Source organism: Malaclemys terrapin, chromosome 4 (genome assembly GCF_027887155.1).
Source record: "Malaclemys terrapin pileata isolate rMalTer1 chromosome 4, rMalTer1.hap1, whole genome shotgun sequence".
Taxonomy (NCBI): Eukaryota; Metazoa; Chordata; order Testudines; family Emydidae; genus Malaclemys; species Malaclemys terrapin.
The window spans coordinates 62,191,237-62,263,325 of record NC_071508.1 but is presented as its reverse complement, the minus strand read 5'-3'; the positions used below and the strand labels follow the sequence as shown (position 1 = coordinate 62,263,325).

Sequence of the window (72,089 nt, the reverse complement as noted above, 5' to 3'; positions counted from 1 at the left end):
CGAGCCAATCGTGCGCTCAAACAAGCCCTGGTCCGCCAAAAACAGAAAGGGGGGATTCCCGTAGGCCTTCCTCCCCACCAGGAATGGCTGGCTGCAGTGCTTTTTACCCTGAATCATTTGAATTTGACTGACAACTACTCTGCAGCAGAATGTCATTTTCGCAGCTACCAGGCCTTGCCCCGCCCCTTTGTTAAATATCGCAAGGCCCCAGACCCTCAGTGGCATGGCCCAGTGCCCCTTATAACGTGGGGACGAGGGCATGCTGCCGTTTCTCTTCCTACAGGTCCGTTGTGGGTCCCGGCGCGTAACGTCCGCCCGTGGCACGGCGATGGCCTGGCACCAGGGACTATCGAACCCCATTCCACAGTTCAACCTACATCTGCAGGATCCCGAGCGTCCTCGCCAGCGCCCCCCGCGGGGGCCCCCGCAGCGCATAACCTGGGGACAGGTTAAAGCCCTTTCATTGCAGGCCGAGCAGCTGCGAGTGCAGCAGCAGCTAGAACCTACCGCAGAAAATTACCTTGTGACATTGTTAGCTTGCCTTAATGCTAATTCACTCCTTATTTTGTGTGTATTGGGGAGTTTCCTGTTGGCCCCTAGCTGCCAAGGCGAACCCCAGATGGAGCAGCGGCTGCAGTTTAACACCTGGGTCCACCTGGCAGAAGTATTAAATCAATCTGATTTCTGCCTGGCCGTTGCCCCGGAAATGCAAGGTCTGTTAAGTACCTGCCTTGTTCCTGTCTGTAAACCACCCAGCAACATCTGGGGTGTGAGACAGTGAAAGAAATGTGCTGTTTTAAGCTTGCTGATAATAGTTTTGTATGCAATAGCAAATTGATATGCTGAAATGCTATGCTTAAGTCATCCGCCAAGATGTTTTTCTTCCTTGGTAGGATTATATTTAGTTATAGCCACCCTTAGAGTGGATGAAGACCCTTTTATAGTATGGGGTCCTAGTTTTGATGTTTGACGTTTTACTTTGCTGCTTTGTTTAATGTATACCCAATCTAGTGGCATTGTGTATGCTACCCTGCGAGAGTGTTTTGTTTAAACACCGCATTTATAAAATAAAACAGGGGGAGATGTAGAGATGCATAGCTCCCGAATCGCCAGTCCACAGGCGCGGCAAACTGCTCCCATGGCTACGAGGCAGGAGTGACCTTCAATCCAGCGTTTGTGTTTGGGAAACTTATTTGGCTGATTTGATTGTACCCTCGCAGCTGGTGTTCACGCGCTCAAGAGATGGGTTCGTTATCTTATGTGCATGTATACTGCCTGGCTCTTCTATGCGCAAGAATGTAACCACTAAGAAGAGTTGTAAACAAAGTAAGGAGAGAAATAAAAACCCCAGGAAAAGTTTTCCTGGGAGGCTTTTTGCAAGAGGCTTGTAAAGCTCTCTAGCTACCACAGACCTGGCGTTCTGTTTCCTTTCCTGCGTCGTCACCACAGCCAGGCTACGGTGTGAAACTTCTGTTTGTTTCTCCTTGATGAACCCTCCGCCCCACCCCCCCCACCTGGTTCACTCTACTTCCCTGTAAACCAAAAACCCCACCCTCCCCTCCCCCTTCGAGCACCGCTTGCAGAGGAAATAAAGTCATTGTTACTTCACATTCATGCATTCTTTATTAATTCATCACACAACTAGGGGGATAATTGCCAAGGTAGCCCAGGATGGGTGGGGGAGAAGGGAAGGAAAAGGACACACTGCAGTTTAAAACTTTAACTCTTATTGAAGGCCAGCCTTCTGATGCTCGGGCAATCATCTGGGGTGGAGTGACTGGGTGGACGGAGGCCCCCCCACCGTATTCTTGGGCGTCTGGGTGAGGAGGCTATGGAACTTGGGGAGGAGGGCTGTTGGTTACACAGGGGCTGTAGCGATGGTCTCTGCTCCTGCTGCCTTTCCTGCAGCTCAACCATATGCTGGAGCATATCAGTTTGATGCTCCAGCAGACGGAGCATCGACTCTTGCCTTCTGTCTGCAAGCTGACACCACCTATCATCTTGATCCCACCACTTGCTCTGTTCATCCCGCGATTCAGCCCGCCACCTCTCCTCTCGTTCACACTGTGCTTTTCTGTACTCTGACATTGACTGCCTCCACGCATTCTGCTGTGCTCTTTCAGCGTGGGAGGACATCTGGAGCTCCGTGAACATGTCATCCCGAGTCCGCCGTTTTCTCCTTCTAATCTTCACTAGCCTCTGTGAAGGAGAAACATTTGCAGCGGGTGGAGGAGAAGGGAGAGGTGGTTAAAAAAGACACAGTTTAGAGAACAATGGGTACACTCTTTCATGTTAAATTTTGCTGTTCACATTACACAGCACATGTGCTTTCGTTACAAGGTCGCATTTTTCCTCTTATATTGAGGGCCTGCTGGTTTGGTGTGAGAGATCACTCACGCAGTGCCAGGCAACAGATTTTGGCTTGCAGGCAGCCATGATAAGCCACAGTCTTTTGGCTTTTTTAACCTTCTTAACATGTGGGAATGGTTTCAAACAGTAGCGCCTCATTTCCCATACCAAGCACCCATTGGGTTGGCCATTTAAAATGGGTTTGCAATGTAAAAGGAGGGGCTGCGGTTCCCGGGTTAACATGCAGCACAAACCCAACTAACTCCCCTCCCCCCCCCACACCCAATTCTCGGGGATGATCACTTCACCCCTCCCCCCCACCGCGTGGCTAACAGCGAGGAACATTTCTGTTCAGCCGAGGAGGAACGGGCACCTCTGAATGTCCCCTTAATAAAATCACCCCATTTCAACCAGGTGACCGTGAATGATATCACTCTCCTGAGGATAACAAAGAGTGATAAGGAATGGATGTTGTCTGCATGCCAGCAAACACCGGGACCATACGCTGCCATGCTTTGTTATGCAATGATTCCAGACTACGTGCTACTGGCCTGGCGTGGTAAAGTGTCCTACCATGGCGGAGGGGATAAGGCAGCCCTCCCCAGAAACCTTTTGCAAAGGCTTTGGGAGTACATGAAGGAGAGCTTTCTGGAGATGTCCCTGGAGGATTTCCGCTCCATCCCCATACACGTTAACAGACTTTTCCAGTAGCTGTACTGGCCGCGATTGCCAGGGCAAATTAATCATTAATCATTAAACACGCTTGCTTTTAAACCATGTGTAATATTTACAAAGGTACACTCACTAGAGGTCCCCTGTGTGCCCTCAGGGTCTGGGAGCATCCTTGGGTGAGTTCGGGGGTTACTGGCTCCAGGTCCAGGGTGATAAACCTATCCTGGATGTTGGGGAAACCGGTTTCTCCACTTCCTTGCTGCTGTGAGCTATCTATATTATCTTCATCCGCATCTTCCTCGTACCCCGAACCCTCTTCCCTGTGTGTTTCTCCAGTGACAGAGTTATAGCACACGGTTGGGGTAGTGGTGGCTGCATCCCCTAGCAAGGCATGCAGCTCCTCATAGAAGCGGCATGTTTGCGGCTCTGCCCCAGACCTTCCGTTTGCCTCTCTGGCTTTGTGGTAGGCTTGCCTTAGCTCCTTAATTTTCACGTGGCACTGCTGTGCGTCCCTGTTATGGCCTCTGTCCTTCATGGCCTTGGAGACCTTTTCTAATATTTTGCCATTTCGTTTACTGCTACGGAGTTCAGCTAGCACTGATTCATCTGCCCATATGGCGAGCAGATCCCGTACCTCCCGTTCGGTCCATGCTGGAGCTCTTTTGCGATTCTGGGACTCCATCACGGTTACCTGTGCTGATGAGCTCTGCGTGGTCACCTGTGCTCTCCACGCTGGGCAAACAGGAAATGAAATTCAAACGTTCGCGGGGCTTTTCCTGTCTACTGGTCAGTGCATCTGAGTTGAGAGTGCTGTCCAGAGCGGTCACAATGAAGCACTGTGGGATAGCTCCCCGAGGCCAATAACATCGAATTCGTCCACACTACCCCAATTCCAACCCGCTAAGGCCGATTTTATCGCTAATCCCCTCGTCGGAGGTGGAGTAAAGAAACCGGTTTAAAGGGCCCCTTAAGTCAAAAGAAAGGGCTTCGTCGTGTGAACGTGTCCAGGCTTAATTCGATTTAATGCTGCTAAAGTCGACCTAAACTCGTAGTGTAGACCAGGCCTCAGTTTGGATGCTGTGTGGGCTCTTGCCCATCATCACAAGCAATTATGGTAGTATTAATCCCTCACAATTACACCTCTGAAACCTCACATTCTATGCTCTCAAACTCCAATTCAGCACAGCACTTAAGCACATCCTTAACTATAAGCAGTGCACAAATTAAATGTATGCTTAAGTGCTTTCCTGATTAGGTATGCTTTCCTCCTGAATTAGGACATCTGGCTGGAACATTTCTGCTGATAATGCACAAGGAGGATTTGAATCCAGTTCATGCAATCCTAGCTGTGTTGGCTTTGCCAGGAATAAAAATGCAGAAAAAATATTGTTCTAAATGGAGTTAGCAAATATGACTCTGAATACACAGAAACAGGCCTGTTGAGCAAGATGGTATTGTTTTTACATCATCACTTTTCACAGTAGAACCACACTTTAAAGGAAAAAAATAATTGAGGAACCTTACAAGAATATTGTAATGATCAAACTCCAAACATTACTGAATTAGGAAATTCAATACTAAGGATAAACTTAGAAGAAGCCCACCTGGGGCTGATAGGGATTATAATGTTATGTTTATGATAGGGATTATATAATGTATTTTGTTATGTTACTTCTGATGTCATAATACCATGCACAACAATCAGCTAAGCAGTTGGTAGGGCAGCAGCAGATGATTGGCACAGAGGTCCCAGATACTAAGGACAGTTTAATTGACGAAGGTGTAAGCAAGAGAGAAAGCTCACTGCCTAGTGATCAGTCTGCAGAGAGGACAGGAACTGTACTATTCTTCTCAGTAGGAAAGATTTCATTTAAGTTTTACAAGCTTTTGTTTTTTAATTGAAGAACCAGTCATCTAATCCAGATCCACATCTTTGTGGATTATCTAATAATTGTGTCTGCAATCTACAGCAGCTGGGTTCATTACAGATTGGTTGGATTTGAACTCTGGGGAACCACAGATGAGTGTGTATGTGAGAGTGTGATCATTTGCCTTTTATTATAGTGGCTTGCCCACAGAGCAGATAAGGGATCTGACTAGTAGTGTGAGCTGTATGTCATGTCCTAGAATGGTAGAGACTTTGGCTGGTTTGAGGACCAATGTCTCCACATTGCACCTTTATAGAGCCCAAATGCTCTGGTTTTACAAGGGTCGAGTGTATTTTGCCCACAAGGAATATTGCACCGATTGCATTATTCACTTTCATATTTAATTCAGTAAAAACTTCTGTTGTTAAATTTACATAAAGATGCTGCAAGATTGCCAATCTGCTGCAGAATCCAGGGGGTCTTTGTTCAGGCTTGCCACAGAGTATAGAGGGCCTTATTGGAACCTAGTTTGCAATAGACTGATGTTATAAATGTGTGTTTATGTTTGTGTAGTTATATGTGTGAATTAAATATATAATACATCAGAGAACCTAATTAAATTGCTGCAGACCCAGTTATCCTTTGCATTCATCAAACCTTGAACGCTTGTTATTATGTATACATTCTATAATAAACACCAATTTATTATGATTCTAATAAACGACAGTATAAAGATTAATAACTAAAAGAATCTGGCTTTTATTTTAGCAATAGCTTTTATTTGAGAAGTTTAACAAACCCACTCATCAGACAACTGAAATCTTAACTTCTCACTTAGTCACGTCACCTACAAAGCACCAAAGATTTATGTGAGCAAGAAATGTTGTTGCTATTTTAGGTGGTTGTGGTTTTTTAAGCAGTGTATCTCTATTAGAAATTTAGTCTCATAGTGCATACAAAGGGCTTTTGCTTTGAGAGTATTTGGTATGAACTGGGTCACAAAGGCAATTAAAAGTTGTAAACCAGATGTATCATGTCTGTCCAATCCCTTTTATTTGTGTCAGAGGGTGAAATGGTTGCCTGGTGTGCACTGGTGCATTTTGTCATTCTAAAAGTGGAAGTGATGTAAACCAAAAAAAGCAGCTCTCTCTGATTTTGTAATACTGGAGTGGAAAAGATATTTATTAATATACTTTCATCTTCTTGAGGTGGGTTTTCATATATAGCCATCAATATAATCAGTGAGTATCAATTCATTTATTTAAAACACATAATTTTACTTTAATGTGAACAGGATTGGGCTCTAAATAGTTATTTTCTGCTTCCATGGACAATCAGTTTTAACAAGTAGGAATAAATGAACCATTTATGTGGATTACATACTAATAAGCAACTCAAGTCAATTATAATTCTGTTGCTTTTGGCAAATATCTAGTGCTGCAATATTTACTCTAATGTAATAATTTGGTCAGAGCTCTAACCCCCTTTTGAATCACACTTACTATGCATAGTTCAAAAATTATAAACATTGGAATGAGGTTTTTGGATTCCATAGAAGGTTTATTAGCTACTTTGCCAACTGCAACAGAGAGTGAAGGTTCCCAAAATCCCACACATGCCCCAAATTTCTGCAATAGAAGTATTTAATTGTTACATAGCTACCTACACCTGTTGAGGATGTGGGACTATAAGCCGAGTTTTGTACAGTAACCAGAGAGGGATTCTTAGTAAAATAGCCTGCCTCTTTCCAACCTAGGATGGGTGGTAGGGACTCTTATTGCTCCTTGGGATCGCTAGCAGGAGGGTTCTCTGCCAATTGAAGTCACTAAAACACAGGATTTGGGGACTTCAACAGCAGAGTCAAGGGAAGGGGTAGGGACGGTTTTGTGGCCTGCAGCATGCAGGGGGTCAGACCAGATGATCATAATGGTCCCTTCTGACCTTAAAGTCTATGAGTCTATGAATCTGCAAAGGGACTGGCAGCTGCAAGTGTAGGAGTGACTCTGTGGGGCCATTCTTCACTCCCCTGTTTACAGGTGGGGCTTCTTCCACATGTGAGTGATACAGTCATCGTTGTTTTATGGTGAAAAATGACATGTGATCTCTATGCATGTTGCTTTCTTTGTACATCCACACACATGCAGTGATATGGCTATGCTTTTACTTCACCATGCTAGTATTTTTATCAAAGGAAACTGTTAGGGCATTGAAAGTTATTTATTTTTCCATCTACTTTATTGGGTTATTTCCTGTTTTTCTTCCTGTTCCCTCACTCTGTCTGATTTGGCAGATTGATTTTCTTCTTGCACTTTCCTCCCTTTCAGGCTTGTTCTCCCTGATCTACTCATATCTCTCTCTCTCACTCTCTCTCTCTCTCACACACACACACACACACACACACACACACACACACACACACAAATTTTCATGTTTTAGGTTAAAACTTAAGAAGAAGAGCTGATCAAAATGTTCAAGTGTTATCATTGAGGTTTTTCAGCTGACTTCAATCTTTAAAAGTTTTGCAAAAAGTAGGTGTAGTTTTTCAACCTGATCTATTAAAAAGTAATTTCCTCTATTTTTGCATATTTGTTATTTAACATTTTCTTTAGATTTTGTTTCTCCAGCACCTACACTACCCACTTCCTTACCTTTTTCCTGCTCCCACTGAACTCAATAGGAATAAGATTGGACCCAGTCTAATGCCCATTTTATCTACTTTAGGAACCTATATGGACTTCATTACCATAGTATCTGAGTGCTTCACAATCCTCACAACACCCATGTGAGGCAGGGAAGTGCTATTATACCCATTTTATAGATGGGGAACACAGAGCCTAAGCAATTTGCCTAAGATCACAGTAAATCTGGGGTAGAGCAGGGAATTGAACCTTCGTCTCCTGTATCCTTGGCTAGCAGCCTAACTGTTGGCTGGATCATCTCTTCTTTCTCCATCAATTTCAGTAAGCATGCTCTATCTGAATAATATTCATCTTCAGCTCAGTTGACACAAACTTCAGCTTTGACCTCTAGCTCCCTCCTCTCTGCTAGCTGTTGCAGATTTTATAATGATAGTAGGAAGTGAAACCTGCTCATTATATTGAGGAAATGAGCCAATTTTCTCCAATCAAAAGATGAGTTTCCCAACCTGCTCTCAATAAACCTTATTTCACCAGTTTCTAATGAAATACAACATGTTTCAGGGAAATAGTCACTCAGAGCAGTAGTATCCCTTTGGATTGAGATACATTGAACAATGTCAGCTGTATCTACTCCATCACCTCAGGGAGAGAGACCATTAAGCTCAGCTCATAAAGGAAAAGCCCCAAAGTGCTTGATCCTGGAGTACTTATTCAGGCTAAGCACAGCAAAAAATCCTAAATTTGGCATACTCAGACTATTGTTTTGAATTCCCAAATGGCCCTCAGACGTACTGTTTTGGAACCCAGAAGCTATATATTCTGTGGTTAATCTCACTCATCAGCTATATTAATAAATCTCCCAGGAAAGGGGGTGCATTACTTTCTTGGGGTGTACTGAGACTTATTTGCTTCTTACAGAAAAATAATCTAAGGACTTTTTGTTAAAAAAAATCAGGTATTGATTGTTCTCACTCTCACAATCAAAACAAAACAAAGTGATTTAGTTCTAATAATACAGAAACCAACAAGTATATGAAACAGGCTTACCAAAACATTATCACTCCAAACCCCAAAATGAGGAAAATGGATTTATTTTAAAGAAATATTTAGTACTAATTGTATTCTGTTCACCAAAACTGGAGCAGAAAACTCCTAACATACTGCTTTTTTAATCAGTTTACAAACATTATCTAAATTTCAACATTTATTCTAAGTAACTAAGCAAAAATTTAATACACTTTGATAGGAAGAAATAGATTACAGAGACAAAAATATGCTGATACTAAAAGCAATGAAAAAAATATATTTTTCATGCCAAAAAAGAAAAAAATCCTTGGAGTATGACCTGGAAGTTTGAACACTTGAAGAACAAGGGTTCAGCATATATTTATTTTTTTGGCACACTCTCTGTTCACTCCAATTTACTGCTGATGTGTTTGGACACAGACTTCAACTGTCTCTTGTATCCAAGGATAATGACCTAGCACTCCAGTGATTTAGTAAACCTCAACTCTGTGTAGCCACTCAATCAATGATGGGCTAATCCCTTAATGGCCATTCATGTCTTTCCAATGCCTCTCAAAGAATTCTGCAACACTCCAAATTGTGCTACGTGGAATTACGTGCATGTCTTCCACCCTCGTTATCTTATCTGGTAGCTAATTCCCACAAATTATCATGCAGTTTCAAGTAAAAAATCAAATTGCTGTTGAATCATAAATTTGTCACTCTTTAGACAGCTGCTAAATCAGTAAAATCTTGATCAAGTGGGGATTAGTCACTGGATTGAACAATTAAGACCGGTAAGTGTATTTGGCCTTCTGTCAAAGAAATGTTTATTGATAAAAAAAATAGTTTATGTAGAGGTTTAAAGTGTTATTAATTCTTAAGTGGGGCATAATCCTTTATCTGGTATATTGTGACACAGCACAATATCCTACTAAAGTCTAGTTCAGCTCAGTGACTGTTTTAAACAGAATCTTTTGAAATAACAATGTTTGAGTCTTTATAAATTACCAGAGCATAATGCAGAGATGTCATTTACTGAAATTGCTTGGTTCAGCTTTTAGTGTGTAAGGGGAAACTTGATTCCACATCATCCTTTAGCTATGTTTCTTAATACAGTTCTTGTACATATTGGGTGAAAGATTTCCGCACAAAGAAAATGCATTTTATACAGTGAACTCTCTCTCTCTCCCTCAGACCTATTTTTAAAATATGTTAGGGTACAAGGTGCTATTGAAACATCACTTTATAGTGATTTTTATGTAATAGAAACAGCGAAAGGAGTTAACCCCTTTTCTTCAAATTAGCGATCTCTGCTCAAAGCTTTGCTTACCTAGAGATTTTTTTTGCCATTTTTATCATGTATCCATATTTAAGCACAAAGTCCATTTTTTAAAATATATATGTAGAAACTAGAGATTAGACTTTTAGATCCCAAAGCATGGAGTATTACTGTATCCACGGCTGTAAGATGACTCTGGAAACCTTTCATAGCTGGATCATTAAGAAAATAGTGGCTTAACTGAAGGTATATCTGAATAAGGGTTTGTATACTTATATATTAGTGTAATTATTGAGGTTTTTGTGATTTGGACATTTGTCTACTGAGAAAAAGGACTTAGACCACCAAGCACATTTCACACATATACCTCATGGCAAAAACTTTTGATTACAGTTGTCCAGGGCTGGATTTGAGCCAACAAACTAAAGCTAAAATGATCTAGAGTACAGCCCATTACCAAACCAGAGCACCATTCAAAGCTGTGTTTAAGTAGCGCCTTAGTAGATTCATGCACATGTTCTGGAGAATGCTTTTTTCTCCTATTGTGGTTGGCATCAGCTGAATAATTAGACTCTTCCAATACAACTGATACCTTTTTCTGGTTTGCATGGTGTAAGGAAAATAGCATGGTGTGATTATCTCTTTGGGTTAATGTCTGGTTTAATCAATTTCTTGAAATGTCTGTGTAGTATTCAATGGTTTTGAAAATGATTCTCTAGAACTACCTTAGAAATGTTATTTATATTACAGCCAAGTGTGTGCTCTTAATAAAAATAGTGTTGAAACAGCTCAAAAGCTACATTAATTTAACACCTAGCCCCCCACCCCAGATAAATGGCTTAGTATGTGCTAGGGAGGGAATTTGCATCTGTTATATTAAGACATTAACAATGTTTTTCTTCTTGGTTCTGTACAGCACCAAACACACAATCACATGCAATAAATAATAATAATGTTTAGCCATATAAATCATCCACAGCACTTAGATGGAATTAAAGGCATGTATAATTTGGGCTGTTCATAATTATGTAATGTATCTTTAAAATATTATCTGCTTGGGCATTTAGTATAGACCTTGTTTATGGCCGATGCAAGCTTGAAATTAAGGAAGAAGGGGAAAAGAAGAATGAAAAAAATTTTAAAGGATCTATAACTGGAGAAATATTTTTAGTCTGACAAACACGTAAATATAATACAAATAAATAGTCTAGCAGCATTGTGAATGTGATAGAAAAATGCAGGCCCCAGCTCAAACATCATAACCCTCTTATATAACGTGCCTATCAGCCCAAAAGATCCCAAGGCAAGTCACAAACATAAACCCCTCTTCTACAACCTCTGCCAATGTAAGTAATCCTTACACTTTAATTTCAGTGGGCCCACTCACATGAGTAAGGGTTGGAGAATTATGCCCTTAACAAATTAAGTGCAGAATTTACAAACCGAGATGCTTATTTTACATCCAACAATGAGATACAGTCACCTCTAGAGTGAAATTCAACAATTGTTTAGGATAGGTGGAAAGAGAGAATGCCATGCCCGACCAACCGAACCTACAAAGGTAGGCAGGTTCATCTGAACTAATTATTATTACTCTAGCAAAAAGATAGATTCTTCTGTTATCATTTCTGTACCAAGCAGGAGTCTGCAGACCTTGTATATTTTTAATGCACAGATTGCAGCTGCTACTTAATCTCCTGCAAAACCTCCTCCTGTATTCTTGTTCTTGTAACCCTAAATTTTGGGCTCGATCCTCAACTGGTGTAAGTCGGCATAATTCCTTTTACGGACCTATGCCAGTTTACACCAGCTAAATGGAGCTATACCAATTGACATGAGCTGAGGATATAACCCTTTGTTTTGAGGTGCTCCTCCGGGAGCTCCATTTAGTCTAGAAACCTCTCCCTTTACCCACTGCTGGCTGTGACAGGTCCAAGAAATTGGATGATGTCTCTTCGCATGAGGCCATATTTAGGCTATTTCTTAGAGCGTGTCTGCAGGCAGAGATCTCATAGGGTACACCCACAGGCTCTATTCTTTTTTTAGAATAGTGTCTGCTAAATGATGTTCATTGAGGACAGTCTCCCCATATTATATTTCTTTATCTGAGCACCCCCTTTTTTATTCTCACCATTAAGAGCTGTATGTAAAGAGTGATGCACAAGCAGCCTTCTGCAGTGTACAAGAAGAAGTTTTATTGGTCCAACAAAATCAAGGAACAATGCTGTATGTTTTTGAGTGCCATCTACAGAAATGGTATCTGTTAGCTAACTATTTACATCTCTTACAGAGCTCTGCTGTAACAGTTTTCAGCAGTTTTCTATTAAACTCAGGTAAGTCCCAGTCTTTTTTTACCTTTCTCCCTTTAATTTATATATCTTATATGGCCTCTATCACTGTAGTAGCCAACATGGGTGATTTTATTGCAAATCTCATGCTAGCTGTTGTTTTTCTTCAAGCCACCAGCTCTTGGAATCTTCTGATTTCAAAAGAATCATAGATTTAATTGTTTTAAAAGTGAATTTCTAGTCCTTGTGCTCATGGTGAAAAGCTTGAAAATGTGATCCACATGAACCGAAAAGCCTCAAAATCAACAGGCAATAAAAAGAACCTAACATTTATTATTTCAAATTATCCTGATTCTTATACCAATATCATGATTCTGGGGGACCTGACTGATGATTATTGACTTCTTGGGGCTGGTAATACAGAGGATGTATGATCGGATTTTAACATAATTTCTTTGGGCTAAAAATATTTCCTTGCAGGTCTCAAGTAGGACAAACACAAGCAGCTTTTACTGGGCTTTATCCACATCATATGTACCTTCTACGAATAGTGGTTTGTCATACTAATAATTATATTTTAACTTTCTTTTGTAATTGTTGTGGTCTTTTGGACTCTCCCCATCAGATAGCTACTGTTTCTTCTTCTGGCTACCCATGTTTCTTTTATACGAAGGAGGAAGACAATATAGCACAGCACAGTTGTTGCCACCCTCTGTCCAAATGGAAGAATTGTGTGAGTGTGGATGTGGGAGATAACTACCATAATCACACACACAGGTAGTTCACTATGGATTTCTTCACAAATCAGAATGAAAATGCCTTAGTCCAGCCATTGCCTCTCAGTGCTATTCAAATAACATCCAGAAGCATAATTTAATAAGTACTTAAAATGCTACATTAATGGGTCATGATAAATTCTTGCTTGCCTTGTCTACAACTGATTAATGCGAATTAAATTTCATGCTAATCAGCCCAAGCAGTTTGCATGCTGTTCTGATAACCACTATTTTCACTAGAGTGCAAAAATATTTTCACTGTTATTATTAATGGTTTCAAAAAGGTCAGAATATTAAGGGCACTGGTTTCAAAAAAGAGGATGTGGAAAAAAAATGAGATCATGCTAACCCTATATCTGAAAATGTGATTTTAAAAAATCTACTGAGTTACTAATTAATTTTCCTGAGTTTAGTGTGTGTCAGAGCAATGATATTTAACAAGCATAAAAATAATTGAGTCTCATGAAGATGGGTTTTCTAGAAAAAAAAAAAAAGCCAGGAATGCAGTTATCTATTTCCAGCAAATGGCCAAGTTAAACATGCCATGACAAAAGTCCCAGTCAATTAAAAAAAAAAAAGTGGTACATTTCATACTCATTCCAAGTGGGGGGGAAAAAGATCCTTTTTTCCCTTTTTTCTGTTACCTGAGTTTTTAGTAGCAACCAAAGTACTTAATGAGATATATTCAAGCATATATCAAAGGGAGTAGTATCCTTCTACACTTAATGACTCAGTCTATAGACACAATGTGAAACCACTTCCCTATTCCCAGTAACTCACCCACACACTATTTTATGGTTCATCCTCTAAAGCTGGTACTAATCCACACCCTTTGGGTCAAATTCTGCAAGTTCTTAGGCAAAATTCACATTGATCTTGGCTGCAGGGAAATGGGGCGCTTTGCCCACTTCTCAGTAAAGGATTAATAGCACCCAGATGTAGCTAGCAAGGCCTATTACTAAAATTGTACTATGTTTAAACTACAGTACAATAAATTTATTAACACATTGATACCGCATCATAAATGGCTAAAATGACAGTTCTCAAAATAAATTCACATGGTTCATTCTGTAATGCATAGTCTTTGCTTTTAGTGTTTGTAACTCACAAAATTCACTGATTAGCAGTGATTCTCCCAATTACCATTAATACAAAGTTCCAACAAGTAATGTGCCCAAAGGTGTGTAGTTTTCTAACTCCCATTGATTTCAATGGGAGATAGGCACCTAAATACCTTTGAGGATCTCGGCTTGTGTAATCATTATGAGGGTCTGTGTATAGGTTGTAGGCCCTTATTAAATATAAATGATGCATCTCATGTTAATCATTTTTAAGTTTTCAGCACAATCAACATTGAATCTGAGTATGGCACATTTCAGTTAAAATAATCATCAATGAGGTACTAAATGTTTCAAGTTTTACATTATGACTATGGAGTATTTCACTATTAGGATCACTGTGTTTGAGTTAGCCCGGGCTAATAGTAAAAGAACTTTGGTACCATCTGATGGATGATCAGTGGTTTACATGCAGTAAGTATTGTGGTTTCAGTCCAGCTCCTAGTGGACACATGTTCAACACACACAACCACTGCATCTGCAGATTACACCTTGTTGGCAGCCTAAGCACAGAGGCCAAAGACTGGCCTACTATCTCGCCCCCTAAAAATGAACTTTCCAGAACAGAGTTGAGGCACATCAGTAAAGCACTGCAGTGAAACTTACACTGCTACTACCTGTTTCCTACTTGTGCTATGGATAAATGAAGGGCACCACTCCTGAAGGCTGGCATCTTTCAAGAGCACTAATTTAACTCAAAACTTTTCCTGTGTGTTTAGATTGCATAGAAAAAACCCTCCTGTAGTTTATTCAGCTTTAGAAAACTGGAAATTTCAGAAGACATAACTATTAGACAGCTCTGGCTCAAGTGAGAACCAAGAGGTTAACAAAACTCTAATCACATGTTGCCATCAAGCAGCAGAGAGTAGCAAATGTACTGGACATAAATAGGTGATAAAAGCTGATAAGAAAGATGACAAAATTAAGAAAATAAAGAATGCTGTTCTAAAGATTTATAGGTCAGCTAAAGCAGAGCAAAATAAATGATAAACACTGATAAAAAGAAACGGGGCATCAGCCATATAAACACACAGGAAACTTCAATGCTTCTGTATAGTACTATGACACTGGTTTGTTTACATCAGTATTGACCTTTTGCTCCCAGAGAAGTTTATTAACCATCTTGGCCTTCTTTTGTATTGCTTTACTCATCAAGAGAAAGTTGTACAGGGTTGATTCTGATGAATGGCTTTTTCAGAAAGTCAAGTTATCCTTGACTAGATGCAGATGGCCCAGTAAAAAATGAATACTGCCAGCAGACATTGTCTTTATCAGTTGTAAAAGTTCAGCAGGGACTAGACTTCCTCATCTCTGGCCAGAGAAACATAGCCTTCTGTTTCAGCACCATATCACATATTGTCCTAATGAATTCTTGTAACACACTGCAGCCCAGATAAATATGCTTATATTAATGTTTTTGGCAGTCTGGGGCATGGTACAGAATTGACACAAGTGTTTGGATTCTGCCTAAAGCAGACATCAGGAATTTATACAGCTTAGGAATATTAGACTGTTAGGTTGTTTGTCCTGTGTGATGACCCTCAGTATCATAAAATGTGGTTCATGCTCCCCGAACTGTCTTCATATGGGGGAAGTCTGCATCACACTTGTGCTGAACTCCCATAGCTCAACCACAAGAGGGTGAGAAATCAAATCAGTCACTAGGAGGTTCCATTCATTCCAAGGACAGCACAAAAGATTAGAGATATGTTTTCAAAGAGGTGCACAGGGATTTAATGGGTTGAATTCCATTTCAGTCAGTGCAAATCACGATGCTAAGCCACTCTAAAGTGCTTTGAAATGATCACATGACCCCATACCTCATATTGTTCCTTCTAAAAGAAGCAACACTAATCTTCATCTCTTTCCATCTCAGAATAACTGAAGGATTGCAAGACATACTTAGAATGTAAACTCCTTGGGGAAGGGATCATTTTTTTTTTGTTATATATGCATGCAGCATCTGGCACAATGAGGCCTACTCAGATCCTTGCTTTGGGCCTCTAGGCAACACCAGATATCAATAAACAACCAACATATTTAAAATCTGGTCTGTATAACTACCAAGTAAATTCCAATTTTTATAATATTTCATTATTAATTAATAATAAGCATTCAAGCTCAGGCTGCTGAATGTGTTATACAATATCATGCAGCTCTGAGTCTTCCATTGTAAGCGCTGTAACTTTCTGTTTCAAGTTAGTAAATTCCTTCATGTGTTAAGAGTTGATTGAGTTTCCTGTATATACATTGTATTCCCAGTAATGTGTAATGGTTCATAAAGTGAAAGTCATCTGGGATGAGCCATCTAGTAGCTAAAAGTTTTTAGACATAAGTAAGAACATTTTAACTTTTTGCTAGTCTAAAATTAGTTCTTTGCTAGGCTGGGTTACTTACCTTTTGATGGATTAAAATCCTCCATTTGTGCCTTATATGATGTACCTTTAGCAGGCAGCCAGGCCTATCATTTAATTTACAGACTTCAGTGATTTAAAAGAGATTTTCACAGACAGAAATCCACTGAAACTTGTGCAATTATTATAGTACTAGTAGTTGCCCAAGGGTATATGCAGTTTTTCCAGGGAGACTTGAGGCAGAGATTTTTGAGGAAGAGAATTTAGTGTCATGCTTTTTTAAATGTTATATCTCAACATTGCATTCATATTGTGCACAATGAAAATAAAAGTCAATGAGAAATAGCCTAAAAATTAAAAAAAAAAAAAAAAGTTCTATCTATCCCATTTTATTCTTGGGTACTTCTTTGGCTCCATTATAACAGTATCTGGGCATCTCACCATATTTAATGCATTTTCCCTCACAATGGCCCTGGGCAGTAGGGAAGTTCTTTTTTTCAGTCCTCTAGTACCACATCAAGCACCATTATGATCCAGGGGAATGACAGGCAGATTTGTATTAGATTTGTCTGGAAACTTACTCTCTTAAGAGTATTGTCTGTCTAGCACTGCTTCAGCGTGTTGTGTAGTGTAGTGAGTACTGCTGTGCAAAACTTCAGTTAATCAAATGTCAACAACATGTTTCAGATGAAAAACAATGATGTAACTGTATTAAGATATTTGGCATTCTGTTACCAGAAATGAGAAACCTCTCTTTGAAGCTGTATTTTTATTCAAGGATTTCAGTTCCTTAAAAAAAACCCTTTGAATACCACAATTAAAAAGAAATATTACCTTTCCTTGAGAGTCAGTGAAGTCCAGCAGATTGAGTACAGAACTGGGGAGGGGGCAGGGGGGTCAGCTCTGCCACTGATTTGCTGTGTGACCTTTGTCTAGTCATTTAATCTCTCTGTGCTTCACTTTCCTCACTGGTATAACAGGGAGAATACCTACCTTTATAAAGTCCTTTGAAAAATACAGAGAAGTATATTTTTGAATATCCACCTTTGTTATTAAATTGTAATAATATTACACTTTTAAAAGATTTTTCTCAATCTGTTTAAACAAATTGACTGTGATAAACTCAGAATAGCTATACGTCTGATATTTTGTAGCAACAGATTGATAGCTATGATGTGAAAATTGAAACTGCAAATGATGAGAGGAAAGATGGCTTTGAGGGGATGGCCTGGGACTGGAAATCAAGAGATATGGGTCCAATTCTGGATGAGACCCTTCCAGTATGAATTTAGGCAAGTCATTAAAGGCCAGATTTTCCAGTGGAATATTGAGCATTTTTAAAAGTCTGGCCATTAAACACCGTGAAAAATAAAAATAATATTTTAATTCTCCAATGCTTTGTCTGTCTTGTCTATTTAGATTGTAAGCTCTTAGGGGCAAGAACGGTCTCTTACTAGGTTTGTTTTTACAGTGTTTACCTTGTGAATGGGGCCCTGATAGTAATTCTAGGTGAAACTGTAATACAAATAATAAATAAGTTCAAAATTAAATAGATGTCATGTTAACAGAGGTCCTGAGTACTCGTAGTCATTTGGGATCGCCAGGCCCTTTTATTTAATTAATTTATTTATTTTTGGTCTTCTATTTTGGAGGCGTAAGTTACCATTTCTGTTTTGGTCAAATTTCAATTCCAAATTCCAATATTTGGTAAAATTCCAATACTGCATTCTGCTTAACTAAATGTACTTACCCATATCAACTGGATGTGCTATTCCTGATGTAAACCATTTTAGAGTGCTGCTGTGTCTGAGAGACTGCTGCTGCCCTTAATGATCAGTCCATTAATACCAGGCTTAACCATGCCTCCACTTGCGTCAACGGGAGTTTTGCCATCATTTCTAGTGGGAGCAGGTTCAAGCTCTGTTTACAATGTGGTTTGGGACCCTTTGGGTTGAATGATGTTATGAAGATGATAATCTTATATAAAGATGTATTTCCTTGTACTTTGAAACATGTAATGGGCATCTTCTAGTTCATAGTGCTCTTTCCTGTCCTACAGACATTCTTAGTCTTTTAAGAAAAGTTGACAGAAATACCCTCTTTTTTTATTTTAGCATATCAGCTCCCCACATCATGGACTAAGAAGCTAACAAAGACCCAGTTACATGGGTAGAAATTCTTCACCAAGTCTGTGCTTTCATGCTAACTTCTTGTAGTGAGTCTGCCATAAGCATCGCATTAACGAGGCAGCAGCCCTGCTCGTTATTGCTGTCTGCAGATAGCATACAAATTCCTGTCTGTCAGACTCATCTTCCGTTCAAACCATTCTGGCATTTTACCTTCAGTCTTCACATTTTTTGACATGTATGTGAGGCTCTTCCAGAGGTCCGATAGCCTTCTCAGCTACTTTACAGAACTCCTGCAACTCACAGGCGAACTATGAATTATAGCGCCACTTGGCCCACGAAGCCTGTCCTCCAAGTTTATCTCAATTCTTCCCCCTGTTTTGTCACCGTATCCTTCAATCCCCTCTCTCCCCATAAAAGTGTCTTGCTGTCTCTTAAACTCACTTTCCCATTTGCTTCTTTGACCTCACTTGGCAACTTATCCTTGTATTTATTATTTGGGGTGGAATAGTTCTGGCTGCATTCCTGGTTTTCCTCTTAATTGCCTAATTTTTAGATGGTCTCATTGTGGGTGGGATTTTTCTTAATTTTATTATTTACTCATCACTATTGTGACCAGTTCCGTATTATCAAACTCCATCCCACTTCTAACTTCTTTCACATCTTCTATCTTGAAAAGTTTTTTTTTTTTTTAATATAAAAGTCAATCCCCTGGGTCTTGAGATATATATATATATACACACACACACAGGGCCAGATTCTCTGACCCACTAATGCCATTTTGCACTGCATAAGCAGTGCAAAGTTGCCTTAAGCGAGCAGGAGATGACCAGTGGAGAATTCCCACTGTGCAGATCTCCCCACAAGTAGAACGCTGGTGGAGTCAGCTTCACCACATCCTGAGCCAGCTGCTTCTCCCTCCTCTGCCCCCCCATGACCCGTGACGGGGCAGGCATGGTCAGGATAGGGAGGAGTGAACTACTCCCAATCCTCCACTGGCAATTTCCCTGAGGATTGTCCTTGTGCAGCCCTAATTTGTACCAGGCTCAGGCAGCCCTGAATCTGGGAGTTGCAACCAGTTCCTGGGTGCCCCCGCTCCACCCTGTCCATGTGCAGCTTGACTAGCCTGTTGAACGAGAGTCTAATATGTTTGACCCAGCCCAGCAGCCCTCTTTGACACACTCACATTGGTTCCTGTTTGAAAGGCAATATGCTGAATATAGTTGGCAAGATGAGGTTTAACCAGTGCCTATTTAGGAGGAAAAAACCTTTGTTCAAAGTACAGACCTATATCTCCAGGCCCCAGTTGTCTTTTTAAGGCTGGTTGGTAGAGGAATGAAGTCAGTTCTATTGGCATCCTGAAACAGATAGAGATGATTTTAGGGCCATCTAAAAATACACACACCTTTACCTGGCCCAAAGTGAGACATTCAAATAGCTATAAACTCATTCCTCACTACTGTCTCTTCTCAGATGGATGTAACTATGACTATAGGCTAGATTATTCAGAATAATACTCTAGTCCCAGCAAAATGAAAACTTCTTTATATCTCATCTTGATTTACCATAGTCCATAGCCTGAAAGAATAAGATGCTACCCCAAAAATATGATAGTGTGATTAAATACAGGATATTTTAAGTTACTTCTTGTCAAAAAAGAAAGGCACATTTAGCTGTATTCAGCTGTCTTCAAAATGATTTAAGTGATCCCCTGGATCTCAGCAAATTAAATAAGAAATAGGAGAGACTAGGCTGTTTACCACTACTATCTGTATAGATTTTGCATCATAATGCTACCAAATAAATGGAATGGCAGTGAATTGTGAATCCATTTTATGTAAGGGAGATATTACCTCACCCACCTTGTCTCTCTCCAATATCCTGGGACCAACATGGCTACAACAACACTGCATACCTTATGTAAGTAACACACTACTATATGGTGGATGGCTACTTTTTCTTCCAGGAGTTACTGAAACTACATAGCAGGAATGCTCAGCTAAGCACAGTAAAATATATAGAAAATGGTCAACATAATACAATTCACTATTCTCAGTTTAAGAACACAAGGCAGAGGCATACAAGATTTTCTTAATTGTTGCACTGACAACTTTTCCAGAGACCTCAGGCCACATATAACATGCCTAAAATATAGACTACAGCTTCCCTGCTGCCCATCTTTCCTATAGACCCACATAGTTTCTGTGTGGCTCAAGAGGAAGCACTGCATGCTTTAAGAAGTAATGTTTGTGGACTACATTTGTACAATTCAATTAGTAAAGCACCTCAATAAAAGAGTACATGTCTGATATAATCTTTAGAACAAGAATGAGATAACAAGAGGAAAGGACATAAAAGTCCTCTTTTGACAAAGACTGTAAGAAGACTAGAAATAAAAAATAGTACAGAATTTAAACACTATTCTCATCGCAGTCTGAATGTTGTGGGTATGGTGAACGTCATAGTTACTGTACCAAGGGGCACTTTCATAGAAAAAGTGGATACAGTCAAAACACAAAGGAACAGATATTCAGCCCCCCCATCAACTCAGCCTTCATTTTTTGCTTATGCAGTTGTGTATCCTTCTATTATTATTTGCCCTGCAATTCACTACAGGAGGAAAGCTGTGGACATACCTCTTTGCTGGACACTGAAAGTCTGAGCCATGTTGTACTGTAGTTTTGGTTACATTTCAGGGATATAGTTTTATTTATGTTTGACTAATGCAGGCATAACTTGAGGTTGGATTTTTTGTTTTATTTATAGTATAAACACATCTGGCAGATCTCTCTTTTGGGTGCAGACTAAAAACCAACCTGTTTTGTAGTCAGAGAACGCTACTGGGTAAATCAGAGAACATTCTTTCTAAAGCTAAATGTTGCCACAGGATAAGGCGGGGCTGTTTTATTTATTTAATACTGCATAGTTTTACACCCACAATTCGCTCCAAATATTTGATGTTTGCCACACGTTATGGGTTTCTCCAGAGAGATGCGGTCTTTTGGCAGCAAAAGATAAAAACTGACTGATATAAACTAGTCACGGTACCCTAACAGTAATTAACAATGATGCAATATCCACGTGAAAAAGAGAACTTAAAGAATTAACTGTTAAGTTTTCTTGAGGATGCAGCTGCCAAAAGCTTAACCTATCATAGCTAGAGTGCCATTGTGTTGCATTAGAGAGAGAAAAAATCTTGGAAAGATTAAAAAATAGTTAATGTAAAGGGAAGTAGGATACAATAATTTTACCAGGTCAAAATCTGAGCCTGATGACACCAAATCAGGTTGTATTTATTTACAAAATAAAAATCACACCGGATGACAAAGTAACCATTATTTTTATCCTCATTTTCACACTTCACCTTCTAGAAAAGAATTAGTGTTTTTTTTCAACCTGCTCAACTGATTTAGTGCACCACAGTTGTAATTTAAGTCTTATTTGGTATCCAGCCTATGACCTCCTAAGCTAAAAAGGTATTCATGTGAACTACTACATGTGATTCTATAGAAGGTTAATATTTTCTGTTTCAAAGATTTTTTACTAAGCTGTAGTGTTTTCACTCACATTGTGTTGGTCTAATCCACTAACAGACAAACTATTGTAAGAGAAAAAAAAAAGGATTGAAGCAACTGTTTTATAACATATGAAACCTGATACTGTTTTCTGTTGCCAGTACAATTCCCCAGTGAGATGGATAAATTGTGGTCAAGACCTGGACAGGTTAACTAGTGGTCATCAATGCTGGTGGTACCTTTATATACAAAAAATGGAAACTATTGGACATGGCATGTGAAATCTAATACCAGCCATGAAACAAGACAGCTGTTGGACTCTCGTTTTTTTTTCTCTTTGAAGGGGCTTTAATTGAAAGCTTGGTGAAAAATGCAGGTTACATTCTTAGTGTTATCAATAATTTGTAACAGCAACAACATCAGAACAGTGATGCATCTAATATTTATACACTTTCTAATTTTAGTTGTCTAAGAGCAATACATTATCAGATATATATATATATATATACACACACACACAATTTCAAGCAATTAATAGGAAATAATAAACCCCTCCTCCCAAAACCCTGAAATAATATTTCCTCACACTAATGTCTCTTTTCACATATACTTGACGAAGAGTCTTTTTAAGTTACTTATCTTAAGAGTAATCTGTTAATGGAGATCCTGGACCAGCCCCATTTAAGTTCAGTTTTAAGTTTATACAACTTGCTAACCACATAACCAGTGTGGTTTACATTGTAAACAAATCCCAAATGTCTACAATGACTAGAATCCGTTTGGGGTAAGAAGATGCTCTGTGCATCTCATGATGGAATAAATTTAAACTAGTACAAAAAAGTGATTTAAACAGAGAAAATACAGTTTTGGGGGTCAATGCTATAATGTTAAAAGCAAGTTAACTTAATTGTAAGATTCTCATTTTCTGCACAAAGTAGTACTGCTTCATCTAACTTTAGCTGCTCTAGAAACTGTAGGGTTTTTTTAAAGTTGATTTTTGAAATTCAAATCAGACCTTACATTTTAAAAAATTGCCCTTAGGCAGTAAAGTACAAAGCTTACCAGAAATGTCTCAGGTGGTTTTTTGGAGTGTGTGGTTGTATTAGAATTTGGAAACCTAACCATATGCACATATGCAGTAAGCATAGAGCTTACCTTAGCAGACATGCACACATGCCCTACACATGGTTTGACTGAATAAGGTGCAATGAATTTGCACCTGGAAAAGTTCAAGTAGAAATAAAAATTGAAAGCTTTTTAGAGAAAAAAACATCAAAAGTAACTATAGTTCATAGTAATATTTTAACTGTAACAGTCTTTGTAATTCCATAACAATGTTACAAAAAACAAAAAACAAAAAAAAAAACACTTAACATTGAATGGGAATTTTTTTTAAGTCCAAATGGATGACAAAACTGAACAGAATCCTACGGTTTAGTTAACTTGTCTCAACTGGGTAGTGAAGACAGCCGTAGCTTTCCTAAAGAGGTGGTCAAGGATGATGGAAAAGTTTGCAGTAGTTCACAATGTCCCATCTGGTTTATTCATTTGTTTGAATTGTCTAAAGGGCCAACTGAAGTTTAGTCATGTTCCTCTGGTGCATGTTGTGATGACGGACTAATTCATCGGATCTGGCAAATTTTTTTTGACAGCTGGGCCATCTACAGCTGAATGGTTTTTCACCTGTTAACAAAAACACCCCATTGTTTAACTGGCATAGAGATGGATTGAAACATTTATCATTTATTTTGTTTCTTTATAACTCCTTTCAATAGGATACTAACTATGGGCCCAGATCTATAAGGTACTGAATGCCCTCAACTCCCATTCACTTCAATGCTCAGTGCTTTGCAAGACCAGGCCCTAAATGAGGGCATTTCTCACTCAACCCATGTTTTAAAGATGTCCTTTTAAGATTAAGCTGAACATTTGCAACAGCACATTCCTGAAGGAAGCACATAGGCCCGGCACACCAGTGGTTATTCTTTAAAGCCTGATCCAATGCCCATGGAAGTCAGTCATTTCCAGTGACTTCAATAGGCTCTATCAAGCCATCTCAGTGAAGACCTAATGAGTTGGGTAAGAAGAGGTCTATGGACTTAGCCTCAGGCTTGGCGAGCTGGTTCAAAAAATTCCTCCCTGCTCTCCAAGTCAAGCAGACCTCACATATCCCACTGAGAAGAAAGAATGGGAAATTATTGGAGGCCCATAATGCTCCATATTTTCTTAGCACTCCCCTAAGTAAATCAATAATCAAAAAAAAAAAAAAAAAACAGACCCCAAATAGAAAAATATCCTTTCTGCACTTTTAGCAATTCTTCAATTTACCACAGCATGCAAATGCAGTAGCAAGTCACATTTTTGATAGCGCAGGAGTGCTGGAGGAATGTCCTCAGCAGCTCAGAGCAGGGCGTAGGTCAGAACAGAATTGGAAATTTTATTCTTCTAGATTTGTATCATTAGTGGTATAAACTTGGATTTTCTATTTGTTTGTTTGTCTTTCTAAGTACGTACAGGTCTGTTTCTGGAGCCTGAAGTCATCTATGCTGGGCTGGCTAGAGGTTCAGCATTCTCCAATTCAATACATTCTGGGGTTGGCATGAGCTTTCCTAACTACCACTACCCCACCCACCTCCATGGCTCACTTTTTGTGCAGATCATTTCAAAACTTCCAGATTCACACTCAGGGAAAGTTTGGATTGTGGTGAAGTTTTGTTTGTGTGGGGTTTTTTGTTTGTTTGTTTGTTTGTTTTTTTGCAAAAAAAAAAATCAGTGAAACAGATACATCAAGAGGTTTTGAAGTCTAATTAGCTTAAAAAATACTTTGACAACCTCTGATTATTACAGAAAGGTATCAAATGGTTTAGAACAGAGATGAACTTGTCAGAATGACTAATAAAATCATAAACTTATATAAGTGAGCGTCACTCCGTCAGTTCTCAGCAGCACTGGCCAAATCATCCTCATTGATGTGAATTAATCATTATGGGCTAGATTGTAGCTTTGCCACAAACCCTGCGTAAAAGAAGCATGTAATTGTGCTGCCTCAGAAACAAATCTGCTTCTCCTCTTGCTTCAGTCCTATACTGGGTGCAGATTACTTTCCCTTCCATGCTGGATCAGCTGCACTATCCTGCACCCTGGGGAGACAGTCAAAGCTCTGCCCACTCCTGCCTGCCTGCTCAGGAGGAGGACTAGCAGTCATGTGGGGAAATACAGGAAGCAAGGTGGCGCTTCCTTACTCCCCTATGCAGGTATTACAGGCTGTCTTCCCTGCTTTTTAGGGTCAGATGGCTAACTCAATTTAGCTACCTCACCATAAAATCCCTGGGGAGACAAGGCACTGTAATTTCTGCCTTGATGTAGCTAGTCAAGGTCAACTCCAAGTGGGTGCTATAGTACTGACCTCAGCTAGCTACATGAAGGAATAAACTACCTGTGCACCTGAGCTCGGTTGATGTAGATCCCTGGGGAGACATCTTGAGTTATCTATCTTACTGGAAAAACACACCTTTTTTGGTAGTAAAGACACAGGTCCAGCTCACATTGTGGCTAGAAGATGGTAAGGCCCCAGGCTCTAGTCTTTGCTTGAGTCATGTGACTCTTAGTCTCTCACTCAGGCACAGAACAGAGTTTGTGGCCTTGTCTTCCCTGGGGGCGGCGGGGGGGGAAATAATGGAGATATCCTATCTCCGAGAACTGAAAGGGACCCCGAAAGGTTATTGAGCCCAGCCCCCTGCCTTCACTAGCAGGACCAAGTACTGATTTTGCCCCAGATCCCTAAGTGGCCCCCTCAAGGATTGAACTCACAATGGGTTTAGCAGGCCAATGCTCAAACCACTGAGTTATCCATTCCCCCAAAAGGTATTTTCTTAACTTAAGTTAGCTAACATGAGGTAAAATCCTAGTGAAAATAGGCAGTTTGTAGTTTTCACATGTTGACAGGTTGAGATAAAACCTACGCTTTCCCATGGTTTAACTCAATCTACTAATTTGTGTGAAAACTACACACTGCCTTGTCTTCACTAGGTATTTCCCTCATTTTAAGTCATGTTAACTATGAATACACCGTTTTTCCCTAGAGAAGATGCACCCAATTTCAGGCCAAATTCACACTGTAACAGTAGGCATACACCAGGGATTAAAACTGTGCCCTTTACCATTTGCAGACAATAAAACTGTAGATAATGAAAGACACAGCACATTGTCTTAAGCTTTCTTTTGGATGCAGCCTGGAAAGTGCCAGTATTCTACAGGCAAATAGTTCTGATTTTTGTAAAAAAAAATTTTAAATCTTAAATATTAAAATTTTGTGGGAGGGAAAGGAAGAGAAAAAGTCCTTATCTTAGTTGGGAGAGTAGGACTTTCTACAAGTCCTTGTCTTGCAGTGTGGAGGCATGTTTCAAAGCTGGAGACCATTATGAATAGCACTAAGGTATCTAATAATATTGAACTCTAGAAAGGCAGTTTATTAGCAAGATATGCTGATTTTCATATAATAAGTTAGTAGATCAAATTGTTCAGCTAAGAATGGTGCAAAAATAATTCTAAAATTACTCCCAGAACATGAGGTTCCAGTTAAAATGCTATGGAAAGGATCTATTGTAATTTCATTGTTATGTTTCCTCACATGTTCCTTGGACATTTTGGCATGTTTTTACTTTAGATTTTGTGCGTGTGGCTGTTTAGCGTTGGCGAAAGCTGCTGTCTTTATCCTCAGGAGAGATTACAGTGATGCCAGCTTCCCCAAGATACCTTACATTAGGCTTCCACCCTGACCTAGAGGGGCCGTGAGTAGAAATGAGAGGATCCTTTAACTCCACAGCCCCTCTGCTGAGGCTGGCACTAAATGGCCTCTTTGTGGGCAGTTGTGGGGGTGATAGTTTATGCACAGTGGATGTTTGAGGGCTGAGATCACTAAAGCCATTTCACAAAAGCTGACAAAATACATTATGCCAAACTGATATGTCCTAAAAGCACCAAGTACCCAGGATCAACATTTTCCAAAGCACCTATGTAACACAGGAGCCTAAGTCCTATTTTGAAAAGTGATTTAGGCATCTAGGAGCCAAGTCGCACTGAAAGTCAATGGGACTCGGGCTCCTAAGTCACTTGGGCACTTTTGAAAATGTTAGCCCAGGTTCGAAGACTCCCGCTAAACATTTAAATCACAGTAAAATTTATTTAGTTTAAATAAATAATGAAATATAAATGTGAAGAAAAGTTTACGCACTTGTTTTACCTGTATGAGTCCTGGTATGAGTCTTCAGATGATCAGATCTGGAGAACTTTCTCTGACAGGTTTTACACTGGAAGGGTTTCACACCTAAACAGATAAAACAAATCTATTCCTGTATTTCAACAACTTTTGGGAAGGATCAGGGAGATCAATTATTTCTGAATTATCATAATACTGGAATTTTTTTTTAATAGTTCCTGTAACTACTCCTCCCCAGCTGCCCGCCTACGTGTCTCAAAGATCATTAATCAGGCTTCTGCACAACTTACCCTTTCATAACCCTATCTTTCTCCTACAGACCAGTTAACACTTTCAGGTATAAAGCATCCCAGCTGCAGCCAGTGTAAGCAAGCACTACTCATAAGATTCAAAATATGAAAAGTCCTGATCAAGAAAAGCTCTACAAAGTTATTAATTTGTTGGTTCCTGTGGTTTGGTACCTCTGGCATTCCACTTCAAGCTTTGTGTATTTGGATTCAATTTGGTAAAACCAGATTGAAAAAAAATTCCACCTGACAAGTTTTATTAAACTATATTGTACATGGGTTCTTAAGGATTTGTTCAATCCAGAAGACCTACCATGAGATTGTCAAAAGTGTATATATTAGGGGGGGAAATTAAGTGAAGCCATATAACAGTCTCAAAAACGTCCTTCCTCACCCCCAAAAGAGCCACCACTGAGCATTCTGATTAAAGGTTTGCAAGACCCAAAGAAAGTTTACATGAACTGCTAGTTTTCATGTTTAAACCGAAAGATTCCTATCGTTTCAGGTTTCATCATATAAAGTTTCACACAGCTCAAGGCCATCATAATTCTCCTATTACCTCTTAAGGGCCAAACTGTCTTCCTTAGGATAAAAACTGAACAGACTTTGCATAAGGAACCTTGTAATATTCCGCAATCCAGAGTCAGGCCACAGAGCCAATTATAATTGCTACAACATTCTCCACCCTGTAGTCAAGGAGTGTTACATGCTTCCTGCGCAGTTTTTGGCCAGTGTAGCCACATGCTTAATGTCAATAGGATTTAAGCACATGTTCACAATTAAGCACATGCCTAAGTGTGGGATTGGGATCCAGATGCAGAGCAGTGCTCTGTAGATTGCAGTGGGTGTGGTGTACACTTCATCATCTGCTCCTCCTTTCTGCACAGCAAACACATGGTAGTGCCATTGCCTTTTGAGCCTCACACACGGGTGAGTGCAGGTTTTCCCCTTACATATTTAAATCATAAGCATCACTGCAGTATTAACTGAATTAATTGTTTTTAAATTATTACTTTTATCAGATTACTAGTAGATGGTTTTATTTTGTTTAATCATTCCTTGTTCAAAAGAGAGAATATTTCCCACCCCATGCACGTTACTCCAGAGAGCAGAATGTTTCATTTCAAGAGTTTTGTTACAAGTTTGCAGAATCCAAAAGCTCAATTATTGAGGCATAAATTTGTGATTCTGAAATGCTAGTAAAAAATCATCATCCTGGAGTCCAACTAAGGATAAATCTTCCTGCTAAGAACGTTAGAGAGGAGAGAGCTACAGCCAACAAACCTGTGTGTCGTCTTTGGTGTCGTTTGAGTTGGTCTGAACGAGAGAACCTTCGCTCACAGTCCTTAAAGTCGCATTGGTACGGTTTCTCACCTTAAGAGGGCAAAGGTTTCATTAGAAAGGTATTGCTGAATTCGAAAACATGTCAGCTTCATGTTTAATGAGTCTCTTCATTTATAAAATGTGCTATACTAAAAGGCTAGGGCTTCTTCTCACATATTTTTAAAAGTTAATGGGCCAGATTCTCAGCTGATTCAAATTAATATAGCTTGAAGTCAATGGAGCTATGCAGATTTTCACCAGCTGAGGATCTAGCACAATTCATTTACCTTAGTTAAATTTGATCTTGAATCAGTTTGTTCTAAAAAGGGGTAAAAAATAGATTAAAATTACAAAAACTGAACCCAATTTGCATGAACATTTATTCCAATATTTGACATTATTCTATTATTTGACAGTAAAAACAGCAATGTGTCTTTTCCCCCCAAAGACCATATTCCAACCCCTTCTACAATTTTCACAAGGAAGTAATTTACACAGGTGAAAGATTTATAAATTGCTGTAAACTGGATTTGAAGGGGGAAAAAAAAATCAAACCCAAAACATTAAGACTGGTAAATTTTTATCTGGTGTAAGTGTGTAAAAATAATTGGCAACATTCAATCCTGGAATAAAGCACATTTCTCCCCCAAAATGCCTATTCCTTCACTTCCCTTAAGCACCATGAAAAGCAGTATTTCACATGCAAACACCTCCCTCACACAAGTCTATGAAATCTTTGAGAGCCTCATACAAAAATTATCTAAACTTTTCCTATGTGTTTTGTACATCTCTACTCAGAACCCTAGAACTCAGCCTGCCTGGGACCAAAGGTGATATGCTGGCCTTAAAAATAAAATTAATAATAATAATGTCTCACATTCATACAGCACCTTTCATCATAAAGAGCTTGACAAATCATCTAAGCATATAAACATAATAAAAATGCAGCCATTTCAGGAGAGGAGAGTGGAAACAAATTGGAATACAGCACACTGTGGAATAGTGGGGTGACTTAAAATTTTGACCAGCACAGAAGGGCTAACAATCTTACTGACATAGGATTTTTAAAGCCTGATTCTCATTTACACTAAGACCTTTTTACACCACTCTGGCATGCTAGAAGGGCATAAAATACATACATTATATTTACACCCACTATAAGGCCCTTTTACAATGCCAGAATGGAGCCCTTTAATGTGTATGCAGAGCAGAAGGACTCTGGTTTTTAAATACTTCATATGAAAGTTCTACACACAGTAAACTGCATGGAACTTGGTTTTTTCTGCTTTGGAAGGGTGAGGTGTACAACCAGGGCCGGTGCTATCATTAAGGCAAACTAGGCGGTTGCCTAGGGCGCCAAGATTTGGGGGCACCAAAAAGCGGTGCCCCCAATTTTTTTTTTTACAGCGTTCCTAGGCTGGGTTGCCGACGGCGCGCTGACACGTGTGGCTCAGACTCCCTCTCCCAGCGCAGCAGCCGCTCCACTTCTCCCGCCTCCCAGGCTTGCAGCGCCAATCAGCTGTTTGGCGCCACAAGCCTGGGAGGGGAGGAGAATTAGAGTGGGGGCGGCGTGCTCGGGGAGGAGGTGGAGCAGAGGTGAGCTGGGGTGGGGAACTGCCGCACGGCTCCCCTGGGGGGAGAGAGCTTCCGTGGGGGGGGGGCGCGCCTCAGAGCAGGGGGGGAGCTGCCGCAGGGCTGGGGGGAGGGGCGCAAGGTGGAAGTTTCGCCTCGGGCGTAAAACTTCCTTGCACCGTCCCTGTGTACAACAAAGACCCAAAATGAAGGCATTAAAGAAAAAAGGAGCTTGAAATGAAGTGGGGTGGATTTTTTAAAAATGTATGAAGTTCCCAAACACCTGAATTTCAAGATTCAGTGTTTGTGGTGTTAGTTTATAATAATAGCAGAGAAATAGGTTTCTGTTAGCCACATTTGAATCTAGAATGAGTGCTGTACATTCTGAGGTGCAGAGGAGGTATATGCTAAGATATTATGTTTATGTTGCATGTGATCTATGAAAGTGAATTGACCCCTTTACAGAGTATATTTGATTGCAATTACAGTGTTAGGACAGTTAGAAATGGTCCATGATTTAAGGGGATATAGCAATTTCTACTTGAAAATATTTATCTTTGTAGCTTCTCCTTATCCTTTTTAAAAATTATAGAGTTAACACATCTCTATCATTTTTGTATTATGAAAATATGATTGGGCTTAAAACATAAATGTGACTCATTCTGGGATGAGTCACATTCTGATCTCAGCAAAACTTTGCAAATGTTGTGTAACTTTGTTTATATTAACAACGAGGAGTTGGTAGCACCTTAAAGGCTAACAGACTTATTTGGACATAAGCTTTCATGGGTAAAAACCCACTTCTTCAAATGCATGAAAGCTTATGCCCAAATAAATCTGTTTGTCTTTAAGGTGCCACCGGACTCCTCATTTTTGTGGATACAGACTAACATGGCTACCACTCTGATATTTGTTTATATTAATGAAGATTTACAGGGGTGTAGCAAAGATCAGAATTTTCACCATATTTAACATCTGCATAAAAATCTTTATAACTTCTTGTGGCAGGTACCCAAAGGAGTTTACTGACTCTTAAACCTAGGCATAACCTATTCCATCTCTGTTTAATTTATTTATGTAAATTATTACGTTTGCCACAAGTGTTTAAAATGGTTCCTTACACTTCGACCACAAGAACTTCCGCAGAAATGCCTACTTCTAGGACACCACTTACTTTCAAGAGATTCAGCCATTTGACAGATTTAAGAGACTGAATGTCAGTGAAACAGAATGCAGTGACAGGATGATTGTCTCCTAATTGCAATATAAACGCAGAAGATATTTAATTAGACATTTGAATAGAACATTGTAACAGGCTTGAAGGCATCCACTTTGAAAACAAAAGGACCTTTATTTTTGTTTTACAAAATGATCTACTCGCCTGAGAACTCTGATGCCTTTTTCAGACTACCTTATCAGCAACCTTCTTCTGCTGGAACCAGAGTTGCTCATTTGCATTCAGATTTGTTTGGACAGAATTGTTATGCAATGTAACCATTAGAAGCCAGTTTGTAGATTAAAGCCATTTAAAAAATAATTAATTAAAAATATTTTTGATTAGAATAAGGAAAATGTCAACCAAAGCACACATGGGGGTCAGCCAATCCAGCAAACTGGCACAAAACAGTGTGTTGAAATTGAGTGTAAAAGGAAAGGGAGTGAGATTTGGAGAGGATCCAGAATTTCTCTCTCTTCCATTCTTCTTGGGCTTCAGCAGGGCCTAATTAAATGGCCACTGAAGTCAGCGGAGATACATATTGACTTCAATACGCATCAGAACAAGCATCTGATTAGGAAAAGTGCACTGGGTGTTCAACACTAAACGCTCAGTGGATTCTCTAAACCAGCGGTTCTCAAAACTTTAGCAGCCCAAGGACCTCCATTTTGATTTAAAAATTGTCACGGACCCCCTAAGTCCCTCACTCAGCCTCAGGCCCTGCCCCACCTCTTCCCGCTCCCACTCCTCCCTGTCCTTCCCAGCACCTCCTGCACATCGCTGAACAGCTGTTCCCTGGTGTGCAGGAGGAGTTAAGGGAGGGAAGGGAAGGAGTTGATCAGCGTGGCCAGCAGACCCCCCGGAGTGCCCTCATGGACCCCCAGGCATCCACAGACCCCAGTTTGAGAAAAACTGCTCTAAACTGCTTAGCAAAAAGCTTGTTTGTGATTTCTTCTTTCCCAGGGCTCATTGGGGGCATCCCGAGTTAGAGCTAAAGCTTCCAGGTTTGAGGGACACTCAAATAATATTTCCCATATGACAAAAACAAAACAGAAAGGAGTTGAAGATCAAACTGCACCTGCCCTTTGCCCTTTCCTTACTCAGTTTTTCGCTATTATTTCCATTTCAGTACTAACAAGAAAAACGTAAAGGCGGACCATAATGCAAGATAAAGTTTTAGACATGGGGGAATGGAAAGACAGTTCACTATGAAACCATTTCTTCTTTTAAAATTAAAAACTCAAATTGCACTTTAACTTTAGGTTGAAAGCACTGCAAACATAAAACAAATCTGAGCCGGCATGGTTCTGGTTTGCGCTTTTTTTTTTTTCCCCCTCATTGGAGTCTTATATATATGTCAGTGTACTTATTCAAAATGGGCCAAATTACACCAGTGTAAATGGAAGGCAACTTCTTTGAAACCAATACAGTTACTCCAGATTTAAGCGAGAGCAGAATTTGGACCTACTTTCCTATAAGTGCACAATATTGACCATAATACTTTCATTCAAGTATACTTTTGGTGGAGGAGTTCTGGAATGGGGAGGTGGGCTAGTGCTAAGACTAAAACATGAATTGAGTAGCTGAAGTTTTGCCTTCCACTCAGAGACAGCAAGTTTTACAGAGAAAGAATCTGAGGTAGGTCTATACCCAGTTTTGTGCCAATCTAATTAAATGGGTTTTTATACCGATTCCGTTAAATTGGTGCAACCCCCTTGTGTGGATGCAGTTCAATATCAATACAAAAGTGTTTATACCATTATAACATGTTTCAGTAAACTTTTTCTTACATATTTTTCTTTTGCAGGTAAGCTTTAAAGATAAAGTTTAATGCGTTTTTTTTTTGCACAAGAAACCAGATTGACATGGGGGGATGGATTTGTAACTGTTGGTGATAAAAGAAAAACCTTCTACACTGCACATTATCCCATGAGAATGAATCTTACAAGATCTGCCTTCAAGGAATATTAATAGATGAAAGACGGTCTAGGGCACTGGCCTGGGACTCAGACATGGGTTTGATTCCCCGCTCAACCACAGACCTCACGTGTGATCTTAAACAAGTCACTTAATCTACCCTTAGTTCCCCATTTGTAGAACAGGGATAATATTTCTCTACTTCTCAATGATCTTGGAGGATAAAATCCATTAATGATTGCAAGGTGCCTAGATACCGTGGTGAGGAAGGTCATATAAGTAACTAGATAAAGGAAGGAGACACAGAAGGGATGTCAAGAAGACATACTCCATTCTGAGTGGGTTTTGGTGGCAGTGTATAATCAATAAGATAGAGTCATTGTGAAATACATCACCTATACTTATCTAGTACTATCAAATTTAAGGTATAGCAAACCCATGTGTGACATCCTGGCACCTCAGTATTTACCACAGTGTGGTATCATTCTAAAAGTCTTGATCTGCTAGACAGTAATATCTCGTTGGATTGTATGAACTATTGTCATATGTGAAGTTATGAAGTTTGGCTATGTATGTGTTACAGAAACATGTTCTGAGGTTGAAAACAGCCACAAGCAGCCTTTCAGGTACAACAGTAAAAAGGCCAAACAATGTTAATGGCTGCTTGAGGAAATTCACACAAGCACAAAGATTACCCCAGGAACTGTGTACAATAGAAACCTCTCAGAGATAGCACGACACAATGGGAACTGTTTGACCCAGGCTACAGCAAAAGAGCTTTCCAGCAAGTGGGAGGAAGATATAAAGGGGGACAGTGACATCATGATGGGTCCTCACTCTCCCTACAACAACACACCTGGAAATGCCTGAGGGGCAAGGACTGAACTGTGGGAAGTGATGGTCCCAGGCTAGAGGGATTTTTAGCCTGTATATGAAAACCTGGGAAAGCCAAGGCAACTTGTGCCTTAAGAATCTGCCAGCCTGTTTATCACTCACGGTGAGAATTTGCTAATTTATATCCTACTTGTCTAGTATGTTAAGCTCAGTTTTGTTTATTTATTAAGGTAATCTGCTTTGATCTGTTTGCTATCACTTATAATCACTTAAAATTGATCTTTTGTAGTTAATAAGCTTGTTTTTGTTTTGTTTAAAACAGTGGGTTTCAAACTTTTTTTCTGGTGACCTAGTTGAAGAAAATTATTGATGCCCATGACCCAACGGAGCTGGGGATGAGGGGTTTGGGGTACGGGAGGGGCTCAGGGCTGGGGCAGAGGGTTGGGGTGGGAGGGGGGTCAGGGCTCTGGGGCGGTACTGGGAATGAGGGGTTTTGGGGTGCAGGAGGGGCTCCGGGTTTGGGGGGGGCTCAGGGCTAGGTCAGGTGATTGGGGCATGGGCTTACCTCGGGTGGCTCTCGGTCAGTAGCGCAGCGGGGGTGCTAAGGCAGGCTTCCTGCCTGTCCTGGCACTGCGGACCGTGCTGCGCCCCAGAAGTGGCCAGCAGCAGGTCTGGCTCCTAGGCACAGGTGCGCAAGCAGTTCTCACACACAGGCACAGCTTTCTCCCCCCCACAGAGCATGCAGAGTTCCATGGCCCCTCCACCTAGGAGCCAGTCCTGCTGCTGGCCACTTCTGGGGCACAGCGTGGTGTCAGAACAGTTAGGGACTAGCCTGCCTTAGCCGGGCAGCACCGCCGACGGGACTTTTAATGGTCCGGTCAGCAGTGCTGACCAGAGCTGCCGCAACCCAGTGTCTTACATTCCGGGTCGCAACCCGCAGTTTGAAAACCAGGGAGTGGAAATTATAACTTGGGGCAGAAACCTGTTGCATATATCTCTCTCCACATTGAGGGAGGGGGCAAATTTTATAAGCTTGCACTCTACAGTTCTCTGTGCAGCAGAAGACAGTATAATTTTGGGTTTACACCCCGGGGGGAGGGGGGGCTGCTTTAGCAACTGGGAGTGCCTTAGCTGAGCCATCCCAGGCAGAGCTAATCTCAGCATCTGTGTGAAGCTGCAGCTGGGTGTGTCCCTATACTGTGTGTATGCTGGTGAAAAAGCAAGGAAACTTATCACAGCACCACAATGTGAAAGAGAGCCCAGGCTGGTGGGTCAGGTGGGCTGAGTGGTACCCCAGTTACAAGTGGCACCCTGGTGGGAACCCGTCACACCATGACTATATACTTTCAAACACAACCTTGGACTTTCAACACCACAAGCTGAAACCCCTAACGCTTGAACTAAAAGGATCAGCTCCATTAATTGCAGGCTCTCAGGCGTCACTGAGGGCAGCTGCTAGACAGAATCACCACCACACACACTTACCCTGTATATTACAAAATCCTTAAAAAGCAAAATTCTTGACAATTACTGCTCTCTCTCTCTCTTTTTAAATGAAAAGGTAGTTTTTAGAAACAGAAGGTCCAAAAAGCTATTTTCTATATAAGATAACCAATTTCTACTCAAAGTGAATTCATAGCTTTATCAGGAATTGGAATATCACCAGACAAAATCTGGAAAGAATTATGATGTTTCTGCCATAGATCAAGTGCATGAAGGTGTGTGTGTGTGTGTGTGTGTGTGTGTGTGTGTCTCTGTCTGTCTGTCTGTCTCATATATATATATATATTATATATAAAAAAAGGAGACACACACACACACACACACACACACACGTATTTATGTATAATCAGTTTTCACAAAGCAATCCTTGAAATCTACTCACCACATTATTTGCATTATTGTTTACAATTTATAATTTATTTTTGCATTTCTTTAGGAGCCCAATCTACTACAGTGGAATATTCCAGATAACAAGTGCGCTTTTATGGTTATATGTGTTTCAATAATGGCATTGTTAACAGCGGATAAGCAATCTTCGAGGGTACAAAATGTCAATGTATTTTCTACAAGAACTTTGTTGAAACATTACTAAAAACTGATTAGAGATTCCAATTTTGTGTTTCAGAGCTCTGCTTGATTTTGCAATATAGCAGTTGGTAACATTATCTGAAAGAAAAGGACATAAGTAGAGGAACTAATGAGTCAGTCATATAAATATCTAGTAGATGATGGGAAGAAATACATCAAGGGCCAAAATTATTTTGTAACAGCACTAACAGCTAATTTAAGTTTACATATTAATATTTCATCCTGTTTCAAATCAAGTGTCCATTATTGCAAAACCTGATCTATTAGTATATTAAGAAAGGTGGAAGGGCTACTGCATGTGTGTATTCTAATACCACATTACACCAGGAATAGTACAATTGTATATTGGTTACAGAAAGACAGGCCTGATACAGTCAAAAGTAACCTCTATAGTAGCTGGCCCCTGGAAGCTCTCCAGGACTTGTAGTACTGACGGACCCTGGTCATCAGCAGGCAGGATCAAACCTGGGGCCTCTGGAGTTTAGTGCATGAGCCTGTACTGCCTGAGCTAAAAGCCACGTGGCCTTTAGCTAAGGCTGTAGAGCAGACTCATTAATCTCTCTCTGGTCTCGGTGCCACTAGATGAGACAGAGCACCACACCCAGGTGGTGTGTGGGTTACACAGCCAAAAGTAACCTCTATAGTAGCTGGCCCCTGGAAGCTCTCCAGCTTTCCTACAACTATCCAGAGTACTGTCTACACAAAGGTGTATGTGTTAGTGGAAGAAGAAGAAGAAGAAGAAGATCCCTCGTTTTGTGAGTGCAGAACACCATGCTAGACATTCTACTGCTATTCCCTTTCTAGTTGTCTGACTCCACTCAGTCTAACTGGCATATTTAATACTGAACCCTAAGTTTACAATGCTCAGGTGTTGCTCAGCTGCCTGTTTAATCTTAGATTAAGAAACAGTTTAAAAGGGCTGTGGCTTTACTTTACCAGGTGGTCCCTAGCTGGCAGCTCCATTATATTCAGACTGGCCTGATGATGGTCCCTTATAGATTTCTCTAAGACAATGCCTTGCACCTAAAAACAGCAAGTGGGGTGTGGAAGGAAAGGAGGAGTAGTAAAGAAGCTATCACTCAGTAAGCACCGCCACCAGGAAAAGAGACACTCCACAGCAGTGATTCCAAAAGGATAACTCCTCCATAAAAGAAAGATTGGTTTCCAAAGCTTTCCACAAAATGGCTGCACAACCCCCATGCTGGGAAAGAGGGGAAAGACCAAGATACAAAGAGACTAGAAATGGGACCCTCCAAAAAGTTCACATCTGAATATATTAGATACCACTGAGTATGGATGGACCTGCCCTTTTATAAAGCTAAGAGACATTTGCAAAATTCAAAACCATATCTAGATTTGAATTTAAAATATCTGAAAGTTCAGGGATGTACAGATCTTGGGCCACATCTGAAAGAGAGATCATTCTGGGGGAAAAGCCCCTCTGGGTTTGCGAAGCATGGAATGCAATGAAGCATTTATCGTGAGCATTTATCTCCTCTCTCTGGCACCTCTACAACTCACTCTAGAGGAATAAGGGTATTTATGCCCTTCAAAGGCAGTCAGAAAACTCCCTCTGGAGAGGATAGCCAGCTACAGTCCCAACATCTACAGCTTCCTGTAACTTTTTTGTCTCCAAATATTATAGAGCAAGTGCTAAATAGTGTGTGGTATAATGCAGTACATCTCTTGCAGTTAAAGAAAAAAAAAAAAAAAGATTCAGGAGTAACCTTTGTGAGGCATCCAGAAATAATATGGTATAAACCAAGCATCTACATGTAATAAAATAAGAGCTGAATAATTAACAATTTTCAAATTATGGAAAATCAAGGTCTGAAGCAAATAAGTTTAGCGATGGAGGAAATAGGAGTGATTGTGAGGACAACTCAAAACTGTTTAGACATTTTCAAGCAAAATACTGGCATAAGCAGCTGTTAGAGGCTCCCAAGTGCCTACAAAATTGTATTTTAAAACTGTTTATGGAGACCAGAGTACTGTTTGTGTACAGCTTGAGCTGTGAAGCCTAAATTGCAGTTACAATCTAAAGTATCTTGAATTTGTAGTCTGAGCAACACTGAAGATGTCCAGCTGAATATTCCATGTGTTGTGCAGTCTGTGCATTATTAAATTAAAAATGCATTGCACTGGATTATCCTCAAGATCTTTACAATTGCTGTGCGCAATTAACATTGCCATAGTATTCAAAGTATTCCACAGGCCTGGGGTTTGCAATCTCTTTTATAGTGTGAGCCATATTTTAAACAGAGATAGTGTATGATAGACCATGTGACTATTACAATGGACCACCTCTCAACAGTCTATTTCATCCCTATGATAATGACAGCAATTGCTGATGTGGTAGAGCAGTAGCATGAAAATGTGTATCTTTAGCACAGTTGTGATCCTAAGAGCATCCCAACGCAGAAGGATAAGGGGCTCAGTGATAGCTCTTAATAAGTTTCAGATGGCCTCACCATTCCAGTGTACCCCAATGCCCTAAGGTCATAACCTGTAACTAAAAGGTGTCATGTAAAGTGTCAGTAGGAAGCTAATAACATACTGATCATTAATATGATTGTGTAATGTATGTACAGAGGATAAATTCAAAGTTAAAAACTTATTGGAAATTATGTTATCAAAGTGTGTCTTCCAGGCAGTGCTGAAGTTACCCTACCCTAGACAAAGGAATGTGATTCTGCCACCTTGAAGATATTTCCAAAGTACATTAAGAGACAATTGGAATGCAATCTAGATAGAAAGTAAACAGACCCATCAAGCCAGCAAGGGGAAGTATTAACTACTGAGCATCACAGCAGGGGGAGGAGATTTCAGGAAACAGATTAATTTGCATTTTAGCAAATACCAGTGAGGGAAGAAACCAGCAAGGAATTTCCTTCACCACTAGACTTCATGTCTCCTTCCTCGTATCTTGAATGAGCTTCACTTTGGGGGGAAACCTTCAGAAGAATCTATTTCAAAGGTTCACTGGACTATATAAGAGAGGGGCAATGAACCCCAAGTTATCTTTCACCTAGGAACTGAGCACTTTGGACTCTATCAGAAATCCTGACCAGATGGGTGGTCAGCCATCTTGCTGGAAGGTAGATGGATAAGGAAAACTACCTTGGACAAGGGCTGTAGCTTGTTGTGTTAAGTCTTAGCTTCTAGAAAGCATATTTCACTTTTATTTGCTTTTAGCCATTTCTAACTCTATCCTTTATACTGGAACTCACTTAATAGCCTATCTCCTTTTGTGAATAAACTTCTTTTACTTGTAATCTAAACCAGTCCAGTGCTGTGTTGGATTTAAAATGAATGTTAATTAGAGTTAATGTGGCAAGTTACTGAGTATGGTATCTTTAAAGGAACAGACAAACCTTAATATCTTTCTGAATGGTTCAGGAGAGGGGACAGACACACAATCAATCATCATCATCATACAGGTCTCCTCTGTACATGGAGCTATGGGTTACCTCTTCTGCCTGATCTTGATTTTAAAACCACCCCCTTTACATGGCATCTTGCTTAGACAATGCAGGCACTTACCGGTGTGCTTTCTGCTGTGCATCTGTAAATGGGACAACTTAAAGTATCGTTTGTTACAGCCAGGGTACGCACACATGAAGGGACGTTTTTCATTCGTCTCGCTAGCTGATCGGACAATAGTTGGAGCGACTCCTGGCACTCGCCGAACATCCTACAATGTCAGAAACAGCAGTGTGCATAGCTAATGTGAGCACATATAGTCACAAACCTGCTCCCATGTAATCAGTAGAAACACTCAAATAAACTTCAACACAAGTATGATCCTCTGATGTATCTACCATACTACAAATGACCATTTTTGTATTCTATTAATAATGTATAACCGTGTTCCTTCACCTTTTCCATATACAGCATTACAAATATGTGAAGGTAAACGCTACATGCTAAATTCCCTCTAATATTTATTATCTTACAATAAATGGGCCAAGTTCCAAACTAATTACCAACAGCATAAATGTGGAGTAACCCCCTTTAGCATCAATGGACTAGCTTCAGAATTATAACAGTGTAAAAGAGATCAGAACCTGACCCAGAGTAATGTTTTTATACTTAATTTTACAAGCTAGAAATTAAGCTAAGGTCCAAGGAAGTCAATGTAAGAAAAAATGTTACTATTAGATACTGCTGTAGATTGCAACCTTGACTATACAATGGTACTGCCACAGTGTTCCAACCAAGATGAACTTTCTTCTGGGATAATTGAATGTTAACTGCACAGTTCTGTTCACTGCATGTAAAGTTTAATCATTTAACTTTTTTCTAAGAGCTGGTTCACTAAGTGATGAATTGTTAAACTATAAAAAAGGACCAAGTACTATTAATATAATCTAAAGATCGTCCTATTGAGATACATTAACAACACTGAAGCAGTGCAGAAAGACAGAATATATTTTAAATTTCTTAAAAAGCTTTGTGGCCAGTCTATTCAGTTTACCGAACGTATGCATTTATTGTGCCTTATGTCAAGGCACATCAAGCGTAATATACAGCATGGGATCCATTAGTATTAATTCTATAACCAGTTAGAAATGGATGGGAATCAACCCTCCTGGATTTTATGGCCCTTTCAAGTGTTTAACTGGTGATTTAGCCATTAGGGGTGCGATCACTTTGTGTACTTCTGTCTTCAGGGAATGATGTTCGAATTGTTACAATTTCACAAATCCACACATTCAGAACTTCATCTGACACCTCATTTTTGCTCAACCTTATATACAATCCCAGGTCTAATCTACTAGAACTACAGAAAAACTTATGTGGCCAAAGTTACTAAATACCTAACTTTCAAGTTAGATGAGAGGCCTCTAATTTTTGGCCATCCTAAAGTTAGTGAATAATGCAGCTCCAAAGATATATTTTAGAAGGAAAAATACATGATTTTTCATACTACAACATGGTGATCTTATTTTGTTCCTCAGTGAAATTGGAAGTCAACTTATCTCAGGGGTTTCTTAATGACCTAAAAAGTTAGCAACAGAATTATGAATACCAAATCAAATAATCAATAAGTAACTGAAACCCTATAAAAACAGTAATTCTTCTTCCCTATGTAGAATGTCCTAATATACTTACTTGTATTCCTCTAAAGACTCCATGGGTGTGTATTCTATATTGGGCCCCACAGCTGTATAACATAGGACCAGTGTGGTTGTCACTCTCATATCCTGTTGCATGGCTGCAGATAAAGAGGGGAACAATGCATAGAGTTATATATTATTTTAGTGCACAGCTCCAAGCAAGAGGATTTGTTTCTTAATATGGTGATAAATTATTTAGGCTTTGATTTGGTAGTCAGGAGATCCATCCTCAAGTGAAAATTACTGGAGAAAGATTTCTCTTTCATTGCATGGGTCAGCTCATGATCATCACTTTTCCAGCACAATGCATTGACTCAATAATATAGTTGCAGTTATTATTGCCCAATAAATACGGTCCAGAAAAAAAAGGAGTATTGTCATGGTTTAAAGTGTGATGCATTACCACAAAGATGTTAAGAAAAAGAGACACACACACAGGAACATAAACTTATGTGCATATGTGCAAGTTATTTATCAGCTAAATGCTGAGCTGGCTATTGCTAATATCTTTGGAATGAGCAAAATGCCTCAAGTTTCACATTAAGTACAGTGGATTTTGTCAGCACCTCATGACTCAGATATTACCAGATAGTACTGAGAAAGTGATGACATTTATAAGAATAGCAGTCGTGTACTCATAAGTACAGATTACAAATCAGCGTCCTAACCATTTAACCCACATATCAGCTTGCAAGACGCACTGTAGTTTAACTCTTTGTAAAAAGCAGCCTATGCTAAACACAAAGGGGATGAGCCTCAGTTGGTGTAAATTATCAAGATTCCCCAGGCAGCAGCACAGCAACATTTAAAATAAATGTTTTTTTCACAATTTTGTTTATCTAGTTAAGACGTATCCTGCAAAATGTTATGTTTTGGTGTGTAGAAAGGTAGGAACACTAATGGATTTTTCCACTTTAATAACTGTGAGATGAATACTGCAATTTTTAGTTCTGAATTAATAGTCATTTCTGTTAATAAATTAAGAGCTGTAGGTGTTTAAATTTCAGTATCATGAATATTCAAAAACTCCAGGAGTAGAGTCCAGGGAGACACAATGGGGGAACAATGTAAATGGATGAAAAGTGGGATTCTGAAGCAAAGCCTAGAATAACCAGGTCTATTGCCATCACAATTAGAGGCCACTGAGGCTCCAGACCTCTGACTGAAAAGGAAAGCAGGGCCCACTGAAAGAAAGCAGTCTATGTGGAGGTCCAGTCTTTCGAATGATTTACAAGAACAAACAATGGAATTGCAGGCTGGAAAGTGTCTGAAAGTTTCATGAATATGACCAAAGGGGAGAGAGCTTTTGTGACTATGTAATATTTGTAAAATGTGTGTGTTGCATTCTTCTTTAGCAAGTCCACATCAAGACTAGCAGTCTGCTTCTGACGCCTAACAGAGGTGTTCCTTTGCTTCACGTGGTACAGTTCTGTAGGTTCAAACTCTGCCAATGGCACCCTCTTCTACTAATTACACTAAACCCAAAGGAAAGCTTCCGACACACATGCAAAACCTCCGCTGGGGAGATTACCGTCATATTCTGGAGGCTTCTCTCCCCAAAATCATCATGGGGTATCCCAATAACAGCCTTTTTTATCCAACTGTTCAGGATGGCACTGCATGACAGCTACCTACCTAGAAGCCACAACTAGCTTTCTTGAAAGAAAGACAGATTTTTAGTTCAACTGTTTTTTTCAGAGCCAAATCTACAAAGCTATGGCGTCACATCCTTGGCTGGGCAAGTCAGTGGATCAAAAGTGACACAGCAAGCACGTGTTCCACTTCTTCACAAATTCTACAACAGCTGTGATTTTCCTGGTTTGGAAGGGCTAGTTTTTTTCAAGAACACCTAAGCCTGGCAAAACCAAAGAGTTAAAGACTAGGCCTCCTAGGAAAATAGAAGCTTTTTTAAAGTTCACAATGAAACAGGCTAAAAGAGGGTTGCAAGGTGAATAAAATCTTTTAATAGTGGCGTTACCATTAGTAATAGGGAGAGAACAATGCTGGCACCTGTTCAGGGCAGGAATCCTCTTTTATCTATGTATCAATGCCTACCACAATGGGACCCCAATCCCGATTAAGGCCTTAGGTGGTACCAGAATACAAACAATAAATAATCATTTTCTCAGTTACAGCATTCACCAATATCAGAGAGTCACAAATGACCCCATCAATGTTGAATTTTCCTCTCAATTCGAAGGACAGCAACAATGAAATCTGCTACTTGTGTAAAAGCCTGTCAAAGGGAAGGAGCATCTACCACATGGCAACATCTGTTTTAATCGACGCCGAGGGGAAGGAAGTTAGCATGTTATAGTAAGGGAGAGGCATCTGTGCAGTTCACAGCAGAAGCAGTTGCTGATCTGTAGTGCCATAGGAAAGCAAGGGTAAATGTAAACTTAATCATTATTAGTCACCTGTCTGAGTAGCCTAATTTAGCTTTATAATCCTTCACCTATCAGATCCACACCCCTGATAGCAGCCTAGGCAGTTCAAGAGACAAGATAGTTTGTAGGAAGATACCCTAAACATATGATAAACTTTAACTCGGGAAAAAACCTCCAAAGGTACAACAAATTACAGAAATCATGTATCAGGGGGTAGCCGTGTTAGTCTGCATCCACAGAAACAACAAGGAGTCTGGTGGCACCTTAAAGACTAACAGATTTATTTGGGCATAAGCTTTCGTGGGTAAAAAACTCACTTCTTCAGATGCATGGAGTAGAAATCATGCTACAAAACACAGACTAACTTGCACTCTATATTGTCTGAAATACAGAAGACTTGCAAGGTTTTCGTTTGTAGGTGCCAAGGATTTTCTGAAGGACTATTCAGTTCTGTAATGGAAAGTAGCCAGCAGAACCCACTTATCCTAGGAATTAGAAATGGAAGGAAGATATATGAGATCCCCTGGAATGCTTCTCATGGTATTTTCTCCAGTCTACTTTTAAAATATCTTCATGGATGGGGCTTCTACCAAATCGCTCTGTATTCGCCAAGCTTAAATTTCACTGACAGGAAGTTTTCCCTAACATTCCTCACATTTTTTTATTTCATCCCATTACTCCTGGTCATATGCCCTCTTTGCTTTTGTTGAGCAGAACTGTAGTGAAAGGCTTGATCACATTAGAAATTGTTTTCAAAGCCACCTGACCACTCACATATTAACTAGTGAGCAAACTACCCATTTAACAGTTCTCCCGAAAAGGCATCTTAGTAAGAAATAACCGTAGTTCCAGTTCCTTAAAACCCACCAGCATTGCCAGGGACTTATCATACATGGCCCTGTTATATTAACTTTGTTCATGTCGAGTAGGAAGGCACAACTCAATAATGAGTAAGGGTAGAGTAACCTGACCCTAAACAATTGTAATATTCTCACATTGGGGCACTTACTGGAAGTCAATGGGACTGTTGGTACAGCACTGTAAGATTTTCACAAATTGGGCCTGTAGCTGCTGCTTTGAATTGAAATCTCACTCTGCATTGATAGTCACTGCCACACAGCTTGTGAAATAGACTGGATTTCTCATGTCTCTCCCTTTCGCTATCTCCCTTTTGTTAAGAGCAAACATGATGCATGCCAAGCTATGTGAATTTGTTGATACACCCATAATTTATTTAGCATACACACTAGAATGTGGAAGACTCAATGGAAGAACTAGGGTAAGTCTGGCAGCTCCTCTACAGCTTCTCAGACTTTCCAAAAATTACAGAATCACAACCACTGGTTTCATTTTACACAGGAGATAGCAACCAGAGGAAAGTCCAACCTCTATGAGCAATACAAGTCATCAGGGAGTTCATGCATGCAGTACACTAAAATAATTACAAATACACATATTTCAGCTGGAGATCTTTTAATAAAAAAAAAAAAAAAAAAAAAAAAAAGAGTAGGAAATTCTTTGACTTTAAGCTCTTTGGAGTAGGGACTATATTTACCTGGGTGAGCAGGCAGTACCTAGTACATTGTAACCACTAATGGCAAGTAAAAATATTAATACATAATAAATAAATAAAATAAATAAATGTGTCCTGCTTGTTTACCAAGGGATCAATTGTCCTACATCTCTACAAATACATTGTAATCTATATAATTTTGCACCTTTGCATCTGAGCTAAATAAGAATAAACAAAACTTATGGTTTAAAATAAAGAAGTTGCAACTGAAGCCAAGGTGTTAATTGTAGAGTGGAAATTTGGAATCATCAAGAAGTCAAAGCAGGAAAAAATGGGAGAAAAAACTGTTTCCTCTGTTTAATGTTTAAAGTCATATTTATGACTGATAGGGGGGAAAAATGCTGAAAAGAGTCAAGGCTAAGCAAAGCCAGATGCAGTTAAACCTGTTGTCAGGACAGGACTATTTTAGTGAGGCAAGCAAACACTACAGTTCCTGATTGAGTAAAAACTGCAGGACTTGGCTCTTAAGGGTCCCAATTCTGCCTTCATTGGTGAATACAGAATTCCCTTGGAATCAACGGAAGTTGCACAGATCTACCCAAAGGCAGAACTGAACTGTAAATATTTAGAGTTCATCAAGTTGGTTGCTGAGATGGCCCCATATACATATTGTCCTTTGGTTCTAGGCAGCCAGCTGCAGACCTGGAAAAAATGCATAAAATGTAGCTCCACATTTCTGCAAAACAAAGATTGATACTTATGCAACATAAAATGCTAAGCAAGCGCTATATACTGTAGAGCATTTAGAAACATTTGTCTTTAGCATTAGGCCAGAAAATCCTTAACACTTGGAGAGTAGCTCTTTTAAAATGATTAATCTCGACGCTGTACAGATTGTACAGAGATTAATAAAAATGAAGGTTTTACAGATGAGAATGTGTGATGAAAAACAGAGCAGCTTTGGAGAGTTGTACCAATCTAAGACGTTATAAAAAATCTCATAAAAGATTACTTTCTAATCTGAATATATAAAAAAACCCCACAACCTGCAATTTCTCTCTCACACCAACTTTACTTTGTTACACTAGAACTGTCTGATTAGTTTACAACTAGCCTCAACTTAAATCTGGAGAGTCAAGCTTGATTTTTTATTATTATTATTTCATAAGACTAAAAAGGGACTTTATAGGGCATATTGAGAAGAGTGAGCAAATATCAGCATGAAACATGAATGCACATTGACTAATAAAATGGAAGAATTAAAAAATTAGGAAGGAAAAATTACACAAAACAGGCACCACGTTAAGATGCAATTTACTAGTGTTTCAATGCAGGAACTGGAATATTTGGGTGTAGAAACAGAGCCAAAAATAAGGCAGAACAAGGGTGCGGGCAGTCTGTGTGATAACAACACAGAAGAAAAATAAAGCTAATTTCCTTTGATAAAATATTTACCACACAATATTATGGGAAATATATGCCACCACTGAGGCAATAAAGAGAAGTCTGATTAATGATATAGATGATGTTTCCTCCTGTTATTGGTGGTAATGCTATTAAAGCAGTAACTTTATGCTTCCCTCCTGCTTATCTGCATTCTCCAAGGCAACTGACCATCAGAGAAATGATTTCACTGATCAGGGCCCAGTGTGCAATCATTATGGAGAAAGAAAAGTTGGCTGTTGAGATTAAGGCACTGGACTAGTATTCAGAGACCTGGGCTCAATTCACAGCTCTGCTTGTGTACTTATTTAGGCAGCTCACAATCTCTCTCAGTGAAATCCTTGTTCCACTGAAGTCAATGGGAATTTTGCCATTGACTTCAATGGAACTAGGATATTGCCTTCTGTGCCTCAATTCCCTATCTGTAAAATGGGGAGAGTACTTCTCTTCCTCACAGTGGAGAGGATAAATTCATGATTAGGCATTCTGATGTGAGAAAAAAGGGGTAAATGTTTAATACCATGAAAAACATATCATTGCATGCTCCCATTCACACTGGCTGCAGGTTTCAGCCCAGCTAGGGATGATTTAGACTCCCAGAATTTACTAATGGTGTTTTATAAGACTATGGTGAAGATTCTCTTGTTAATCTATTATAGAAAGCCTAAACCTGAAGGGTCTTGCATTAGAATGCAATTGTAATAGTGCTTTACAAAGGACCTCTCCATTGTTCTTTCCAGTGAGACCAAGCAAATGGCAATACACACTAGTGTGCATGGGAGCCCAGTCCACTGATTACATAGCTCAAGAATAAAGAAAAAAGGCACTGAGCCAAACTCAGTCAGTTCACATATGTGACCTCAGTGGGACTATACACGTTAACTTCAATTTCCAGATAGCATAGCCCTTATTTCTTCAATTTTCTATCTGCTCTGTGACAGAGCTCCTCGTTTGGTAGCTTATTTAGCTAGTCACAGGTTCAGGTTCCAAAGCAGGGTTGAGGCTTCTATCCAATATTGACAGGTTTATGCAATACCAGTGGGATGCTGCACTATAGTCTTTTTTCAGATCATGGCCCCAATTCTTGGGCCCACCTGAGTGGCACTTCTGAGACTGCCAGGGACTAGATAGCTGACTAGGTAGCTAGTCAATATTTGTCTTTATTCTCATTAATCAGTGTGTGGCCATATTATCAAACGCTATCCAAAACCTGTACTGAATAAAGAAATATTTATTTCCTCATGGGTCTTCCAGGGTTCTCATCACCATAGTATGGAGGATTTAATATTACCTAATGAAAGTATCTTCACATCACCTCCTATGAGGCCATATTATTTTCCCTATTTTACAGCTGTGAAACAAAGGCTCAGAGATTAAGGCTAAATTTATCAAAAGTGTCCACTAATTTTGAGTGTCCATCTTCAGATGAATAAAAGGCCTGATTTTTCAGAGTAATTAGCATCTTTATATCACTTTATATTTTCAAAGCACAGTGCCCATTGACTTCAGTTGCAGTTGTGATCTCTCAGCACTAATACAAATCAGGCCCCAGCTGTCTCAACTTGGACACCAGAAAATGAGGAACACAGTTAGTGAACACTTGTGAAAAGTTTGAAAAGACAGAATCCTGTTCTTCTGAGTGACATTTGACTGCTTAGCCATCAGACCATCCTTTCTCCTCCTGCAATCCTTTGCTTCATTCACTCCACACCTACCACTGTTTGCAACAAATTGGAGAGGGGTGGGCGGAATGGTTCTACAGACAACAGTCTCATTCACTATGCAATCCAGATCCATTTCCTGATTCCTGTCTATCCTGTGCACTAAACATAGGGTGACCAGATGTCCCGATTTTATAGGGACAGTCCCGATATTTGGGGCTTTTTCTTATATAGGCTCCTATTACACCTCCCGCCCCATACCGATTTTTCACACTTGATGTCTGGTCACCCTAACTAAACAAGACAGGAGTCCTGGGGATAAAATAGCATGTATCGCATAATCAAAGACTATATCATAATGCCTATGCATAAGGGGGGGGCTGAGTAAGGTTACATAACGAAAGTGCCAGGCAACCTTAACTATAGGTGTCACTGCCAACCCTGCCTAGAATATATGGTAGTAGTTTCATTTTAGTACATTAAACTTAAATTAAATATAAACCCAGGAAAAAGGCTACTGAATTAAGTTCATGTAAAATGATATGATATATCACTCTCTAAACCCTAACATATAATTTTAGATTTCCCAATTTCTTGCAAACTTGCAACAATATTTCTTTATTCTTTATAATACAATACATAAAAGAAAGTTCAGCTGAGTCATAAGGAAGTGGTGGGGGAAGAGGAGAATATCTATATAAGGATTGTCATCTTTGGAGAGAAATGAAGCTCTCCGTTTCAACATAAAGATGCCAATATTCATAAAAATACAACTTCAAGATTGAGAAAAGTATCTGAAACAGTAAACGCCTGGGAATCACTTATGAACAGTTCATATATTTTAAAGATGTAAATCTTAGGAAGAGTACCTTATGTTCATGGCAACTGAGTTTGGAGGTACTGTGTTTTGTAACTCTCAGCCAGAGAAGACAGATAACTATTTTGGCTCATATTACCAGTGATGAGGCCATGTCTAGCACTGATTTTCCACAGATTCTACAATCTTGGCCTATACCAAAACTTTCAGCTTTGTTTTACCATAGATCATTCATCTTGATTTCTTCTTTTTTCCTTTCAAGAATTCTAGGTCACAAACTTTATACTGCTAACAGTCTGCACTTTTGGACAAGTAAAACCATTTATTTTGTTCAGTACTCCTTTAATATTTCTATTGTGTCCCTTTTTTTCCACTCAGTTCCCCAAAGAATAACCTCTTCCTTGTTTTAATAACTTGGACCTCGGTCAAGGTTGATGTGTTTCTCCTTTTTGCAGGATATTTTCTTCAGAAGAGACAAAACAGTGTCTAATATTGCAATGAAGGGGTTTTTTTTGTTTTTTTTTTTTAAAAAGGGTGCAGTTTAAAGAGGAAATTACAAACAGTTATGAAAAAAGTAGGAAATAGCCTCAGCAGCAGAGCTGGTCAGCTTGATTTGTACACAATAGTTGGGTTTGAAGAGAAGGGGCTCCCCTTTCTCTTCAGTAAGGGAGCTGCCTGACAGATTCCAGGTGTGTCACAGAAGACGACCACTTCAAACTCGTGCTCCTTTCCACTAGTTTGCTCTGACACACATGGTTTACTACACTACTATCTAGTGCCTCTAGACTTCAGGTACCATTCACGAATGTGGGTTAGAAGCAAATCAGCAGTATTTCATACTATTGTGCTTGCAAAGTAACAGGAAACCCATATTGGACAAGCAGCAAACAGGCTAGAGTCCATTCCCTGCAAGGTGGGAGGGTGACAATGGTATGGAGGAAGGAAGCCAGAGAAGATGGAAAGGGCCAGAAAAGGCAGGGACAGAGGATGTGGGGCCTGGAGAAGGGAAAGATAATAAAAAGGAGGGAGAGAAGAGCTGGCATGAGGAGCAGAGTGAGGTTAGAACTAGAGAAAAAGGAGAAAGGAATGGAGGGAAGGAGACACAGGAGGTAGCAGCAGTAGTCTAAGCCTGGAACTCTTTCATTTGTTCTTGCTCTCACTGTGTTGTAGGAGTGTGGAGAACACTTTACACCATGCAATCCTGGCCAGGACAGTTTGAGTCTGATTATGGCAGGGGTGGTGAGAGCAGACCAGGCCTGATCATCCCAGCATTAATACCCAGGCAGATGATCAGCCCCCGCACACTTCCCACACCCAAAATGCTGTTCTCCCAGCTTTTCATGGCTCTTTCCCCTTCTGCTTTTTTGCTCAGGCCACCCCTGTATTGTGTCTCACTCCCGAGGCCCTCTCTAACAGCTACCATTGTTATTTCACACACCACACAGGTCACGCGCTGCCTTTGGCTATGAGCTAGGCCCAGCAGCCCACTGGCAGGCATTCCAGATGCCGAGCACGCACAAGTCCAGGGCTGAATCCAGCACAAGATCTATTGGGCAGCCACTGTTTACAAGTTACAGAAAGCACATTTCTGAATTGCACTCTGACCCAACAGTAGTTATGATGGGGTCAAGAAGACAACACCTCATTTCAAGAAAATCTGAACTAATCAGAGGTCAGAATCTTAAAAAAAAAAAAAAAAAAAAAAGCATATTTTTTTTTAAATTTATATTAATGGAAGTTAACAGAATGGACAAGCTCCACATCTAACTTCACCATTCAATTGCAGAGGTTTTTCCACTGTTTCCCATCCTTCATTCACAGGCTTATTTTGTTAGTGCTTTGGAGTAGAGATCTACCTTGTCTTCATACTCATTCATGCAGTCCCTCCTATCAGATTTTGGTGCTGTATATATGGAATAATATGGCTGCTTAGAACCATCTATAATATAATTATACAGGTTTTCACATTCATGTTATCCCAACTTACATTCAAATATTACTGGTCTATTACTGGAAAACATTTACTTGGCACCTGAATTGTGTAACCTACAATGAAGACAGTTTATTTAGACAGTAAAATGGTTAAAAAAATCTACAACCAACATACTGTTCTCCAAGACAGATTGATTTAAGTCAAAAGACCAAAACAAAAACAAAAAAAAACCCATAATTTAAGAAAATATTGCTAGTTCTTTCCCAGTTGACTAACCTTCGACTAAAAAAAAATCTAAGAGAAAACTTGACCATAAAATTCTTATTAACTGTGAACTGACTAGTAGAATAAAAATTTTAATAGTTCAATAGGGTTATTTTTTTAAACTCAACATATTAAATTACAGACAAATAAAGACCTATTTTTTGGACATGTTAGCATTTTTCATGCCAGTAACCTTATTCCATTCATAAAATAAAAAATAAAATGAAGTTAACTACACTAATGCAGAAGAAGATTACAAAATAATAAAACACCTTACCCCTTTAATGTAGATCCCAAGTTCATTTGATTCCATGTCATGCATTCAATCTGTGAGGTCATTTGGTATAAATTGTCACTGTTATGAAAATATCTAGAATTAGAACTAAATTACTTGACCAAAATTCAAGTAATACTTAAAAGAAGCAATAATTTTCATTTTTCTTTTTTAAAAAGTGTTTTCAAAATACATATAGCAGTACCAAATTAATGTATTTTATTTCAACTCTTATCTGTTTGTGACATTAATTTTAAAAGAAAAAGAAAGAATGATTATGTGGTAAAAGACAAGGTGTTCATTGTGATCTAACTTGTAAATTTTAAATGGCTGAAAATTATATGCAATAAAGCTCTTAAAGAAAAAAAAATACTGCAATTAAATTAATGGAACCAGTATATGCAGATTTGTGGGTTAGCAATAAAGAAGATTTCTTATTTTTATAAAAAAGAAAGCAAGTGAACTAACTTTTAATAAAGCGTGTAGAGGATCTCAGAAACTGGTTGTCAGTTGCTTACTTTCTATTTTTAAAGAAAACACTTCAGTGGTTTTTTATTTGAGATCAACTGTAACCAAAAGAAATGTAGATTACAGATCTACTGATATAATAATGCTCAACACTTATCACAAATAATTTAAATAGAAAAGTGAACAGGTATGTGCTTCGAGGAGGGGAAAAACTGCTGCAGACTTGCAACACCAAAAGCAGTCCGTTTCCCTAGGGTTTTCTCAGTAAGTTAGCCGTAAGAGGAGAGTCTCGCTATACAGACAGGGCTGAGCAAGTTGGTTTCCTTCTACACCGCATGCTCGCACAACATTTCTCCATGGAAAACCACCGTGTGTTCTTTCTGAATCTTGGTTCTCCTGGAAATCCAAGTTCCCATTGCTACCCAACATTTCTCCGATCTGCTGCAGAGACTCTAACTGAAACAACGTTTTGAGTCTCTAGTCTTTTCGAATCGATTTTCTGATTGATGTGGGTGCCAGTGAAATAGCAATTCACAATCAACATAAGACCCCTGGTTGATTAATAATAGCTAAACTCACTAGATTTATGTAATGATTGTATATAATTTTGTTGAGAGAGTTTTTTCATGGCAGGTAGAAGTGAGCTAGAAAAGTCAGATTCCAGTGGGAAGCTTTTGCATATAAAACAAGTTAAATTACTTCAATCTTAAAGTATGTGTAATATCATTTGTCAGTATCGCGGGACACTATTATTCATTAGAATGTCTGAACTGCTATTATGCTACTACAATGTCCTGCATATCAGCTCCGAAATTGTTAGACTCTCCTGCAGTTTCCCCATTTGCAATAGCAGTTCGTGCTGGTCTGTGCCACTACGTTTTGCAATTCCACGAATTCTTCCTGTAATGCTGCTGTAATTAATTCCTCCAGGGCCCTGATTTTTATTAGAAGTGCCCGCCCGATGCATTTACAGCAGGAGATTTCCCTTTAACTTTCTTTCCCTTGACAGTTCATTTATAAGAGCCTCCTCCACAATATTTCCCCCCTTCCTCCTTTGCTTTTTCATCAAGCAGTACACATTCATCTTGTTACTAACCAGCAGCCACTGTATTCCATACTGGGTTTGGTGACAGTGCACAAAACAAATCGCTTAGGAACCAGGACAACGTTCAGAGAAACGTTGAAGGTAGTCCTGGGCTCCATTTCGGTACAGTTTGAAGCGTGGCTGGCTCATGCACTCCATTCAATAGGAGGTTTACAACTATGTGTCCCGGCTACAAAAGACAGCCTTGCCGGTGCGATCAGGGGAATTCTCCGCTTAAGGGATCCTGAGTTTACACTTGTCATCAAATAAACTCAAAGATGGTTTGTCCCTTGCAACAGGTACAGAGGCAAATTCTGCTCTCATAAAAACTCCCACAGACTTCCATGGACTTTGGATAAAGCCCCTTACACTGGTCATTCCCATGACGTTAGCCCGGACCCCCATTTACGCAGGTGTAAGAGAGCAGAATTTGACCCAGAGAAGTGGCTTGAGCAAAGACAGACCCACTAGTCTATGTATTAGCCGAGAAAGAGAAGGAGGAGACAATAGTAACACGGTGCCATCCGAGAGGCCACCCACTAGGGTGACCAGACAGCAAGTGTGAAAAATCGGGACGGGGGTGGGGAGGTAATAGGAGCCTATATAAGAAAAAGCCTCAAAAATCGGGACTGTCCCTATAAAATCAGGGCATCTGGTCACCCTACCACCCACTGACAATCAAAGTACTATGGGGGACAGTGGCTGGAGCTGCGGGGACTGGAGGGGAGCGATTTGTGAAGGTTAAAGTATTAAGCTCCAAACAGAAGTCGCAGCCCGACCCTGCTCCCGCTGAAACGGGCAGCAAAGTAACTGCTGTTTACTTCCATGGGGGCCCGGTGGAAGCGCTCACCTGGTCTGCGGAGAACATAGGGACAGGCAAGAGCATACCACCCAGCCAGGAAACCCAAGAGTGACTAACCCAGCAGCGAAGAGCATAGCCCTTCAAAGTCCCCCCGGACCCCGGCACTGGGACCTCCACTCCAGGACCCCTCTCTCTGCCTTTGGCTGGAGCCCGAGATAACACGGTCCCGGCCGGGCCTTCTCTAGTTTCTGATACTTGATTCCTTCTCACGAGAACATCAGGGCTGCAGGTGGGGTGGTTTAAGCTACAAACCCACGGGAAGGGAAAAAGGCCTCGGATTTCACCCGCTTACCCTGGAGAGCCCAGCTGGCCGAGTGCCCCTCTCTGCGCTCTGGCTGAAGGCACCTCAGCAGTTATTTCGGAGTCTTATGCCTCCACAGCTAGAACTGTGTTTCCATTTCTACCGCAGCAGCGACTTCTGCCCGGTTCTCCCGACTCCACAGCTCCGCGGAAAGCCCCCTGCCCACCCTCAAGAACAATCAACGTCCATGTCGGCTGAAAGCCCGTTCCCAGGGTCTAGCCCTGTAATGGGGGGGGGGGTTAATACGCATGCAAAAGAGAAGCCATTTATACAGATGGCTCCCGATCTAAAAACAGACCTACGTTTAAGTCACCAGTATTTAATCACACCGGAAAAATAAGCGTTTAGACCCTAAAAACTTTGGAGACCACCATTGCCACTCAGGGTTGCTTACTGACTTCAGCCATTCATAAAGATAACCCGCGGAGAGTGGTAAGAGTCGGTTTTGTTTATCTGTTTAAATTCAGGCTTGTAGGAGTTCTGGCTGGGGAAATCCCCCATAGGCTTTACCAGATACATACTGTACTCGTGAAACAGCTCCTGTTAAATACAATGATAAAAATAAGACGCCTCTGGCATGAGGCAATACTGTACTTGAACACACATATTTGAGCTGGAAGATTTTAAAGAGTGACTAGGTATCTAGGTGGGTGGGTGTGGCGGATTGTATTGAAATTTCTCCTTGTTTTATTCCGAGCATCCTCGATTGCTCTCAAGTAAACGTGGCTCAATTGCCTTGACAAGCAAACACAATTTTGCTTCAGGGGTGTGGGGGGGGGAGGGGCGGGGTGTTCATCATCCCCATCTAAGATCAGACAGGACTGTAGACCTAGCGAATGATTCATAGGTGGTGGACATCAGGTGCCCAGTCCTGCTCCCATTGCAGTCAACGGAATTCTCTCAGTTACTTCAATGGGATAATAGCAATGATGCAGCCGCCCCTATAGCTACCGATCACATCACATCCTGGCTGGAAGATTTTGTGAATCTCCGCTCCAGTGGAAACACCCTCCCGTTCCATGCTGCAGATAGAACACAGAGGTGAAAGATGCTGCTGCTGGGGAGAGACTCCAAATGCCAAAACACAGCGAGCTGAAATGTAAGTAGTACTGCGAACTCCGGGCTCCACCGTTGATCACCCCAGGCTGGAAGCAAGTGGGAGGCAGAAAATGGCATGCTTGACCAAGTTTGCCAAGTGCACCACCGGGTTTCTACAAAAAGAGTTTAGTATGGTGTATCTAATAGAGGAAGTATAACACAGTATCCATACATCCATTTACATCTACAATGGGTTATTACTGCCAGTGCTACAGGATGGTCTCAGAGTCAATAGGTATGTTCAAATCTTAACTTTAAATACGATTTGAATGATGAGAAGGAAAACTGGAGGCTCTGGGGATTTGCCTGCATTGATTCCCATTTGAATCACTAGTTCCCTCAAATGACCACAAATAAGACACTAAAAATAACTTATTTTCATTACAGAGATGTTTTTAAAATGAAATAGGAGGGGGGAAAACTTTTCTACAACGAGGATTAATGTAAGTTGGAGTGAAATAAAAGGAAGTCAACCCTGAGCAAAAGAGGAACTTTAAAGGAAACCAGTAGTAGATCATATAGAGTTTGTTTTGGCCTGCACGGCAGTATTACTGAGTTCTTGACCTCTGCACAGAAAGAGCTATAATCTGAACTGAAACTCCTCCACTCTTAAAGTCTTTGCAAGTGTGACTCACAGTAAATTTTCAACATTAAACATGTTTACTACATTAAACAGCATGAGGTAGAAAAGTTCACATCACCATTTTAATGGAATCGCAAATGCTGGCCTTTCAATGCACACTTGCAATCTGCATAGCTTTGCCATCAATAACTAACCATTAACAACAGACACAATATCTCTTGGCAGATGCGGTGCTTGTGTTATAAGAGAGAACAAGTAGTTGCCAAAACTGGAGATTTCAGAGATACTGTTGCTTCCATTATAAGAATTATGGGCTCTTGAATATTTATTTCAAGTTATCGCCTTTCTTACTGTCTCTTTTACCAGGGCAAAACAATGGAAAGGTCTTCAGTCTTAGACTTGCTTGCATATTTTCTCCTTACTTCCTTTCTTTATTATGGACAAATTGGTTGCTACTGGCTAGCTAGACTTGGAAATCTTATTCCAAGCAGTATTGGTGAATTACTGCAGTGTATGTAGAACTCTGGAGTTTTGTAAATGTATTGTTAACCTGTTAAAGGAATAGTTATGAATTTTATATCAAATTTGTTATAGGATTCAGACACTGATCAGAACAATAAGAAGCCTGAGTGACTGCTGGTGGCTGTGAAATGATGGTTGATGCCTCTTTGCTTTCAGAGGTCAAAAATAGTTTAAAGCCCCGCTTTCTTTTTACAAACAAAATTTACAATTGTCCTGTGGAACTCATTGCCAGAAGGCTACCTTTGTATAGTTCCGAAAGGATTTGACATTTGTATGATAGAACAGTAAAGAGTTACATTAGACAAGATACAAAAATAGCTAGAAGGAATATAAACCCCTTTTCTGAAAGCATAAAGCCACCTCTAAACTAATGGAGACCAGGAGGAAGCCTTTCCTTATGGGCAATTTATTGCATAAACGTCCTCTACAAGGTTTCTTACACCTTCCTAGGAAGCATATAGGACTGGCTACCGTCTGAGACAGGATTCTGACCTAGATGCACCCAGTATAGCAGACAACTCCTATGTCTCTAGTGCCACCAATTGGCTGTTGTGCTCGATTCCCCCTCCTTCCTCCACTTTTAAACAAACAAAACAAAATACTAATATGTATGTGCACACAATGAAACGAGTGTTAAGCAACCTGTAAACGGACTGAGGATTAATAGGGTTGGCCTGCTAACAAAGGTGGAGCATTACTGTACTGCTCACCTTTGGGAATATTCTGTGGGCCATCTGCTAAGGAAAAACAATGCTTTGTCTACACTGCAAAATTACATGTTTTGTTAATGAATGTCAATACCTCTATGAAACAGCTACACAAATACTGTCTGGCACCAGCTGGCTGGGATTAACCCTAGTCCAGCATAGGGCTACCCAAAACCAGATGTTAAACACAGCAGTCCTGGTCTAAATTAAAGTACCACATGGTGCTTAACACTGTGTTAATACTTGTTCTAACACAATGTAATTTTAGACAGTCTGAGTGTTTATGAAATCTCCATAGAGAGAGACTTTGTAGGAAATTCTCTCCTTTATCTCAGGATTTTGGTACCTTTTTGCCACTTTAGCTCACCTGTTGTGTATAACAAAGCTTTTCCTCCACGAACTACAGCTGCGTATGAAGATGCACATGAACATCTGAAAACATCCAGAGCTAGATCAATTTAGGCATTTTCCCCAAAATGAGTGTACCTAAACTTAGGCACCTAAATCCATACTGTCAAACCTAAATTCCTGGCCTGATTTTCTGAGGGGAAGAAGTTGAAGTCTATGGAAGCTGGTGGAGCTTTAGACTCCTCCAATGGGACTCAGTGGTCAAATTCAGAGGTGATGTGGGTAAGGAAGGGACCATATTACTGACAGCAGGCTAAGTCAGTGTAAGCAGTAAGTTGGTGTAACATACAAATGGAGAAGACCAGAAGAAGGTGTAAATTACACCAATGTGGATGCCCTTAGATTTTGTCAGTCTTGTTTTAATTATGCATGGGGTGGAGTGAGAAGAAAGAAGAAAAGGGATAGGCTTTCCGAACAGGAATGAAGACTATGGCTATCAAACTGTGGTCTATGGGCCACCAAGAGTCCGAGAAGCCCTTCCTGGAGATGTGAAGAATTGAATATTTTGCAGAGTAGGTCCTGGTGGCCCATGAAAGGATCTCTCAAAGAGCGATCCACAGAATGCCAAGTTGGAGAACTCCTGGGCCAAGAGTTAGTTTAATATCTTCCTTGCATCTGTACTAATCACCATCTGTGTTCTCCCTAGCCACTCCTCTACCATCTTCCGTGGAGGAACTAAGGAACGAACATGAAAAATACTCTTGTTTCTCAGGTATCTGAAGAAGTGAGATTTATACCCACGAAAGCTTATGCCCAAATAAATCTGTTAGTCTTTAAGGTGCCACCAGACTCCTTGTTGTTTTACTCAGGTATGTTCTTCATAAATTCCAGTCCATGTTTCCTACCCTCGGTACTGCCTAGAGGCCAACTGGCTCGCTCTGCCTCCCAACAGTGCACCATTATTCCTGCTTCTGGCACTCGGAGAAAATGAGATTATATGGATCTGACACACTTGCTGGGATGAACCTGATGATCCAAGAGGATACTTACAGCCACATCAGCAAGTGAACTTTGGGTTTATTCTGATCACCGCTGTATTGTAATTTTTCAGACAAGGGGCGTTCTGGAACGTGCATTAAAGTAAAATTGTAGCTCAACTTTCTATCTAGGCTTCAAACAAACAACTTGTTTCCATGTGTCGTTTACAATTGGTGTCTAAAGTGGTGAGAGAATAGTCTCTACATATGCTTATTTACTGCAGATAGCTGCTAAGGACAAGAACTATATCCAGATGGATTAAGTCAAACTGTGGTTTCATTAGGAGGTTTTATCGGTGATTCCAAGGGCTGAAGATACCGAAAGAAGAAGAGTAGCATAGCATCCCATCCTCTATTTTAAGAGAGACTCCCTATTATAATGAAATGCTAGAGAGCCGACACTTTAAAGATCTGCCAGTATGCCCATTACAAAGTGTTGAGAAACTGGAGTACTAACGCTTTTGTTCTGGCGTGTGTAAACGTTCTGGTAGAGCTCTATATACATATGCTGCTAGCTCCAAAAGGGTTTAAGGGATTAATCTTTATCCCACTGCAGTCAGTGTTACAACTTTAATTGGCTTCAATGGGAGACGGATCAAGCCGCAAGTCAGGGAGAAATTGACTGCATGCTACAATGCCGAGCGGTAATAGGATGAATTAAGGATTGAGTTTCAGCTACCCATGAAAGAAAGAGTCTAATTCCAAAACTCACAGAAAGAGATTTTAAGTTACTGGCGATGTAGTGTTTGTGCCCTATTTATTCATTAAGGAAAATGTCACCGAAGCTTATGAAAAATGCCTATTATACAGACATCGTTGGGAAGATGGAAGATAGAGATCTCCGGTTGGAGTTTTAGAACAAGCAACAGTTCTTTACTGTAAAACTGAGTGCATCCGCCGTGGAATCAGTAGTATCAATAGATTGTGCTTGCTCACATCCCATCGCGAGAAATAATGCTGAAGCTATACTACTCGGTAGCCAAGGGAGAGCGGGGCTTAAACAGAAGCTTTGTATCTGCTGTTCCCAGAGTGAAGTTTCTTACTCAATGAAGTAGCTCTATGAGTTAGCGTTTGTGTTAAAATCTAGAATAATTTAGAGTGAGTCTCCAAAGAACAGACCTGCCAGGGTTACAATGGCTGGGGAGACAGCCACAGCAAAGGTACCGGTCGTTTCTAAAGAACTGGTCTAGCTATTGGGATTCTGGCGAGATAAAGTTTTATGGAGTTCTCCCGATTCAGCGACCAGAGTCTTGCCCTGTGGTCCATCAACAAAATTAAGTTTCCGTTAAAGTCCGGCCATTTGTGCATTTAATGTTATAGATATTAGTTCAAAATGGAACAGAGAGCGAGAGGATTTCACTGAGCTGTCTGAAATCCAAGTGCAAAATGCAAGGGGGATCTTATAAGGCACTGAAATATGAATAAACTGCTAAGAAAGAAAACACTATCTGTGCCTTGAGCTGCACGCGAATTATGCAGAGCCACACATTTTTTTTCCTTTTGAGGCCGCTCTACAAATCATATTTATAGATTTTCCTGAGAGATTAACAATCTTTGTCAGTTTCAGTGAAGGCATTCTCCCCGCCAATTATTCTACAACTAATCTATGTGGATAGGCTTCTTTCCTTCCTTCATTACCTCATTCCCTCCTTCCCTTGACGTCAACTCACGTTAATTGGAGAAGTGGCTTGTGGAAGTGACAGAATTTTGTTGTCCCATGTCCAGTGTTGATTAATCAAAGACGATATAACCAGCCTATGAGAAGAATCAGTTGCAACTTCCTTTGCAAAGGCATATTGTTTTGTGTGCTCAAGTTACTTAGCAACTCAGAGATATGGGACTGGCTCCAAGTTCACAAAAAGTTTAAGAATAAATTTTGGGTAACTTCTTTTCTCACTCCTAAACACATTGTAAAATTGAAGGAGACACAACTGGCCCCCATGCCAAACCAAGGAAATGGGAAATAGCTATTGAAAAGGGTCCATTCTAGATGTACGCCATTTAACACAAACAGAAAAGGAGATCCATATTTTGGTGGCAAGCAAAGTGGGTATTAATTTTCTGATTCTGCTTTTTAAGTGTATATTTAACCCATTCTTACATCACATTGGGAGTCACAAAAAGGGCGGTTTAATTTGCTATACAAAGCCACATCGTGGGGGGAAAAATTAAAATGAACTGGTTTTTGAATTACAGATATTTATTTTCGTATGCACTGTCCATTGCTGTCATTCCTAAATGACCTGCTAGTCTCCCCTCACACCCATACACATACCCCTTTTAAGAATAGGCCGGACACACAGCACCGAGGGACTGTTCCAGAGCCCACTGAAATGAAGACGTTGAAAGCCTCCAGTTAATTTGCATGGGTTTGGGTCATAGTTTGGAGCGTCCCACCTGCAGTAGATAGTGGGCAGGCGGACTACTCCATGGGTCAAAGAGACTAGCGATTGCGGGACCGGGACAACTCACGTGTAATGGTCAATTCACGTGAATGGGGGAAATGGAATTGACAGTGGTGTATTAAAAAGAAACTAACCGCAGGAAATGCAGCTTTAGGGAAGAAGCTGCAACATTAATTTGACATGTCTTAGTTCTTACCAGCTTCGCACAGCTGGTAAGAATCTATCATTGAAGCACATTTATATAAATCTTTTTTGCAGCCGCCTTATAATGTGTGTGTCAGAAAATTCCAGGACACACTTCCCCCTTCCCTCCCCCCAGCTTTCAAGCATTCATATTATGTCCTGTCACTCTGGTCCCTCATAATCACGTCAATCTGATCAATCCTTTCTCCGGGCCTAATCCTATTCCCACTTAGAGTTTTGCCATTGAATTATCTCACTGGGAACCGAATCTGGCCCTCAGTTAAAACTGCCATCGAGTCACTGGTGGGTAGAGTATCAGGCCCTTCATTTAAAAAGAAGAAAGCCTTTGCGTGGCTTCTATGGTACATACACCGGACTAGTAAATTCATTGTCAGGATCCACCTTGAGATTGCTAAACCGTTGCCTTCTGAACGTGTCTCTTTGTAAGGCGATATAGTCCACAAAATAGAGTAGTATACATCAGGAAGAAGAGCCAGGCTCAAAACACCATGAGGATTTCATTATTGTTCCCGCTCTAGTGAGAAGCAATCCAAGTAAAGCAGGTAGCTGGGGCAGGCATGTTATGTACATCATAGAACCTTCATAACAGAGGAAAATGTGTGCGCCAGACAACAGGAAATACCTTGTTAAAAATCCAAAAATTAGTGACCAGGACAAAAACAGAAAAAAATGCATAAAAGCAAGAGGCAAGACAAAAAAGAAAAGACATTCTATTTCCCCTACACAAGGAGTTGTCTGCCAAGGAGAAAAACCACCACACACACCAGCCAAAAAACTTGTCAGTGCAACAAGCAAGGTTAAATGCAATCAAAGAGGAAGCGAACAGTAAAGGCTTCCGCTTGGAGGTACCTGTTATATGGGGTCCTCAGGAGCAGGGCCTGGCTGCCCGTGCAGCTGTCTGTGGGGGTGTGACAGCCGTACACTGGTGGAGGTACCGAGTACTGTTGATCTCCTGTAGACAAACCACAAAGAGTTAACAACCGCCAGGCTCAGCCCTTTTAGTAGAAATCTGGATGGGAAAGGGGGAGAGCTACTTTGAAAGTTACGAAAAGTTCCAATACAAGATACGTTGGCTGCAGGATTAAGCAGCTATAGTCAGAATTCAAACACACGGGTGTTGGGCCTGCATAAAGCAAGTTTACTTGTGTGCACCGGCCAGATTTTGCTCTCCTTTGCCACCTGCGTAAATCCGGAGTAACTTCACTACGGGTCACTCTGGATTTACAGTGAGATCCCCGCCATGTAACATCTTTAGCACCACTAACCAAGTGGCATTGGAGTTCATTACATTTCAAGTATCTCCCATTGATGTGGAGCCCGCGGGCTCAGATAACCCGTGTAATTAAATCGGTAGGCTGTGCAGAAGCCAAGAGTAAAATAATATATTAATAATGAGACCCCCTGGCCTCGGGTACAGAGAGCCTGGGTAACACTTGTAATTGCTGGGGCCATCCCATAGCGAGGCTATTTTTGCGCGGGAGGTGTTGGATGTTTCTCCCTCCTGTTCGGCTACATAAAGGTCTCTGACGTTACCTAGCGAGGTCTGTTGACTGATGGGGTCCTCATGTTTGAAAGAGTGGTTTGTAAACTGCGCTGCGTGGTGAGAGGGAGTGTGGCCGTAACTTGGAGTCCCATCAAACGCCACTGTGCTGTAACCTTCCAAAAGAACAACAGAAGAATCGGGAGTTAGTTGCCTAGCCTTGAACTTTCTCATGAAGCAGCTTCCTGCGAAGTGTCTCCAAGCAGGCGTCGAAAACTGAAGCCTACGCTCTTCCAAGGGCTTGAGCTCCCAATGGCTCCCTTCTGCCAAGATAGCCATCAAAGTGAACTCCGATAACCCGAAGAGCGGGTTACCAAAATAGTTCGCTCTATATTTATGGCTGTGGGTCCAGTTAAAGCCTCCCCCTTGGTGCTATTTGTGTCTCTTCTCGGATTGCTGATCTACTCTGGTACAGCCCCCTCTGTATTTAACATCGGAAATGGTGGATTTTTGCCCCATAACTCATTCTCCCCATTGCAGCCAGACAAGTGCCATTTCAAAGCAACCTAGAAGAGCGAGGCACTGAGGCCAGGACAACACATTATCTGACCGGGAGAGTTCAGTTTAAAAAAAAAAAAAATCAAAGCCTTTGCTGAGAAGGTCAGCTCTGGAGAGGTACTGAAAGGGGGGGACGGGCCAAAGAGGGTGCAGTGCCCGGGGGGAAGAGGAGGGATGCCCACTGGCATAGTGCAGCTCCGGGTCAGGAGCAAAGCCAGTCAGTGCGCTATGGAGAATGGAAAATCGGAAGTCTCGTTCCTGTTTAAAGAGGACAGATCGGTTTCAGTAATAAAAAGGATGTTTTCATTAATTGTTGCTCATATTAAAGAGGAAGATTCCCATCTGCTGTGTGTTCTCATCTGCCATTTCTAGTTTTAAAGTTACCCTTTAATCTTTTTTTAAGAACAGCTTTCCGAAGAGTCTGCAATAAAAAGGTGGAATGTTAAATGAAAAATAAACTCCTACTTTAAAGCGAAAATTGCTGGCCAAAATAATAAACACCTTATATTTTTCACCGAGTAAATTCAGATGGAAAGGGATCACCTCTGCTGACCCGAGGCCGACACCCAATCGTAAATCAGGCGTTTGGACACCAACTTTCATTAATTACTTGGAACCAGCTAAACAACTTCAGCTAAAAAAGTAATTACAAAGTAATATTATCTTTGAGGCTTCTCAGCTCATCAGCATTTACCCCAAGACCCAAAGATGTCAGCGCAGCTCTTTTGAGAGCAAATACAAACCTTAAATCTTCCCTGGAGCTCAGCTTCTTTATAAAGATCACATTTTCCTCTAACCCTTATTTGCCTAGCTCGGGCCTCCTTCGGGGAACAGTTTTGACCAAACACACAGTTGGACATTGGCTTTTACGAATCTCTTTATCCCTATTCTTACATGTATATTCCACTAGCCCCCTGCCCCCCCGCCCCCCCCAACCTCACTCCGGATTGGAACCCCGTTGTGCTAGGCGCTGTACAGATACATCAGAAAACAATCCCTGCCCCGACAGTGTTGTGGTCACTTGTAATGACAGAGTTTCCAATGAGGTTATATTGCCTTTATTTAAAAGGGCTCGGGAAGACAGATCAGTAGGAGGCAGAAGGTGGAGATTACAGAAAACACTGTGGCGCTGGAGTAGCACTAGTTACATGCCTCCATTTTATAATAAATCACCAGACTATGGAATTCCGTCAGAGACGAAAGGAGGAAGCTACAAAATAGCAAAGATCTGGATTATTCTGCCCTCGAAGTAGTTCTGAACCAGCCCTTTGTCCCGGGCTTCGATTAAACACCGAGCCGCATTTCTCCAGACCAACCTAGTCTTTGTATCCTACCCCCATGGCTCTGCGGGTCCTCTCTCTTCCAGATGATGGGCCCCTTTGGCAGCGATGAAAGCACGGGTACCCCATCCACTTCCATGTTACGGCTGTTTCTCGCTCTCTTATCTCCTTCATAGACTGAAGGATTTTTTTTCTTTCCCCCTCCTTGTTTCTTTTTAGCGTTCTAAAACACTAACACTTTCTTAGTTCCTTTTGGCCTGATGCAGACATTTGGTGACCTTCGAAACTCTGCTCTGAGCAGAATGATGTTTTGGCCACATTTTCCGGTGTTGCCTGACCCAAAGCTTCAGGAATGTGATAAGAGAGCTGAGTTCTGAACAAGCCTCCTGATAGCAAGGTCTCTTTAATTAGGACCTTATCAGAAGCAGGGCTGATTAAAATGTGCTGAAAATAATTGAAAGTTGTGCATCTGTTGCAGCATGCGATCTTCTGAAGGAATCCAATTGTTGGAGGAATCCAGCTGGATGAGAGGACAGGGGAGCCAGAAGAGAAAATGGGCAGAGGTTTCAAAGCCTTATTCCCCCCCCCCCCCCCCCCAACACTTGGCAAAAAAATGATTGTTGAGCCAAGGTAGCGTCTTTCCCACGGTCTGAAAAACGTCTGAAAAAGCAAAGTGCAACCTTGACTGGTTCAAAGCAAGAACATTTTATTCAGCCCTAAAATACTGTTTGCGATCTTACCAAATTCCTTTTGGCTCAAAGGAAGCGTTGTGTGCTGCAAAATATTTTTGCTTAGCAGAGAAGATGCTCTTACCCGTTACTATTTTGGGAATGTCACTGTACTGGGCGCTATAACGGGATGTGTATCAAAATATGGCACTGACATGTGTGTCTTGAAACCAAATATTTACTGCCTGGGCGCCCCACCGGGGAAATCTCGCCAGCGGTTTAGAGATCAGAGTCGATCTTCAGAAAGCCTTAATTTAGCGAAAGCTGGTAGGTAGCCATTTGAACACGGAGAAAGAACAGGTAGGAGACATACAGAGGATTAGTAGATAATGGAAGTAGGTACCACCCATTTTCCCCCACCCCACCCCCTAAGACCCAGGTTAACATGGCCATTCTGGAAACTCTTTCAGTATTTGGTCAGGCTGAGTCTTGTCTTCTCCATGCAGAACAAAAGCAAATGAGCGGGCGTGCGATGCATTTGTAAAGATCAAAATAGGCAAATAACCGATTGTGTGACGCGCCATCGAAATGCTGGAGGTATCGCACACCTGCGTGTATCATAAAGTGATGGTTTTAGCTGACTCAGTGTGATAGGATCTGAGTCACCTCTAGTTTTGGACAACTTTGCTGTCTCTTTATTGAAAGACAATTTGCTCCCAGAGCGAAATATATTTCCCCCTAGAGATAAGCTACCAGGTTTGCCTGCAGTAATACCCAGGTCCAGCCAAAGGACTAGTAAGTACTGTTCTTTAAATGAGAAAGATTGGTTTAACTCTCCCAAATAATTTCTTACGCTAGTTTTAATCAAAATGGGGAGGAAAATAAGTTTACTGTGGCTAATATTCTCTAAGACTCGATTAGAGGGAATCGCTCTGACCAATTGCATTCGTTTCTCCACCCACACAAATGCGCTAAATTTTAAATATTAAAATAAATTTATCTTAATGTCGTTCGAACCAAAATTTCCTTCCCATCTGACACTGTTCTCCCCACGATGATCTACAAGTATTTTTTAGTATACAGATAGAAAATCTAACCGAGAATTACTGAATGTATAGTTTCAGAGCTCAGAAAAATATAAAGGTAGCCTTTATATGCATCCGAAGAAGTGGGCTGTAGTCCACGAAAGCTTATGCTCTAATAAATTTGTTAGTCTCTAAGGTGCCACAAGTACTCCTGTTCTTTTTTATAAAGGTAGCCGTATCTGGTGTTGAATTATTAAAACGGAATTACTCTTATTTTGAGGAAAATGTAGAATGCAGCTTATTTCTGATGGTCACTGCAAACAGATACTTAAAACAGTTACTATATATACTGCCCTTGTCTGTGTCTTAGAAGTGGTGGTCTTCTCCTAATCTTCGCTGTTGTTTTTGTTTAATTTTTGCTGGAAGACTCCAGAAATACTGCACATATAAATTTTAAACATTTAAGCAAATATAGAAGAACTTCTTTGGAGACATTAGGTTATTCGAAAAAAAGGCTAAACAGTAGAAATCCAACATCAGCCCAGGTGCACAAACTGCAAAAAAAAAAAAAAAAAAAAAAAAAAAAAAAAAAACCCACACACACCTCCCGCACAAACACAGAGCAGATATTTGAAAAGGCGAATGCTCTTTAATTTGCAATCATGGAAGGCGTAAGTTTCCCATAGCGTTATTTTACCTAACATGTCAGAGAGTACAGGATACCCTGATATTCCCAACTACTCCATTGCCCAGTAACCTGTTCATTAAAATAATAAAAATAAAATATCAGTTTAAGACATCCTCCGCGCTCGGACACGCTCAAGTGTCAAATAAATCTGAAACATCTCCCCCTCCATACATAATTCCAATAGTGATCGCTTTTCAATAAGGCGTTTGAACTACTTTTGGAACCAAATAAATGAACGCTGCTCAGAGATACTTTACGTTTACTACGGCCCTAGAATCAACGAGCTTTGCATTTTCGTTTCAATGACTGCATTGCTGAAGTAATTGCTACAGTAACTAAATATTAAATAATTAAGCTCAAATACTTTATTTTTCCTATATATTCTTAGCTCTTTCTCCCCAATGCCTATTCTACAACCCACGACGCAATTCAAATAAAATAAATAATAATAAAAGTCCAGTTTCTTTATCGAGATGGTGGGTTATCAATTTATATTACAATGAGGCACTTTAGAAGATAAGCAATTCAGCTATGTGAATATTGCACTTATTCCACAGAAGAAACCCTGCTCTTGAGGTTGACAAGTGTGTGTGTGCGTGCGCCCGAATTGTAACCGATCTGGTGCGAGGCAGTAAGAACACCTTTGTGTAGAAAAGATTTGTTGCCCTCCTCTTAAAAAGAATAGTACATACCTTTGAGAAAAGATAATACAACCTGCCTGAAGGTCTCTTCCCATCGGATTAAAAAAAAAAAAAAAGACAACCCCCGATCAGGCCTCATTTAATTTATCTTAAAATCTCATATTCAATCAAGGGATGTTCTCAATAGATCTATAATTATATTTTTCCAGTTTTAGGTTTAAGATAATTAAACCTTATATCTTAATGCATTTAAGATAATTAATTAGTAGTTGATTACATGAGGTATTTCTATACAGCAAACCCTTAACCGAGAAGCCATTGCAAGCTTTCAGATGCCCCAGGAAAGTGTTGCACATCGAATAAAAACGACGCACTTATTTCTTTCAAACGGGGTGAAAACTGAACCTTAACCGCAGTGCTTCATTATATGTTGCTTGGTATTTTCCCCCTTCCCCGGTCACATCTGCAGATGTTTAAATTACAGCAAATGGAAGGAAAATTGTTAGATTATAACTACGTGTCCACACTTAGGGATTGCTGGATTTGTGCTAATAGATTTTCCTGGTAATTTAATGGCTACTGAAGATACCGGTAGTAGTTTCTCTGTTATTCCCTTCCTAGGAGATTACATTTTAACACCACATTGAGATTATCTAAATGTCATCCCATTGTTTGGTTAGTTCGGATTTTGTTTTTAAAATATCTTCCAACGGGAGATGCCACAATTACCCGTTTAGTGGAGAGGGAAAAGTGGGCGTGTTATTTCACAGCTTTTAAACGTTAATTTAACAACTAGAGGGCTTCAGATTAAAATATATTCTAACGGAAGTGATTTATTTACGATGATCCATTAACAGTTTAAGATAATTCCCCACTTTATACCAGATATGTTGGAAGTTAATTCTCTAGATCACCTTGAGAGTAACCTCATCAATATCTGACTGTCTTGAAGCCAGCCCCACTTTGAAACAAAACTCTGCAAGGAGAAAGTTTCCTGGTCTCGCCAAACAACAAGAGTGAACCACCCACCTTCACTACAGAAGCTGAGTCAGAACTCAGTTTAAGAGCGAATAGAATAGCAATGCCAATTCGTATATTATTTTAAAGAAAGCCTGAGTTAGTGGCCAGCCCAGTTTAACACCGGTGTGCAATGGAAGTCCCTGTAGAGCCATGACTGCCAGAACTGGGTCTATAGATGTTGGTCCAGTTTAAGAAGGGGGTTGTCTACTGAGTTGCACGCGGAAGAGGACACGCTAGGAAGGGGCTCGGGTATTATATTACCCAGCTGCTGCCTGGCGGGGAACAGCCAAGGCACAGCTCTGTTTACAAGCCTGTCGGGATTGTAGCATTAAGATGGAGAGCCCCATAAACCATTCCCCGAGCCCGGCGGCGCTGGGCGCGAGCTGGCCTTACCCTGGTTGCGGATGGCTTGCTGGCTCTCCAAGCAGTTGGGCAAATAGGGGCCGTTGGGGAACATCCGAGCCTGGCTGGAGGGCGCCTGGGTGGGCGGCGGGGCTCCGAAGGGGCCGTAGCGGCAGGCGCCGGCGGTGCCGGTGAATTGGCCGGAGAAGTGGACGGTGAAGGCGCTCAGGCACTGCTCCTCGTGGGGGTCCGAGGCGTTCCAGCTGGGTTCCTGCTTGATGAAGGAGTGCGGGGCCAGCGAGCCGTAGGACGCCCCCGGGGGGAAGTCCAGGACCGGCGCCCACTGCGCGGCGCTGCTCACCGGCATGGCGCAGTTGCTGTTGCCCGGCAGGGAGGACACGGAGGGGAGCAGGGCGTTGAGATCTCGCACGTCGGAGCCCATCTGATCGCAAACTTTCCTCCTGCCGGAGAGCCAGTCCCCCCCCGGGCCGCACTTATTCCAGGGGACCTGCCCCCTGCCTGCCAAGCCAGAGCCCGGCTCCGGCTGCAGGCACCAGGCTGCCGAGCTCAGCCCCTTGGGGGAAGCTTGCTCCGGAACACAAGTCCCCGGGTCCAGCCCTGCGGGAGCCGGCAGCAGCGCCAGGGCAAGGTTGTTCTCCAGGTTCACCCCTTACTCCGACAGCACCGGGAGAGCGGCCCGCGGCGGGCTGGGGAGAGTAGAGGGGCGCGCGAGCCGCCTAGAACTCCGTACCTCGGATGCTGCCTGTTCGCCCTCAAGTTCCCAAAGCTCAAATAGCGGGGCTTGCACGGGAGGAGGAGTCAGGGGCTCTGATGCTCCATTCACACAACCTCAGCCTGCTCTGCTGCGCCAAGCCAGATCCAAAGCACTGGAGGGAGGGGGCTGGCTGGGTGCTGGGAGACTCTCTCTCTCCCCCTACACGTTACTCCCACCTCTTGGGGCAAACGCCACTAACCCTAAAAGCCCCCGGGTTTGCCTTTGCCTTGAGCGAGGGTCCGCAGCAGGCAGGTTATTAGATGGCTCCAGGTGGTCAGTAAGTACACGCTAAACGATTTCCGATACGAGCTACTTGCATGTGGAACAGTTATTGGCACAATTGGGAGAGGGGAGGGGGATCTATTACAGGCAATCCGGGAAAGGGGGGGGAGGATGAGCTTTTCCTTGCCAGAAGCATGAATGAAAGACACAGTTTTAAAGAGGCAGAAAATGGGTCTTTTCATTGCAAATCTCTCGTTACTAAAGGTCCCAAGAGGAATTAAATACTCCTTTTGCGGGCACCTGCGGGCAAGTGGAAGCTGTGAGGACGGGCAGGAGGAATTCACTCCAGTACATGTGATGAAGAACTAAGAGTAATAAGATCATTCATTATCTGGCAGGGTAACGCCTAATTGGCCTGATCTTTTGTGGCCGTTTTGCGGGGCAGGGGTCGGAATTAATTGTCCGGACATTGGGGAGACATCAAGAACTTCCCTCCTGGGGCAGCAAGTGTGACAGGGCTCCTTAGGGTACCAGAGTACTGAGATCTTTGTACGAATCTCTCCCAAGGCTCAAACTGGAGAGGACCAGAGCTATGGAAGAGAATCACAAGGAAGGCAAAGGGCAGAGTAACACAGCAAGGGACTTTAGTTGGCTGGCCAGTGATACTTTAGTGTGCTGAGATATATGGGATTCAGTCTCTTTAAAAAGATGTCCCCAATTCTACTCAGCGAACTGGTATGTAAATGAAACATACAATCCCATTGAAAGGACTTAGCCAGCAGCAGAGCCGTACACAGTAAATAACGGGGACTGATGGAATCTTTGTTTCCAAAGGATTCGCCTGGCACTTCCCCCCGCAGAGAAGCCCGGCCTCAGCAGCTCTTCTTTCCCCCGGGGTTAGCACACGGGGTAGGACCGTGTTTTCCCGGGAGACCTGCAGCCTCTGCAAAGCAGGGCCTGGGGACAGCTTCTATTCGCGATCCCATTCAGCGCACCTGCCCTTTCCTTCGGCAATGTTACCCGCTGACATTGTCCCACGGCTCGCAGAGAGGTGAGCCACGTTAGCGCACGCTCTGGGCTAGCGCAAAAGGCCCGGCTGGGCGTCCGGCGCAGGTTAGCACCTGCACTGTCCAGGTGTCCCCAGTCGCCTGCTCTCCTATCCCCCGCTCTAGCTCCCGGTTAGATGTTCATCATGGCAATGAAACGCGCTGAATAGAATCCAAACAATCTGCAGGGCGATGAGCAATTAAAGCCTCATCCACAGTCCACTCCAATCAATGGGGACGGGGAGCATCACCATTGACTTCGAGAGGCTTTGGATCAGGTCCTTACAGAGGAGGGGGGGCATTAGAAAGCCTGGGCTGGAAACACCCACTGCTTCTGGTCCGTGTGAAAATTTCCTTCCAACCCTCTCCCTCTAGAGATCGAGCTCCCGACACAAGCGACACTTTCTCCCACAGGATTGGATTTTGCCTGCAGACAACAGACACTTAAGGCAGGGAAAGAGACCGATACAAACCCATCTTCAGCCCTCACAGCAGTTTGTCTTGTTGGTGTTCTCTGCCCTACTCAGCCAATAAAGTGGTGGTAGTTTGTTCGTTTTTTTAAAACCATAACACTCTTTCCAAACACGAAATAGGGGCTCCTGTTCGGTTACCTCCTTTTTTCAAAGTTACTAATAAATCATCTGCTTCTGAAAGACGCTCCCAACGCCTCATATAAACAGGGTTCTGATAGTTCCTCGATGCTATATTTTGATATTACACACATATTAGATATCTTTACATTTTGATATTTCATGCATATTCCATATCACTCGGTCTGTGTACTTTGTATTTTTTCCCACCAGGCATAATTCAACCTGCATAACATAAAATTCTCTACGGGACATGTAGAATATTAAACAAAA

At 40.9% G+C, this 72,089-nt stretch overlaps 1 protein-coding gene across 3 annotated transcripts; it reads right to left on the bottom strand.

The window, feature by feature from the left end:
• Positions 1-21,740: 21,740 nt before the first annotated feature.
• WT1 (WT1 transcription factor) lies at positions 21,741-69,943 on the bottom strand. Of its 3 annotated transcripts, none has more exons than XM_054028179.1 (9): positions 69,235-69,943; positions 63,015-63,137; positions 62,331-62,433; positions 51,866-51,943; positions 41,566-41,668; positions 39,994-40,144; positions 28,782-28,871; positions 27,235-27,318; positions 21,741-23,675 (listed from the first exon to the last, which is right to left on the bottom strand). In XM_054028179.1, the coding sequence occupies exons 1-9, from the start codon at positions 69,623-69,625 to the stop codon at positions 23,554-23,556; spliced, it is 1,245 nt and encodes a 414-aa protein (XP_053884154.1). In that variant the 5' UTR covers positions 69,626-69,943; the 3' UTR covers positions 21,741-23,553. The 3 variants fall into 3 exon arrangements, with proteins under 3 accessions (XP_053884154.1, XP_053884153.1, XP_053884155.1); XM_054028178.1 differs by having other exon boundaries at positions 27,226-27,318; positions 69,235-69,942; XM_054028180.1 differs by lacking the exon at positions 51,866-51,943 and having other exon boundaries at positions 27,226-27,318; positions 69,235-69,940.
• Positions 69,944-72,089: the final 2,146 nt, after the last annotated feature.

What these genes read in the sequence shown, in the direction of transcription:
- WT1 (XM_054028178.1), bottom strand. Translation starts at nt 69,625, where the DNA reads ATGGGCTCCGACGTGCGAGATCTCAACGCCCTGCTCCCCTCCGTGTCC. An exon ending in TTGGGATCTACATTAAAGGG is followed by an intron (nt 41,669 to 51,865) that starts GTAAGGTGTTTT and finishes CTTTATCTGCAG; the next exon opens with CCATGCAACAGGATATGAGA. An exon ending in GACTCATACAGGTAAAACAA is followed by an intron (nt 23,676 to 27,225) that starts GTGCGTAAACTT and finishes TTTTGTTAACAG; the next exon opens with GTGAAAAACCATTCAGCTGT.